Source organism: Pongo abelii, chromosome X, assembly GCF_028885655.2.
Source record: "Pongo abelii isolate AG06213 chromosome X, NHGRI_mPonAbe1-v2.0_pri, whole genome shotgun sequence".
Classification (NCBI taxonomy): Eukaryota; Metazoa; Chordata; class Mammalia; order Primates; family Hominidae; genus Pongo; species Pongo abelii.
Genome location: NC_072008.2, coordinates 99,943,312 through 100,015,400, shown reverse-complemented (window position 1 = coordinate 100,015,400; position 72,089 = coordinate 99,943,312). Strand labels below are relative to the sequence as shown.

The 72,089-nt window shown below is 35.2% G+C and overlaps 1 pseudogene; it reads right to left on the bottom strand.

The window, feature by feature from the left end:
• Positions 1-36,297: 36,297 nt before the first annotated feature.
• Positions 36,298-37,231, bottom strand: LOC100457332 (tubulin beta 8B-like; annotated as a pseudogene).
• Positions 37,232-72,089: the final 34,858 nt, after the last annotated feature.

Below are 72,089 nucleotides of genomic sequence, written 5' to 3'. Positions count from 1 at the left end.
AGTGTATCTGTGACAATTGATTAATCTACATTGACACATAATTATCACCCAAAGTCCATAGTTTATACTAGATTTCATCTTTGTGTCGTACATTCTATGGGGTTGGACAAATGTATAATGACATGTATCAACCATTATAGTACCATACAGAATAGTTTCATGAGCCTAAAATTATTTGTGTTTCACCTATTCATTCCTCCCTCTCAACCAGCCCCTGGCAACCACTGATATTTTTACTGTCTCCATAGTTTTGCCTTTTGCAAACTGTTATATAGTTTGAATCCTACAGATTCATATCTTTTCAGATTGGCTTATTTCACTTAGTAATATACACCTAAGTTTCCTCCATGTGTTTTCTTAGCTTGATAGCTCATTTTCTTTTTTACACTAAATAATACTCCATTGTTTGGATATGCCACAATCTATCCACTCTGAAAGACATTTTGGTTGATTCCAGATTCTAGCAATTATCAATAAAGCTGCTGTAAACATCCTTGTATAGGTTTTAGTACAGATATAAGTTTTTACACCATTTGGGTAAATACCAAGGAGCACACTGCTGGAATATATTATAAGAATATGTTCAGTTATGTGAGAAACTGCCTGTCTTCCAAAGTGGGCACCATTTTGTATTTCCCCCAGCGATGAATATGAGTTACTGTTGCTCTATATCCTTAATAGAATTTGGTGTTGTCAGTTTTCTGGAGTTTGACCATTGTAATAGCTGTGTAGTGTAGCTCACGGTTGCTTTAATTTTCATTTCCCTGATGGCATATGAAGTAGAGCATCTTATCTTGATTATTTGCCATCTGTATATCATCTTTTGTCTTGCTTTCATTTTATTTCCTCCAAAGTTGAGTTAGTTCATCCCTTTTGCACTAAAAACATTTCCATTTTAACCCTTTTCCTGCTTGCCCCAAGAATACGCACCAGTGACACTTGCAGCTGCAGCGTTTACCCCAAGATAACTTTGCCACAAAATATCTCGCTTTTATTATTATGTTTGCACCTCTCTAGTATATTGGCTTTAGAAACAAAATGCATCATTCTCTTTATGGCATTCTGTTTTTAGTAGTGCTATTTCCATTTATAAAGTGTAGTAATTCTCAATCGCTGAAAATGTCAAATCTTAGAAAATGTAGGATTCCTGTGTGTGATGTTAACATTGTTCTCGAACAATTTTTGGTTGAAGATTCATTTGATAAATCCAATTTTTCTGAAATAGATGATTCTGATGACTCAGACAATTCTGATGTTAGCTCTGTTTAGAAATACCTCCAAAAAACAGTTTTTTGTATTTTATTTTCACATTGAAAATTAGTCAGATTTGCTTCAGCTTCGAAGAGCCTGTTTATGTGAAATTTAATGAGTGCTGTCAGTGAGCTGCACTTTTTTTTTCTAAATGGGAAAAGTCTACATACATACTCTACTCTTCTGTTGTTTGCTAACTTCTGCCTCTTAATAGTGAAATCAGGCCTTTACTTTTGCAGAACTCATTTAATTGAGAATAATTGGATTCTTGGAAGTACTGCTGTTATTCCTCTAAAAAATAGAAAAGCTCCCTATGGTGCTTTCTAGCTTCCTCACATTAAAGAATTTGAAATGTTGTCAGGGACCAGCATAAATGACTCACATTTTTAACTATTTAGTTCTACAGAACATGATGCGTGAGATACATAGGAGCTCAATTCCGTTTCTGAGTGTGATCATAAATCAAATACATGGCTCACAGGCTTAATTGCAATTGATATTTAATGCCCCAGCATAGAGGCATTAAACAACATGCTCCTAGGCTTTTATCTGATTTAAATATTTTCATACATACATAATTACCTTCTATTTCTAAGCAGTCTCATTTATCTTGAGAAGAATAATGGAGATGCCTGAGATATGATACCAAGATCATTCTGCGTAATCATGAAGAGTGTTTAGCAAACGTTTGTTGACAAAATTATTTTTATATATCTAGAAATAAAAGGAAAACTATGCAGTTATCAGCAAGTTTGTGTGATGAGTGGAAAATTACTACAGATGAGATTTTTGCATTCATTAGCAATTTTCTGGCAATGCCTTCGATGAACAGCACTAAAATAAGAATCCCTGATATCAACTGCTAACTTGACAACTCTTTCGGAAGTTTTATATTATTTCAGAGACTGGTGTCTACTCAGCATTTGATCCTATATCTGTCCTATGATGAAAGATCATCTTTGAGAAGTAAGTGACTTTCAAACTTAGTTGACCAGAATCCTTGGTGAGAACTGCATGTTATGTTTCAAACCACACACATACACACATACACACATACATACACACACACACACACACACGAGAAACAAAAATTTTACCAGACAATACTGATGCTTACTATAAACAATGTACTCTGATGTTTTCTATTTTACTCAATTTCATGTTTGTAAAAAATGTTTAGGATAAATCCAGTTGATTTTATTACCAATCAATGGGTTTGTTTGTTTTGTTTGTTTGTTTGTTTGAGACAGAGTCTCGTTCTGTCACCCAGGCTGGAGGGCAGTGGTTCAATCTCTGCTCACTGCAACCTCCACCTTCCAGGTTCAAGTGATTCTCCTGCTTCAGCCTCCTGAGTAGCTGGGATTACAGACACGTGCCACCACTCCTGGCTGATTTTTGTATTTTTTCTTTTTAGTAGAGACGAGGTTCCACCATGTTGGTCAGGCTGGTCTTGAATCCCTGACCTCGTGATCTGTCTGCCTCGGCCTCCCAAAGTGCTGGGATTACAGGCGTGAGCCACCACACCCAGCTTCAATGGGTTTTTAACTGCAATTTGGTAAGTACTTCTCTGTGGTTCCTTTGCAGTCACGTGCATAAAAATCACCTGTGGGACTTAGAAAAATGCATTTTCTTGAAACCCAACCTAGAAATTCTGATTTAGTAGGTCTGAAGCAGAGTCAAGTTAGGTCCCTTTTTAAATGGGAATGCTTCTTTGTTTTGAGTTTTGGTTTTGAATTTTTTGGTGGTGTTGCTTACTCCTTGGAAAACTCAGTGTAGAGAATTTGTGTTTTTGATTGTCTTGGCACTACTCTTGGAGAACCTGTTACATTGAAAAATTCTCGTGAATATTATCCTGTGTATTTTAATTAAACATTTTATTTTAAAGTAATTATGAATTCACACAAAGGTGTGAGAAATAATACAAAAGTCTCGCATACCCTTTACCCAGTTTCTGCCAATGGTAACATTTCGAAAAACCGTACTATAATGTCACAACCAGGAAATTGACATTGACACATTCAAGATAAAGGATAATTCCAACAAATCAAGGACTTTACTATCCTATGCAGCCACACCAACATTCCTCAACACTCCCTATCCCTAACCTCTGACAACAAATAGTCTGTTCATGACTTCCATTTGTTAAATGCAATAATGTTATATAAATGGAATCATAAGCCATATAAGCTTTGAGAGTTGTTTTCTTTTTCAAATTTTACTCAGCATAGTTCCCGGGAGATGCATCCAAATTGTTATGCATATCAATAGCTTGTCTCTTTCTATTGCTGAGTAGTATTCCACGATATGGATGTACAATAGTTTCTTTACCTAATCACGCATTTATGAACAACTGGATTGTTCCCAGTTTTTGACTAATGCAAATAAAGTTGCTAAAAATATTTTTGTACATATTTCTCTGTGAACATGCTTTTATTTCTCTGAAATAAATGTCCAGAAGTGCAATTACTAGGCCATATATGGGATTTGCATGTTTATAGTATTCCAGATTATGAAAAAACTTTTAGAGGTGTCTTAATCATTTTAAAATTTCACCAGAAATTTACAAGTGATCCAGTTTCTCTGCACCCTTAATAGCATTTAGTGTTGTTCTTATTGTTTTTCTGGCTTAATACATTTTATTTCTAGAACAGTTTTAGATTTACAGAAAAATGCAGATGGTAGTACAGACTTACAATATACCACACCTCCAGTTTCTCCTTTTATTAGCATTTTTTTGTTAGTATAGTGCTTTTGTCACAATTAACAAACTAATATTGATATATTGTTTTTAACTAAAGCTAAATTTTAACTTTATTCAAAATTTCTTATTTTTTACCTATTTTTTTTTTATTCCACAATCTCATCCAAGATACAACATTATCTTTAGCTCCTATTTCTCCCTAGGCCATTTTTGGGTGTGATCGTTTCTCATGTTTTCTTTATTCTTGATTTCCTTGAGAGATTTGAGGAGTGCTGGCCAGGTATTTTGCAGAAAATTCCTCAACTAGGTTGCTGTGATGATTAGACTGGAGTTAGGGATTTCAGGAAGGAAGACTATAGAGATAAAGTGCCATTTTCATCACATTATATCACAGGTATACACTGTCAATGTGACTTATCACTGTTGATGTGACCTTGATCACCTGGCTCAATTAATGTTTGTCAGGTTTCCCTTTTCTGAAATTACTCTTTGTTCCCTCTCTAAATACAATACACTTTAGAAAAAAATCATTATGTACATTCCACGTTGTAAAATGGGAAGGAATGGAGAGTTACGTTACACCTTCTTGAGGACAGATTATCAACATAAAATATTTGAAATTCTGCACAGATTTTTCTCTTCTCTTCCACTTATTAAAACCTTTCTAAAACTTTGGCCATTCTGATAGGTGTCATGTGATATTTCATTGTGGATTTAATTTACATTTTCCTAATGTCTAATGATGTTTAATCACAGTTAATGTGCTCATTTGTCATAAGTATATCCTCTAAGGTGAAATGTCAGTTTTTAATTTTGGTGTTGTGCAGCTATTGTGCTTTTGGTGTCAATTAGTTAAAAAAACAAAAACAAACAAACAAACAAAAAAACCTTTTTGCCTATACCTATATCCTGAAGAATTTATCACGTATTCTTTTCTAAAAATTTTATTGTTTTGCGTTTCTTAAGTTCATGATCCATTTTCTTTTTGAGTTATAAGATGTGAGGTTAAATCACCGTTCAACTTTTTTTTTTCTTAGGAATGTCCAATTTCTTCTGTTTTTTTTTTTTTTTTTTTGAAAAAATTACACTTTTCATTAAACTGCTCTTACACCATTTTGCTCTTACACTGTTTTGTCCCTTTGATATTTGAATATATACCTCTGCTATGCCATACTGCCGTTATTGTTGTAGCTACATCATAAACCTTAAAATTAAGCACAGTATTTCTGTACACTTTTTCCTTTTTGCCAGGATAGTTTTAGCAATTCTAGAACCTGTGCTCTTTCATATAAATGTTATAATAAGCTTGTCTACAACTACAAAAAAAAACCAAACCATTCTGTAGTTTCAATAGAAATTATATAAATGCCTAGGTTAATATGTGGTTAATTGATATGTTACAATGTTGAATCTTCTAACATATGAACATGGTATGTCTCTCCATTTATTTAGGTCTTCTTTGATTTTCACCAGCATTATATAATTTTCAGCATACATATCCTATATATATATTGTAAAGTAAATATGTCATTGTCTTCAGACTGATTATAAAGGTTATTCTGTTATTAATCTTGAGATAACAGTCTATGGTTTTCTTTTTTGTACCGTCTTTGCCTGGTTTTGGTATCAGGGTAATATTAGTTTCATAAAATTCTAGCCTCATAAAAAATTCCTTTCTCTTTTATTTTCTGGAAGATAGTGTATATAATTAATGAATGATAATTGTTTTGTAAATATTTGGTAGAATTCTCTAGTGAAACCATCTGTACCTGATGATATCTTTTTGGGAAGCTTATAAATTATAAGTTTAATTTTATTAATGGTTATATGACTATTTTCATTGTCTATTTGATCTTAGTGGAGATAGGTTAGTTTCTGAATTTCACGGAATTCAGTCATTGAATTTATAAAAGTAATGTTGTTTGTAGTATTTCTTTGTTATTCTCGTTATGGCTGCAAAATTTATAGTGATATCCTCTATTTCATTCCTGATGTTAGTGCCTTGGGTTTTTTTCTCTATTTATCTTTGTTAGTTTTGTCTGTTTTTTAAATAACAAAGTTTCATTGCATTGATATTCTCTATTGTTTTCCTGTTTTCACTTTCATTGATTTCTGCATTTGTCTTTATTGCTTCTTTCATTCCAGTTGTTTTGAGTTAATTTTGCTCTTTTTTTCTCTAGGTTCTTGAGGTAAGAATGTAGTCTATTTATTTGAGGCCTCTCCTCTTTTCTAATGTATTCAGTACTGCAGCTTATACTCTCAACATTGCTTTAGCTGCTTCCCATATACATTTCTGTTTTCTATTTTTATTTTCATTCAGTTCTATATATATATTTTTAAAAATATTCTTGACCCTTATTCTTTCACCTATGTATTGTATAATACTTTGTTGTTTAGTTTATAAGTATTTGGAAAGTTTTCTTTTGTCTTTCTGTTAATGATTTCTAGTTTTATTCCATTATAGAAAAAGAATATACTCCACATGACTTCAATTATTTTATATCTTGAGGGATTATTTAGTGACCCTGGATATGATCTATTTGGTGAATGGCTGCTAGGAAAAATTATGTGTATTATCTTGTTGTTGAGGGGCTATTCTATAAAAATCAATTAGATTCTGTTGTTTAATGGTGTTTCCTAGTTCTTTTATATCTTTGCTGACTTTATGTCTAGTACTTCTATTAACTGTTGATTGTGAGGTTTTGGAAGTCCCTAGCTATAATTGTGAATGTGTCTATTCCTCCTTTTAGGTTTATCAGTTTTTGCTTTATCTATTTTGAGGCTACATTATTTGATACATACATATCCCAGATTGTTATGTCTTCCTGGTATACTGATTCTTTTCTCATAACGTAAGATTTCTCTTTGTCTGCAATAATTTTCTTTGCTCTGGAGTACACTGTCCACTTTATCTGGTATTAACATAGCTATTCCTGCTTTATTTTAATAAATTCTTACATTGTATACCTTTTTTCACCATTTTTCTTTCAAACTACCCAGGTTGTTAAATTTGAAGTGAATTTCTTGTAAACAAGAAGAGTGGCCTAAACAAAGCAGATCCCCAGAAAGGATTGAAAGTAGTATTCTTAAGAGTTTTTAAGATAAATCACTATGAGGGAGTGTAATTTGGAAAAAAAAAATAAAGCTTATGCTAGGGCATGGATTTCCACTGCTGGGAACTGGGTCTCACTTCCATTGGGGAACTTCTGATAGATGGTATGAAACATGCCTTCAGAATTGTCCCATGCCACACTCAATGATTATTGCACCAAAGATGTAAACTCTCTAACACTTCTGGCCTGCCCTCTTTCACAGCAAAGCATACTCCCCAAAGCCAGAGAATGTCCTCAGGTAGAGAAACAAAGGAAGAAATCTGTTGTCTTCAAGCAGTATAAAGAATAGGCTGAATGGGAGGAGCAGAGGAAGTATCTGCTACAGTCCAAACGTTGCACCACTTATATCCATTTATGCCCCATCTAAAGCCAACCCTGTCCTGTCACTCACTAATCGGTTATGGTAGTGTTCAATTAGAATCCCTTGAAGAAAATAAAAGACAACAGTCTTGTTAATGGACACACTTTAGTACTCGATGTTGCAATTTTCCCAATATGCATCTTCTGTTTTAACATAAATTATATACTTCCCTAACCCTCAGCATGCTCTTCTACTGGTCTGAGTTGTTTGCCAAGTTAAGTTACACAGACCTTCATTTTAGAAAGTTGTAAGCTTCTGCTTAATTTGCCCTTGTCAGTCTATCATTGATACAATTTCCCTTTTACTTTTAATACACAATACAGAAGCACAAAGAGAAATATGAGTGAATGGCCCCATTATGGATCAGCAACCCTAGCTCTTTGTGAAATTAGTTTCAATTACCACAACAAGTATTGTAACATTTTATGTGCCTGCTTTTCTACTAATAGAAGGAACTCGAAGACACCCATTTCGGCCATAGATTTAGATTTCATTGGTCTTTTATTGTGTTTGCTAATGGAAATTTTCTCCTGTGAGAAGCAGGACCCATAGAATCTAAAGTTGCTGGAGAAGGAATCACAAATTCCTTAAGTGGGTCACTGGGAGTGACAGGGAATGTGCCATTTCTACTTTTACTACTTTGTTCCTGGACCCATATGTTCTACCTTCTGAAGAATAGAACCATGAAATAAACATTGGCTTAAGGTATATACAAGATCCTGAAGAAGAGCATCCCAACTTCTGAGGTTGCCATTGATATAGTTTGGATATTTGTCCCCACTCAAATCTCATGTTGAAATGCAATCTCTAATGTTGGATTGAGGTTTTCCTGGTGAGACGTGTTTGGATCATGGTGGAAGACTCCTCATGAATGGTTTGGGCCATCCCATTGGTGATAAGTAAGCTCTCATTTGAGTTCCCACAAGCTATGGTTGTACGGAAGTGTGTGACACCTCCCCCTATCCATGCTCTTGCTCTTGCTATGTGACATGCCTACTTCCCATTTACCTTTTACCAGCATTGTAAGGTTCCCGAGGACCTCACCAGAAGCCAAGAAGATATTGGTGCCATGTTTGTACAGCCTGCAGAAATGTCAATCAATTAAATGTCTTCTTTTTATAAATTACGCAGTCTCAGATATTTCTTTATAGCCACACAAAAACAGCCTAATGCAGCCATTTTCAAACTAGTGCCTTAGCTACATCATTAGGAGACTGTTTCAATGTTCCATCAAACTGGCAGCTTCTGGGTAATATATGATAAGAGCAATGAATTCTTCGGTCATATTCTAAGTGTGGCAACTTCCTCACCAAAAAGTGGCTCCCTTGCTCCAAGGTAATATTATGTGGAATCCAGTGTGGATAACTATGATACTCTATGAGTCTTTGAGCAGTTGTGTTATCAGAAACAGTGTGAATGGAGAAGGCACACCCACACCAATAATTGATATAATTTTCAGTAAAGACTAACCAATGCTTCCTGCTATGTGAAAAGAGTTTGATGTAAGCAACTTGAAACCAAGTAGCTGGCTGGTCTCTTTGAACAGTGGTACTATATCAAGGGCTCAATCTTGGTCATTGCTGTTTATTTATTTAGCTGCAGCAGTATGTACACTAGCATTGTTGATAGGTGCTTATGCTATTGAGCCTATGCATAATTGCCAATTTTGCTACCATGTGAAGTGGGTTGCATATGGCCCCTAAATGGTATGTCCATATCAAATTCCTGGAACCTGTGAATGTTATCTCATTTGGAAAAGGGATCTTTACAGATGTAATTAAGTAAAGAACTCAAGATGAGGATATCATGGTTTATGTGGATGGGCTCTAAGTCCAATAATAAATGTGCTTATAAGAGACAAAGAGGAGAGGCAGACAGAAGAACAAGAGGCAGTGTGATATGGAGGCAGAAATTTGAGTGATACAGCTACAAATGAAAAACAAAATGCCAAAGATTGCCAACATCCACCAGAAGCAAGGAGAGGGGCATGAAATGAATTCTTTCCAAGAGGTTTTGTAGGGAGTACAATGCTACTGACACTTTGATTTTGGACTTCTGGCCTCTAGAACTGCAAAAAAATAAAATTCTGTTATTTCCAGCCACCAAGTTTGTGGAAATTTGTTCAAGCAGGGCAGGAAATCTTATTCAACATGATTAATATATTTATGTATGATTAACGTGTAAGCAATGGGATAGCAGAAAATGTAGGCTACATGCAAACCACTAAAACAGTCATTCCTAGCCACCCAATTGTTCAGTGCCCTGTCTATAGTGAATGCTGTCAGGAGGGCTTGACCTGGCCACAATCATCTTTCTCAAACCTCATTGTCTTCAATGTTAAAATGTTGCCCTTTCAAGACTTCTGGTCATCTGCCAAACTATTACTTCTCACTTTGGTGAAGAATTTCCTCTATGGGCCTCAGGAGAATCATAGTCAGATGATGATTTTATGGTCCCCATAGTTAATTCACTCTGGAATGCCCCATCTTTCTTAGCCTTCTAACCCTTTCTTCAATGCCCTGTCTAAACAGTTCAGACATCTCCACCTCATTTACAGTGGATAATCTTTTATTTCTTCACATATATCCTAATCTGAATAATCTGCCCATCTGTGTGCTACTCCCTGGCTTGCCCCCTTGGCCAGAAAATACCCTTTTAGTAGTCAGGATTCTCTAGAGGGACAGAACTAATAGGATATATGTACGTATTAAAGGGAGTTTATTAGGGAGTATTGGCTCACATGATCACAAGGTGAAGTCCCACGATAGGCTGTCTGCAAGGTAAGGAAGTAATGGCTCAGTCCAAGTCCAAAAGCCTCAAAAGCAGGGAAGTCCACAGTGCAGCTTTCATTTTGTGGCTGAATGCCTGGGAGTCCCAGGCAAACAACTGGTGTTAAGTCCAAGAGTCCCAAGGCTGAAGAACCTAGAGTCTGATGTCCAAGGGTAGGAGGAACATAAGGCAGCATCCAGCATGGGAGAAAGACAAAAGCCAGAAGACTCAACAAGTCAGCTTATCCCACCTGCTTTGTTCTAGCCATGCTGACAGCTGATTGGATGGTGCCCACCTACATTGAGTGTGAGTCTTTCTCTCCCTCCCAGTCCACTGACTCAAATGCCAATTGCTTCTGGCAATACCCTCACAGACACAACCAGAAACAGTACTTTACCAGCTATCTAGGCATATTACCAGCTATCTAGGCATATTTCAATCCAATTGATATGGTTTGGCTGTGTCACTGCTCAAATTTCATCTTGAATTTTGGTCTGCATAATTACCACATGTTGTGGGAGAGACCCAGTGGGAGATAACTGAATCATGGGGGCAGCTTGCCCCATACTGTTCCCATAGTTGTGAATAAGTCTTACGAGATCTGATGGTTTTATAAGGGGTTTCCTCTTTCACTTAGCTCTCACTCTCTCGCCTGCCACCCTGTAACACATGTCTTTCGCCTTCCAGCATGATTGTGAAGCCTCCCCAGCCAGGTGGAACTGTGAGTCCATTAAACCTGTTTTTATTTATAAAAATAAATACCCAGTCTTGGGTATTTCTTTATCAGCAGTGTGAAAACGGACTAATACACAAATCAAGTTGACACCTAATATTAACCATCACAGCCCTCAAGCAGCAAGACACAGAAAGTCCTTAATGTGTCCAGAAATTGTTTTCAGGAGATTTGGATAGGGTGCTGACAGCATCTGCTACAAGTGTTAAAGATTATATAGAGTGATTAATGGACTTAAACACATCTTAATTAGAATTCTAGCTTTACTGGTTAACATCTGTGTGATGTTGAGTCATCCTTCAATCTGTCTAAACCTCAATTTCTGCATTGAAAATAATGAAATTAATATAATTGATTTTATAATTTTAATAGGAGAATTAAAATAATACCTATCCACCTGATCAGCATAAGATAATGTGTGAATTGCTCAACACAGTGTTTGGCATATGGCTACTAAATATTGGAGATGAGAGTAAAACCCTAATTTGTTTGACTCCACAGCCTAAGCTCTTGACCATTATGCCATATTAATTGGAAAAGAGAGGGCTGGCAGAAGTCATTCTACGTAGCACTATTTCTCCACACCCTTTGACTCCAGGAAAGAGGGTTTCAGGTTAATGTAAGTTTAAACACAACATTGAAAGTTTGTGATAATTTTTTATGGTGAAATACACAACTAGGATTCAAGTTCAGAAAACTATGTAACTTGTCAAGACTTTATCTATATTTAGAGATGGGATGAATTTAACTTTCTTCGTGGTTTACTAGATAGGACTTTATTTATTTATTTATTTTTTTTTTTTTTTTCATTCTTTTTTTTTTTCTTTTATTATTATTATTATTATTATTATTATTATTATTATTATTATACTTTAGGCTCTATGGTACATGTGCGCAATGTGCAGGTTAGTTACATATGTATACATGTGCCATGCTGGTGCGCTGCACCCACCAACTCGTCATCTAGCATTAGGTATATCTCCCAATGCTATCCCTCCCCCCTCCCCCCACCCCACAACAGTCCCCAGAGTGTGATGTTCCTAAAGTCAATGTCGTAGCAAACATTTAATTGATTGTACTTAGAAATAATCTGATTAACATTATGTGTTTTGCACTTACAAATGCACACAAAAAAATGACTATTTACAATTTTCTTAATTCAGAGTTCTTAAATATCTTTATAATTGACATATCTCATGTTCTCCATAAGCTTAAATAGTCCAAAGGACTATTTATGCTTCAAAAGGTTCAGATATTATCTACATTTTGCTTGTTTTTACCATCGCTTTATGTTAGAAAGCAATTAACAAATGATCTCTATTATGTTGTTTCCTTTCTGTTCCAGTGAGTTCACATTAGAGTTCACTACTGATTTGCAGATGACTTTTGTCACCTTGGGAAACTATTAAACCAACCAGTTTCTTCCCCAAGGTTGGCATTAATACTGAAATTTTAATTGCACAGCCGTATTAAAGATCCTTGTAATTCTTAAAATTTTTATCTAAAGCTCTTCGTGGCCTGCTTTTGTGTGTTTAATATAGGATTAGAAGAAGTTTGTTCATCAGTGTTTTAACCTCTTCCACATCTTGGTGATGCTGAGTGCAGCTTAATAAACTGTTTCTTCTCCTGAGGTACCTCTTAGGTCTAAAAAAAAAAAAAAAGAGGGGGAAACAAAGTAACCCTGGCACTCCTCTTTGTAGCACATTCTCCTTAGTGAGGATTTTTTCTTTCAACCAGAACTGAAAGGTGACTAATGTTTTAGAATTAATTGGAGCTTTTTTTTTTTTGTTATTTTTAGTTCTCTTGGGCCATTAAAATAATAGTTTTGAACTCTGTACACCCATGGAACTTTAACGAATTTGCTACAGGCAGAAAAACAGCTTTCTGATAGAGCTAAGCAGCAGGTAAACTCAACTATGGAAAACATTGGGACAATTCTCATCATGTAATGCCATAGTCTAACAACTTTTGACCACTGTGAAAACTGGAAGTAGATTATATTTAAAAGGGCAATAAAATTGTTTTATTAGCAGATTTTTCCAAAGTATTTATCTCCCCTCTTTTCTTCCTTTTTGGTGACAACTTTATGTCTGCCTCTACCTGCAACACCCAATTTCAGCCTTCTTCCTCTAACATCTTCTTTTCTATGTGTGTGTTTTGGAAGGACGATTAAAATATTACAAGGAACACAAAAATTATAGTGAAAAAAATCTAGGTTCTCACACAATTTCACTACCTGAGGAAAATTAACCAAGCTCTCTGAGCTATAGTTTCCTTTTTATATGTGATAAAGACAGTAATGACTGTCACAGAGAGCTTATGTGAGGACTGAATTAGATCACAACTGTGAAAAGAGTTAAGAAATTTCATATGTATAGTAATATTCCAAGAGAAACTTTGACTACACTGTTGTGGGGGGTCCATCAATTAAGAATAGCATTATATTTGGTGCTGAAAGACCCTGACCCTGACTCTGAAAGTAGCACATAAAGAAATGTAGTCAGCCGGGCGCGGTGGCTCACGCCTGTAATCCCAGCACTTTGGGAGGCCGAGGCGGGTGGATCACGAGGTCAGGAGATAGAGACCATCCTGGCTAACACGGTGAAACCCTGTCTCTACTAAAAACACAAAAAATTAGCCGGGCGTGGTGGCGGGCGCCTGTAGTCCCAGATACTCGGGAGGCTGAAGCAGGAGAATGGCATGAACCCGGGAGGTGGAGCTTGCAGTGAGCCGACATCGTGGCACTGCACTCCAGCCTGGGAGACATAGCAAGACTCCGTCTCAAAAAAAAAAAAAAAAAAAAAATGTAGTCTGACTCTTTACTGACTCTTTAATTTCTTTTTTAGGCAGACATTTCAGTGTTTACTATATCCCCTTCTATGGAGTAACAAGAAGATTTAAAAATATAAATAAAAGGTAAAAACTGTAGGGAGCCTCAATTTGCTTTTCTCCTCGCTTCTCTGACCTTCTCCTACAGAAACGCAGGTAAGGTTCCTGACATAACAAAAACATATAAATTATAGCATAGACAGGAAAAAATATTTTCCCTATTAAGGCCAAGGAGCGATATCCCAACAAGACCTATCTATGAGGGTTCTATATAAATATAACTCAGAAAAATTCTAATAGTAGATACAAATTGCAAAGTATGAGTTATTTATGAAATTTTCTTGTCTTAGGGCATAATTAAGGAATTAGAGAGTGTTTAATACAACAAAATTGTATTAAAATATTTATATTCATAACCACCACATATAGTAATCAGGTACTTATTGTGCACTCTCTGTATGTTCAACATTAGGAGAGAAGATTTTGTGTATACAGAAGAAATATGACAAGATAATTATCAACCCTCAAATAACTTGTAATCCAGTTACAAAGATCACACTATCATACAAAAAATATTAACAGAGAGAAATAAGACCAGCTCATAATTATGTGCTAAATTATGCACAGAGCACATATAAATTTATGAAAAGAGGCATATAATTGAAGGCATGACTAGTTAGGAAATGTAGCATGGAAAAGATGTGTCTTAAGGCCAAAACTGTGGGAAAATGTTAACTATAGACCTTAGTTGCATCTTCAGAAATACAGGTGGGAACATGCTGGATACTCCCTTTAGTGACTGTTTAATGTTAATGTTTGCACAGAGGAGGCCGTTATGGCCCACCAAATCTGCAGATATTTAAATGTTATGCAACAGTTTATTTTTGAAACCCTAGCAGGTACCATAATAATTTTATGGATAAAAATAGTTTTTAAGATCACTGATTTGTTTTAAACTGTTTGTTCAAGACAGCATACTCTGCGATTTTCAGCATAAATGAATAATATCCATATACCTAAAATATTTTTTGTACCATATCAGAATAAATTTTGAATTCAGGCTCATAAAACTCTTACACAATGGCGTATATTTTGAAGTGGATATTTCTTAGAGTAAATTGTGCTCCTGAAAAAGGGACTGAAATAAAAATTATGTGGATCTAGCAAGGATATGTCACCGGTAGATGGTTGTGACTGCAGGTTCTCCAGGTTCTTGGAGTTTTGAACAAAGAATTCGACAAAACGCCCAGCAAAGCAAAGAAAGAATGAAGCAACAAAAGAACGAAAGCTGGCATTTATTGAAAACAAAAGTACATTCCATAGTGTGGGAGCCTGCTGGATACAGAATATTCTTGGGTCCAAATATCCGCTAGAAGTTTCCCATTGGCCACTTCATGCTCACCTAATGTAAATGAAGTGGTATCCCACAATCAGTCTGATTGGTTGCAGAGAACAGCCAACCAGAGGCTGAAGTGAAGTTACAAAGGTCACACTCCAGTGCAAACATCTCGTTGGTTGCCAAAAGCAACCAATCAGAGGCTAGGGTGAAGTTACAAAGTTATACTTTTATACTTCTATGCCAGCCAAGACTCGGCTCGCAATCAGTCTGATTTTTTGCAGACAGCCGATTTCCCATTTGCTTCATAGAAAAGGTCAAAGGGAGTAGCCTCTGGTCCCTTTGTTACTTAGGCGTGGAAAGTTAGGGATTTCCTTTCAATTTAGTTATAGGAAGTTGGCGTGAAACAGCTTTAAGTTCCCTGCCTCCAGACCCTATTCTCCTGCCTCAACTGTGCAATTAGGGGAAATGTCATAATGAAGTGCGGCATCCCCTATTATGGACTTTCATTCACTCAACCATTCATCTATTTATGTATTAAATAATTTGTTCTGTGCTAGTGCTATGCTAAGTACTAATTATAAAATGCTGAATAAAACAGACCTTGCTTTTACCCACGTGGAGTTGAGTCTAGTTAGAAAGGAAGAAAATAAACAAGCAAACAAACAAATAAATGTAGAATTATATAAGTTGCTATGTGCTATTTAAATAAAAGGAGCCAAGAGAGATAATAACAATGGAGGCCAGGGAATCTACTAACCTAGGCTGCCTCAACAAAGACTTCTTATAAAGAGGCGATGATTTTAAAAAGAAAATTTTGTGAAAACCCTGTGAAACAACATTCGAGTCAGAAGGGCCAACAGGTGCATATTCAAGGAATGGAAAAGCCACTCTGGCTGGGGTATAAGAATAAAATATGAGAGTGGCGTGAACTAAGATTGAAGAGGCAGCAGTGGCTAAACGTCATGGGCTCCCCAAAATCACTAGGACTTTACTGGAAGTACATCAAATTACGTTGTTGGGTTTGAAGAGGACAAGAGACACAACCTGATTTACATGCTATAGAGATTATTCTAGATTATTTCTAGAGAAAGAATTAGAGGGAGATGAGAGAGAACAGGCATAAATCCAGTGCTTGTCTTCATATCAAATAAACTAAAAATTGTATGCCTTTATTTCACATGGAATGATGCTTTTGGAAATATGTTTAATGAATGGGGCAGTAGAGTGACCCCTGGAATGTAAAGTCTATGAAAGCAGGGACTCTGTTTGTCTAACCATATATAAGAGGTACTTAGCTTAATACAGTACCTAGAAATTCGTCAAAAATATTTGTTAAATCAATTAACTCATAAGTGAACAATATCATTTTGATTTAATGTTAGTTATATAAGTGATTTCTAAAAACAATGACTATCACTTGAAGAAAAACTGTGGTGTCTCAATGCAGCAGAATTTTTAAAACATTCTGTGCATGGGGGTAGGATCAAATAATATCAAAGAGAAGGATGAGATCAACTTTACTTTAAAAGGAAGAAAATAGTATGTGAAACATCAATGAATCATACAACTTGTGTACTGCCTATTATAAATACAAAAATTAGTAACATTGAGTATAATAGACAAAGCGATGTGACTGTGCATTATTCTGAAGTTAATTGCTCTGAAATAAGAAATGCTTGTATTAGACTGGTGCAAAAGAGATTGCGGTTTTTGCCATTAAAAGTAATGGCATTTACTTTTGTCCCAACCTATAACAAGGTCAGCAGAAGATTACAACAAAGGAAAAACTAGGAAGCAAAAATGGTTCCTTGGCAACGTGTGTAATAAACACAATTACTGGATATGCTGTACATTTTTTAAAAAAAAGAGGAAAGGAACCCAAACAAAACACTATCCTTAACAAAAGTCAAACATTAATTAGCTGACTTGTCTATCCTAACATTATTATCTAGTTAGTATTTATCTAGAAAAAAGACAATAGTTTTCTACATAAACAGCTTTTCTTTAAAATATGTTTTTACTATTTTTCCACATATATAGTGATTTTGAAATATATTAAATGCTATAACTGAGATTGCAAGCTTTACAATACATATTTGAATTGATAAAAAGTTACAAGAATCTAATGTGCATACCTGTACAAGATCCACTTTCCAACACAGTAATAATTAAGGAATTAATGGTAAATATCAGAGTTGGCTCACATTTAGCACTAATCATTTGTTAACGCTCCCTAAATCTATGGGAATATATTTACAACAAATAGAAAGGTGCAGCTCAAAAACAGTTCCAGCATCTCCACAAACATCAGTAACTAACACAACACAAAGAAGAAACTGAATATAATACTCACCAAAAAAATTTCCATTTTAAAAGTAAGGAATACAAACATTTCAAGAATATTATGGCTCATATGGTTGCTAATGCAACCAGTACTATGTTTCTTGGCAAATCATTTACCAATGTCATTTGTTGCCACTTCTCAAAAATAGGATTCCACAGTTTAATGGATCTATACTTCAAGTGGAAATCTGTAATTTGAAAGCACAGCAAGTGCAGTCTTGTTCACAGCATCACAAATCTGTGGACCTGTAGTTTTGTCTGTGACACGACAATGTGTAACGCTGTAATCTATTAGTTCTGTCTTGCCTCTGTCATTTCAAATGGTTTTCAGCAGTGAAGACTTATAACATCTGTATTATTTCTGTGTTTATAATGAAACACACATTCATTTTAGACTAGCTTTTATTCTGAATATGACTCTACTCATAACAATGCTTTGGTTATGAATAAGTTTTCTATATATTCCTGGAAGAGCAACATCTTCAGGCTTAGATCAGATTTGTTTTTCATGTTCTGGGGAGGTTTCTGGGACCATAATAGATGTATAATGACTCAAGACTTATGTCTACTTATAGATTGTCTCTTGATTTCTTTTCAGTGAAGTCCTATTCCCATGTTCCTTTACCTTGAACAACATTTCATACAATGCACAGGCACAAAGGTATTTGAAAAAACTCTCCTCAGCACTACATGTGTGTATACCAAATTGACCATTTTTCAGTTTTTATATTCGAAGACCTTTCAGTATAACTTATTGCTTCAGATATGATTAGAATGCATTTTGGGGGATATGAATACATAATTTAGAAGCAGTGTCACTTTGAATAATTTTTATCAAACTAATAATTTATTGCTTGTGTAGTAGTATAAGTGTAATTTGAATGCTGAAGGCTTAATTGCATAAAAATTACGTGAGGGTGAAAGTTTACATTGTTGAAATATAATAATTAGAAAACTGTTTAAATAAAACTATGGGTGCTATTTACATTCTAAAACTAACAAAAGGATTGTGGTTAGAGCCAGCAAATCTGCTGCCCAAATGTCAACTTTCAAGAAATGAGCTAAAATTCAATAAAAAGCAAGATTTCTGTTTTATAATTATTTACAGGGAACAATAAAGCAAAAATAAAGATGCAAATAAGCAGTTTATTTGATTTTCAAGACTGCCAAAGATCCTAACTGTCCAGCATTGCTTTTTATCTTAAATTGAGAATAAAATAAGTATTAGTGAAGACTATAGATACAGATGGTACAGCAGTGGATCAAAAATCAAGATGATTAGGTTAGTAAGTGACTAAATTACAAAGCAAGCAGTGTGAATGAGACTTTGAAAATGCAGATCAGAGCTGGGCTCACGCCTGTAATCCCAGTACTTTGGGAGGCAGGCAGATCACCTGAGGTCAGGAGTTCGAGACCAGCCTGACCAACATGGAGAAACCCCATCTCTATTAAAAATACAAAATAGCCAGGCATGGTGGCACATGCCTGTAATCCCAGCTACTCAGGAGGCTGAAGCAGGAGAATCCCTTGAACTCGGGAGGCAGAGTTTGTGGTGAGCCGAGACAGTGCCATTGCACTCCAGCCTGGGCAACAAGAGCAAAACTCTGTTGCAAAAAAAAAAAGAAAAAGAAAATAAAAGAAAAGCAGGGGCCTTATGGCCTTATTTTGCAGATCAGTACATTACAGAAAGCCATGCAGGAGAAAAGCCAATCAGCATTGACTGAATTCAATCTTGAGCATATGAAGTTGTGATGGAGTTAAGTGAAAAAAGCCAATTGTCATGTAGTTGGTTTAGACGATTCACTTAATAAGGATGAGTTAAAAGGATATGTAGCAGAATTAAACTGAGAAAGACTGAAGGTTAGGATTAAAGAATAGTAGCATATGTAGGATAACATATCAAGACTCAAATTTTAAAATTGGCTATATTCCTTTGCATTGGACCTTAAATCAATGATTGAGCTATGAAGAATTATTAGAATTATTAGAAGGCAGGTTGATATTTCTAAAGCTTAGTAATTGCTTTAGTGAAGAACTACAACACTCTTATTAGTAAATAATTTTAAGCCTCTATAACCCTCACTTGATGTTACTAAAAGGGTAGAATATAGAAAAAAGGCCAAGTCTCTGGATTTGAAATTTCTTAGTGTGGGCCAGTAATCTGCATTTCAGCAAATCCCCTTGTGATTGTGATATGTCCTAAAGTTTAAAGAACTGCTGTGTGTCTCCTTAATGTAATGTGTTTAATCTTCAGTATAAATGACCATTCATCAAAGAGGCTTGAGCAAAGGCATGACACAATCAAACCTATGGCTTCCATGTTGAAAATAGTCTCTTGGAGCAAGGGTGAAAACAAAGAGACCAATTTGGAAGCTACTGCAATAATCAATGTGGGAAATGATGGTAGATTGGACAAAAAAAAAAGGCAGCAGCAGTGATACTGTCATTCTCTGCTTAAAGTCAAACTGGTCATCTAATTCAATTTACCGACAGTAACGCACCCAAAGGTACTAGTCAATGATCTTTGGGTTACATGTTATAAATTAGTAAAAATAACAACAAAAAGGTAACTCATTGTCTCATGCAACTGAAATGTCAAGAGTAAATTTTTTTTCAGAAATAAAGCCACGCTGTAGTTTCTCAGTTTATCTCTTGCTTATTTCATATTTATTCATATTTATCTCATATCTACTTCTGTTTTTATTGGCCCATCTCTTTCCTATTTAATAAAGGCTTTCTCAGTTTGGTAGTGGGGGTTGGGAGATGATATATCTGCAGATAGCATCAGTTTTATATTTTTCTAGCCTGCAACCCTGAAGTAAAAAAGAAAATCTTCTTTGCCTGTGTTCATATATGAAATTTAAGAACAGGATTTTGGTTGTCTTTGACACCCTTCTTTAGGAGAATCATTGAGGCCAAGGAGTTAGGGCATTAAAAATTGTCAGGCCTGGGTGGGTGTATTAGTTTTTTTTTCACACTGCTGATAAAGACATACCCGAGACTGGGGAGAAAAAGAGATTTAGTTGGACTTACACTTCCACATGGCTGGGGAGACCTCAGAATCATGGCGGGAAGTGAAAGGCACTTCTTAAATGGTGGCAGCAAGAGAAAATAAGGAAGATGCAAAAGCAGAAACCCCTGATAAAACCGTTAGATCTCGTGAGAACTTATTCACTACCACAAGAACAGTATGGGGGAAACTGCCCCCATGATTCAAATTATGTCTCACTGCGTCCCTCCCACAACATGTGGGAATTATGGGAGTAAAATTCAAGATGAGATTTGGGTGAGGAAACAGAGCCAAACCATATCATTGTGTCCCTGACCCCACCAAATCTTATATCCTCACATTTCAAAACCGGTCATGCCTTCCCAACATTCCCCTAAAGTATTAACTCATTTCAGCATTAACTCAAAAGTCCACAGTCCAAAGTCTTATCTGAAACAAGGCAAGTCTCTTCCACCTATGAGCCTGTAAAATCAAAAGCAAGCTAGTTACTTCCTAAATACAATGGGGGTACAGGTATCAGGTAAATACAGCCATTCCAAATGGGAGAAATTGGCCAAAACAAAGGGATTACAGGGCCCAGGCAAGTCTGAAATCCAGCGGGGAAGTCAAATTTCAAAGCTCCAGAATGATATCGTTTGACTCCAGGTCTCATATACAGGCCATGCTGATGCAAAAAGTGGGTTCCCATGATCTTGGGCAGCTCTACCCCTGTGGTTTTGCAGGGGTGCTCCCTCCTGGCTGCTTTCATGGGCTGGTGTTGAGTGTCTGTGGCTTTTCCAGGTGCACAGTGAAAGCTGTTGATGGATCTACCTTTCTGGGGTCTGGAGGACAGTGACCCTCTTCTCACAGTTCCACTAGGTGGTGCCCCAGTAGGGACTCTGTGTGGGGGCTCTGACCCCACATTTCCCTTCCACATTGCCCTAGCAGAGATTCTCCATGAGGGCCCCACCTCTGAAATAAACTTTTCCCTGGCATTTCCTGGCATTTCCATACATCTTCTGAAATTTAGGCAGAGGTTCTCAAACCTCAATTCTTGACTTCTGTGCAGGCACAAGCTCAACACCACATGGAAGCTGCCAAGGCTTTGGGCTTTCACCCTCTGAAGTGACAGCCCCAGCTGTATGTTGGCCTCTTTAAGCCATGGCTGGAGGGGCTGGGACACAGGGCATCAAGTCCCTAGGTTGCACACAGCACAGGAATCATGGGCCCGACCCAGGAAACCACTTTTTCCTCCTGGGCCTCCAGGCCTGTAAAGGGAGTGGCTGCCACAAAGTTCTCTGATGTGGACTGGAGACATTTTCCACATGGTCTTGGGTGTTAACATTAGGCTTCTTGCTACTTATACAAACTTCTGCAGGTGGTTTGAATTACTCCCCAAAAATTGTTTGTTTGTTTTTTCTATAGCATAGTCAAACTGCAAATTTTTGAACTTTTATGCTCTGCTTCCCGTATAAAACTTAATGCATTTAGCAACACCCGATCACCTCTTGAATGTTTTGCTCCCTAGAAATTTCTTCCAACAGATAGCCTAAATCATCTTTTTCAAGTTCAAAGTTTCACAAGCCTCTAGGGCAGGGGCTAAATGCTGCCAGTCTCTTTGCTTAATTAAACATAACAAGAGTCACCTTTGCTCCAGTTCCCAACAGGTTCCTCATCTCCATCTGAGACCATCTCAACCTGAATTTTTTTGTCTATATTACTATCAGCATTTTGGGCAAAGCCCTTCATCAAGTTTCTAGGAAGTTCCAAATTTTTTCACATTTTGCTGTCTTCTTCTGAGCCCTTCAAACTGTTCCAATATCTGCCTATTACCCAGTTCCAAAGGCACTTCTACATTTTCGGGTATCTTTTCAGCAACACCCCACTCTACTGGTATGAATTTACTGTATTAGTTTGTTTTCATGCTGCTGATAAAGGCATACCTGAGATTGGGAAGAAAAAGCGGTTTAATTGGACTTACAGTTCCACATGGCTAGGGAGGCCTCAGAATCATGGCAGGAGGTGAAAGGCACTTCCTACATGGTGGCAGCAAGAGAAAATGTGGAAGATACAAAAGCAGAAATCCCTGATAAAACCATCAGATCTTCTGAGACTTATTCCCTACCACGAGAACAGTATGGGGAAAAGCACCACCATGGTTCAAATTATCTCCCACCAAGTCCCTCCTGCAACACGTGGGAATTATGGGAATAAAACTCAAGATGAGATTTGATTTGGGTAGGGACACAGAGCCAAACCCTATCAATGGTACAGGTAGTCATGCTTATGACCAGGAGATTGGGTTATATTTTGTAAACACCATTAGAACCACAGAATGGATAAGAGGTAGCTCCTCAAAATAATGAGGTTGAATTTATCAGAAAAAAGTGAAAGTAATTATAGACCAAAAAAACGATGAGATGTTCACTATACTTTACTTTGAGACTGAGAATTATGTTTGTATATTAGTAAAATTATCCTTCAGCTTCCTTGGTAGAAGATGTTTTTCACTTTAGAAAATTGTCATACCTCTAATAAAAACTTCATTATTATTTTCAATCGAAGAAATAATTCACAATGACTGCAAGACTATATGCAAAAATAATACTGTTAATTAAGAGAATTATAACAATTAATGTGGTCTGGAAAATAATCACTGAACATCATCTGGGTGTTTAATTAACACTTATAGTGTGTTACTTTTTATTCCATGATAATTAATCCATTAGCAATTCTATTGGTTCAAATAAAGAAACTAATTACTTTAAATTTTCATGCCTACAAAGGAATAAAATGCATTGCTGTTATTATTGGATTTGCCTTTTGTTACAGTAATGCAAGTAATATGCCGTCTAATTTTCTTTTAATTAAAAGAGAAAAATGAAATGTGATTATTGAAAAAGACAATTGGATAATCTGTTTAGAAATCTCTTTATAATAAAAGAACAAGGATCTTTGAGAGAAAACATGTCAATCATAACTCTTCTTCAGATTAAATATACAAATATTAAGAATACACTAAATATAACATAAATTATGTTTTCCACATCAATTCAATGACTCAAATATTTATGGAAACCCAGTTACTGATTTTAAACAGGATAGGAGAAAATACTGAATCTACAGTAAAAAGATTTCGATTCTTGTTTCAGGTCTGCTGTTGTGATAGGCAGGATTTCTAAAATGGCCTCCTAAAGATGTTTTACTCTAATCTCTAAAACATCTGGATATGATGAGACATCACTCCTGTAATTATGTATGTTATATGACACAGCTGGCCTTGATAGGGAGAATATCCATGATTATCCAGATGGTCCAATGAAATGGTGGACATGAACCCTTAAGCACAGATAGCTTTCTCTGGTAGAAGAGGAGGTTAGGAAGACTCAAAGCATTAAAGAACTTGATGTGCCTCTGCTGCTTGAAGATGGAGACATTAGAAGGAATGTGTGCAGCTTCTAAGAGCAGATGGCCAACCCCAGCTGGTAGCCAGCAAAGAAACAAGTACCTCAATTCTACTGACAAAGGAAATGAATTCTGCCAACAAACTGAATGGACTTGAAAATATTTGTTTTTTTCTCCTTAGGCTTTAGAGAAGAGCCCAGACCTGTTGACATATATATTTCAGTCTTGACACTAAGAAGATAATTCAGTTGATCCCACCTGGGCTTCTGACCTACAGAGACAGTGAGAAAATTAATAGGAATAGGTACTGCTTTAAGTTTCTAATTTGTTAAAGCAGCAATAGGAAACTAATACAGCTGCTAAGAGGTGAAGTGAGTTAAGTTCTGTGCATCTTCTTTACCATTCTGCTAAGTGAAATAGCTGGACTGTATTAGTATCAGCTAATCTGAGATTCCATATAACACTGTTTTGGAGGATGTTAATTTGATGGCTCAGACCTGAAAATTTGTAGGTTTCAAAAGGTCAACTATATTTAACAAAGACTCTGAGTATTCCTGCATTTAAATTAAAAAAACTATTTTAAACTATAAGTGTTTCAATATCTTTAGTATGCATATAAATCCTATGTATTCAATATTGAGAAATTCTCAACTAGAACATTTTATTTTCTCTTTCTAAAACAATTTCTTGTAGCTCATTAATAAAATAAGTACTTCATAGGCATATGTATATAGTAACCGTATCTTTTTGTTTTCTGAGAAAATTAAGCCTCAGTTTCAAATATTCTGGCTTCTTGTCATCAAATGTTAGTTTATATATTATAATTTTTAGTTCTAAAGGCATATTGACCAATGATGACACTTTGTGGATACTCAACAGCTAACTAATTCTAACATACTCTGATGAAAGAGTGCTTTTTCTTAGATGGTGTGTATTCAAATATACACATTTGTAACCATATTGCACTGCTTGTGCAGTCACATAAAGATGACAATACATTCTGAGAAATAAATCCTTAGGCGATTTCATCATTGTCTAACATCATAGAAGGTACAAACCTAGATGGTATAGACTAGTACATAATTAGGCCATATGGTGTAGCCTGTTGTTCTTAGGTTACAAACCTATACAGCACGTTACTGTACTGAATCCTGTAGGCAACCATAACACAATGGCAAGTATTTGTGTAGCTAAACATATCTAAACCTAGAAAAGGTACAATAAGAATATGATATAAATGGGGTATGCCTTTATAGGGCACTTACCCTGAATAGAGATAGCAAGAAATTGCTCCAGGTGAACCAATGAGTGAGTGGTGAGTGAATGCCAAGGACTACAATATTACAGCATACTACTGTAGACTTTATAAATACCATACACTTTGGCTACACTAAATTTATTTTTTAAAATTTTCTGAAAAAATAAATTAGCCTTAGTTTACTATAACTCTTTTACTTTACACAGTTTTTTTTATAATTTTTGACTCTTTTATAATAACACATAGCTTAAAACCCATTGATGCCTGAGGTTGCAATTTTTTGAATTTTTGCAATCAGACCTTGGCAATGACCTTGAGCAGTAGGATATAAATTTTACATGCTTAGCGTTCCAATAATGGAACACCAGGCAAAAATTGGTCAACACACAGACACATTATGCAACTGTACACAAATAATTTCTTTATTATTTCCTTATCCTATATGCTTTCTTCCAGTTAAAAAAATATTACTATTAATATTTTTTAAACTTTTGTTTTAGAAACTGAGACACCAACACACACGTCAGCCTAGGCCTACACAGAGTTATGATCACCAGTTTCACTGTCTTCCACTTTCATGCCTTGTCCCACTGGAAGGTCTTCAGGAATAATAACACACATAGAACTGTCATCTATGTGTGACATGTAACTTTGTCATGGTGCTACAAAGTTACACCACCACCACCAAACGGAATGCTAAACCCAGCTCTGCCACTAATCCACTGTGTGACTTTCACTAAGCCAATTGACCTCTTTAGATCACTAGGGAATAGGAATTTTTCAGCTCCATTATAATCTTACGGGGCTACCGTCTTATGTGTGGTCTGTCATTGACTAAATCATCAATTAAAATGAGAAAGAAATACAGTCAGGTATGAAGCACGTGACAGTATTTCTTTCTCATTTTAATTTATCTGAAGCACTTTCAAGATGATAGCGTTCCCAGCAAAATCACTTCTGTCTTTGCTGCTTTCTTCTGATCTTTGTAGATCTGCATTCTTCTTGTCATTCAGATCTCAATGGAAATACTACTTTTCTTAAAGAAACTCATTTCTGACTATCTCTCCAAAGAAAAATATCCACAATCTTTAGCAACATATTTTAATTCTTTGAGTAATTTATCACTCTCTTATATATTTTTGCTTGTTTGCTTATTGCCTATTTCTCTTCATTATGATGTAAGTTTCGTGAGAGATGACCTCTTGTCTGCCTTGATAACCGCTTCTGAGTAATCTAGTCATAAGATCATCCTGTTTTGCAAATTTAACATTTAAACATACAATTTTCTTGTGCTTTGCAAGGTGTTTGCCATTCTAATTCAGAAACTATAAATGTCTAAATATTTAAATAAATATAAATTTTTTAATTGTAGGGTTAGATGAAGATAACAAAATTTAAAAGTGTGGATTCCTTTACAGGTTTTTCAGAAACTCAAGTTCTATAGATTTTCTTCAACTAAATTTATTCTGACAGTTTAATCAGGCACTTGCCAGTACATATTACAAAACTCTACAATGATTTTTCAAAAACACTTCCTAAAAAGTTGCCATGACAACCCCCAGATAATATTTTGACACTGTCTCAGAATTTTAGTTTTCAGTTCCATAAACTCTAACATACGGGTTAAATGTTGATAATTCATTTATATTCAGTAGTATGTCATTTTTTTCTTTAAAATTAATTGCGAAATCTATTAAATTATTTAATTAACACGTTTACCCTATTCTTCTGAAACAGCTTGGTGGGCAGCACTAAACTTAGAATTCTAAACCCAGCTCTTCCACTAACCCACTGTTTGACTTTCACCAAACCAGTTCACCTCTCTGGGTCTCAGTTCCTCATTCATAGAATGAGGAGATTGACTACAGGACCTTTAAGTTTCCTTCATGTCTAAATTTCCAGAAATACAAATTAAATGACAACATGCTTGAATTTCTATAATGAAGATATTCGTCTCTCTCATCTGGCATTCCACAACTGGGAACTAGTGCTTTTCTTTCATATTTTATTCTTTTTAAAAATATTATGGATATATAATAGTTTTACATATTTGTCAGGTACATGTGATATTTTGATATAAGCAAACATTGTGTAATGATCAAATCAGGGTAATTGGGGTATTCATCACTTCAAGCATTTACCATTTATTTGTGTTAGAAACATTTCAGTTCCACTCTTCTGGTTATTTTGAAACACAAAATAAGTTTTTCTTTATTATAGTTGTCCTATTTGTGCTACTGATCACTAGATCTTATTCCATCTAGCTTTATTCTACAATTTTTTTACCTATTGGGATGTATAAAGATTGCAGGGTATCTTAGATAATGTTCTATGACACATGCACAATAACTATAAACGAGAAAATACTTTGCAAGAATGTTGCATTTCCAGTTTAAAATATTTGGCCTTGACTGCTTTTATACCACATAGAGATAAGGTTATATTAGTCACTGCTGATTTCAAGATCAAAACTGACAACTTCAATCAAAACTAATTTCTCCTTCTACTGTATTCCTATGGCATATTATTCCTCTATTATTATGTTCATTAGATTTATGTGTATACATGTCTGACTCCTATACTAGTTTAGAACCCTCGGAGGATAAGAATTGCCTGTTGTTCATCTTTGGAGAGCTCTTAACTCCTACAATGGTCCACTAGACCTAGTAAAGTCTCAATAAATGTATTGAAATAAATTGAATCAAACTGTATTAATTGAGGCCATACATTTTTAAAAACAGGAGCTCTTTTTTTTTTTTACCTGCATTGAGGACCTTATTGATCAAACCATCATCAAAAACAGGATTGAGTAAAAGTGCTCACCTTTCAAATCATGTTCAAATGTAACGAAATTTCCTTCATTTTTATTTTCTTTAACCTTATATCTTGAAGCTATGCTTACTTTTTAAAGATTTATAACATTCATTTGATGTGTTTAACTACCATGATGTAGATAAATCAACTGTGTTTCTGCTTTTCTTAACAGGTATGATTTGAGCTCAGCAAAGAATCATGGTAAATATTTATATATTGTCACTTCTAAAAGATATATTTGATTCATTAGGTATCTGATAATTTTCTAGTATTAGTAGACTTCATAATTGTACTTGTAGACTTCATAATTGCATTTATCTTTTCAAATACTTAGGGTCAGAAATAGAATTATTTGAAATGAGAAATCATCTTGTGGGTATGATATTTTGAGAGTAGAAACACAATGAAGAGAGCCAGCCTTGAATTTTTATTTTGGTTTAAGCTGATATTTTTATGAATGCTTGTTATGCATGGCACAATCAGCACATAATATAATTTGGCCAAACTTATAATTGTCATAGTCTTCCTTTTTGCTTCATCAAGTTATCAGTTTTGCTCTGTAAAGAAAGTTGCGTACTTAATTAGGAATTTGCCATATTCTTAGAAAACACTTTAAGTAATCTGTCAAGATGAGCATATGTGGGTATTGGAATCACTATGCAATGTGGCAATTTAATTTATAAGATTATATTTTCAGATTGATACATGAATATATCCATTAATATACCCCAAGGAAACTCATTGTATGTCATAGGTGAATTAGAGATCCAGAAATCTAACCTAGAATTTAAAAATTGGCAAATAACAGTATAAACAGTAGAGAATACACAGATTAAGTATTTGGTCTTCATATGCTTGAAAAAGGTAATTATCATTTTTTACTTTGTGAGATGTATTCAAATACAGCAGGTTAGATTTAGTTGTAAAATTCTCATAAAAATTATTGATCCTTTCATGTGAAATGGTACTATAAAGACATTTATATACACAAGAATACAGGAGCATTGAGGCAAAAAAAAAGTTAACTATCACTGATTTTTAAAATGTCACTTCAAGCTATTTAGTACAAAAAGTGATCACTGTTAAATAGGGTGCCCAAGTTATGATAAAAAGGTGTTCTGTTTAGTAATATTAACATCTTTCATTATCAAGCATTACATTGAATTTCAAAACATGTTCACATATATTATCTCATTATCATTTGTTCTTCACTAGGTTGTCAGGTAGGATTAACACTTCCACTTTACACAAGAAGAAAAAGCTCACAAAGGTTGAGTTGCTCATCTAAGATTTCATAACTAGTTAATGTGAGAAATCTAATGAAGCAATATATAAATCTTTTTAAAAAGTATAAATTTCATTACATAAGCTTGAAAAATGTATTATAGATGAACACATGAACTAACTGCCACTAAGGATGATAACAAAGAGATTAAGGTAAAACTGTAAAATAAGTTTATCTCATTTTGTTTGTTCTTATATAGCAGAGAATTAAATGCTAGAGAACTGGAGCCGCAGATTTTGCACCTGAGTGATTAAAGAAGCCACCAAAAAAAGAGGTATACAAACACACACACACACACACACACACACACAACCTTCTGACCTATTTTGTCCTGAAAATAAACATATTGAATGAAATATGCTTTTTAAAAACATTATAAATTCATCCATTAGCTGGTAGGCAAGTGAGAATATTAAAATTCTAAAACTTAATTAAAAGCAGAAAAATATTAGTCTGCTCTTAAGATACTTTCCATACCAGATAACCTTGTGCTTCAGTTTTCACCAACTCACAGGTAAAGTGGTACAGGAAAAAAATCCCAAAGACCACCCGCAATTCAGAGTCTAATAGAATAAGCCCTCCCTCCCCAAATAAAGCTGGAGCTCACAAGTGTTTTACTCTTAGTATTAAGTGTGAACAAGAAGTAAACATATACATTCAGGGGACTAGAAAGCGAACTTGCTGGTTTTGAACAATCACGCTAAGTAGAAGAAAAAAAACTACATTTCCCTTGATAATTTATAGCAACAACGTTGCCCTCATATGGTTTTGCAGCCTACATTTTGTACTACCCGAGTGGTCCAAAGAACATCATGTTTAGAGTTTAATTAAAATTGTTCCTAATTGGAAATGCTCCAAGATGCCTGGAAGAATCAATCCCAAAACAGTTTTTGGAAGGACAAGAGGTTAAGAGAGATGGATATTAGTATACAAATATCAGAATTTTAGAAGGAGAGGAAAGGGAGAATGAAACAAAGGCAATATGTAAAGAGACAATTACTGATATTTTCCCCAAACTGATAAAAGACAATCTTCTATGGATTCAGATATTCTAATGAGTCCCAAGCATGGTAATTAAAGAAAATATACAATGCATCTGCAGAATTCAGTCTATAGAAAAAAATGTAAATGGTATGAAAAAGCAAAGTATATAGATGAAGAGACTTAAAAGAGACTTAAAAATATATTAACCAATTATAATGAATGTTATTTGATGCTGATTCAAACAAACAGTTTAATGTGGTTTGAATATTTGTCCCCTCCAAATCATATGTTGAAATGTGACCTCTAGTATTGGAGGTGGGGCCTAGTGAGAGGTATTGCATCATGGAGGTTGATCCCTTATGAATGGCTTAGCACTGTCCCCTTGGTGATGAGTCAGTTCTTCCTCAATGAATTCATATGAGAACTGGTTATTTAAAAAAATGTTTCACCTTCTCCCATCTCTCTCACTCCTGCTTTTGCCATGTGATACCACCTGCTCTTCCTTTGCCTTCCACCATGATTGTAAGCTTCCTGAGAGCCTCACCAGAAGCAGATGCTGGAGTCATGCTTGTACAGCCTACAGAACAGTGAGCCAATTAAAACTCTTTTCTTTATATATTATCCAGACTCAGATATTTCTTTATAGCAACGCAAGAATGGGCTAGCACATAGTTTAAAAGAGAAAAATGCACATTTCAAAGACTATCTGAATAACTCTTATTATGATTGTGTATATAATCATATTAAGAAGTTATTATTAAAATTTGGGAGTATGAAAATGCTAACATGGTTATGTTTTTATAAAAGAGTTTTTATCTCTTAGAGATACTTCTTAATTTTTTCTTGGAAAAAACAATACTTGGAATTTGCTTCAAAATAATCTGAGGATTCAGAAGTAGAGATGGCTATAATTATAGATAAAACAAGATTAACTGTGAGTAGATACATACTGTAATGGGATGAGCTGTATGTATGGGGATTAATTAAACTGTAATTTCTACTTTATCAAAACATAAATAAAACTATTAAAAGAAATATAAAACTAGAAAGCAGAGTGAAACTGCAGAACACCCACCTTCCTCACAAAAAATAGAGCATCTTAAAAGCAGTCAAAAAAAGACAGATCATTAAAAAAAAGACATAGCTAACTTCTCAACAGCAAATATGAAAGTCAGAAGATTTTAGAATAATGTTTTCCATGTGCTGTGAGGAAATAACTAAGCTAAATTTGCATGTTCAATGAAACTCTCTCAAAAACAAGGGGAAATAAAGATAGTTGTAGACACAAAATAGATAATTTGCAAACAAAAGATTCTATAGGAAATTTTAAGGAATTCAGTTTTAGACAAAAGAGAAATAATCCCAAGTAAATATTATAAGTATGAGGGTAAATCTACATGAAATTGAAAATAAAACTGACCGAAATTAAAATAATGATATTTTTCAAGACTTTTCTAAGGGGATCAGCAAATGAGATATAATTAAAATACATAACATCAAAATATATATGTTAGGCATTATCATAACTAAGGAGTTTTTAGGACTTGTTACTGATCAGGAGGGTAAAGAAATATAATTTTTATATTAATAATTTAAATATACATTTAAAAAATTCTAGGGTAAACACTGAAGAATAGAAGAAGAAAATAGGATGTAAGCTAGTAAGAAAAAAAAATGAAAATTACTAAATCTAAAAAGAGAGAAAATGAACAGTAAAAGGAAGACAAAATATAAAATTTTATGGTAGATATATACTCATATGTAAATAACGTGCAGTTATATACCACATAACAACATTTTAGTCAATGATGAAATACATATACCAGAATGTTCCTATAAAATAATACTGTATTTTTATCGTATTTCTATGTTTAGATATGTAGAGAAGCACAAATACTTACCATTATGTGACAACTGCCTACAGTATCCAGTTTAGTAACATGCTATACAAGTTTGTAACCTAGAAGCAGTAGGCTATGCCATATAGCCTATGTGTATAGCAAGTTATAACATCTAGGTTTCTGTAAGTACACTCTTTTATGTTCATACAATAAAATTGCCTAAAGATGCATTTCTCAGAATGTGTTCTTATTATTAAGTGACATGCTATAAATGTAAAAGGTATAACTACTCTACTTAAAAGAAAAAATATTCAGTTCATGTGGGGCACTTTTAGAGAACCACATACAAGGGCTTCCATATAAGAACATAAGAATACAGAAAGTTTAAAAGTAAATGGATGAGAAAAGAGTTACACAAGGAAAATATTAATCTAAAAAAATAAATGCAGCTATGTTAATATTAGCCAAACTACACATTAATGAAAATATATTAGTGGAAATAAAAGAGCATCAAATTATTAAAATGTAAGATGTAATTTACAGAAAAAATTATGATAATTCTAAACTTACATGCCTTACTGCATAGCATAAAACATAGGAAGTAAAAATAGACAAAATTTCAGAATAAATTGAAAAATACACTATCATAATGGGAGGTGATAATAATGTTTCTTTAGCAAAGTATCAGCGAACTATGCCACACAGGCCAAACTTTGTTTGTTGCCTCCTTTTGTAAATAAAGATTTATTGGATATCAGGCATATCCATTTATTTAAGTATTATCTGTGACTTCTTTCATGTTATGATGACATAGATAAGTAGTCATAAAAGAGACCATAAGTCTAAAATATTTATAATCTGATCCTGTGGAGAGAAAAAAAAATGCCAACCCTGATTTAAACAGTTAGGTGTTTTCCAGTAGGATGAAAAAAATCAATAAGAATATGGTAAAAGATTTTAAAAACAATAACAAGACATTTGATAAATATATAGAGAGGTTTCTACCCAATAGATGCAAGATACATATTATTTTCACAAAAGCTGATTCCAACATAAAGTATATATGGGGCCATAAAGTAAGTATCAAACAATGGGTACTCATGGATTTAAAGATGGCAATCATAAACACTGGAAACTTCTGATGTAATCACCCAACAGATACTTCCTGCCATTTCCTCAAAAAAAAATTCACTGATACTGTGGCATTGCAATAGAGAAAACGTTAAATTGACATGAGGCTGGCCCAAGCTGGAGAACTGGATTTATCACTCAAATAAGTCTTCCTGAAGGTTTGGAGGTTAAAGTTTTATGGACAGTTTGGTGAACAGGGGCTAGCAAATGGATGGTACTGATTGGTTGGAACTGAAATGCTAGGGGTGTGAAAAATGGTTCTTGTGTGCTGAGTCTGCCTCTGGGTGGGACCACCGGATCAGTTGAGTAATGAGTCATGAGTCTGGGTGGAATCAGCCTGAAATATATCTTCAAATAAACAATCTTAGATTCTACAATAGTGATGTTATCTACAGGAACAATTGTGGAAGTCACAAATCTTGTGACCTCTGGCCACATGACTCCTAAAGAGAAAGGAATTATAAAAACTACACCTGTACCTTAGCAGAGTTCAGGTTTCTCCCATAATCCTATTGTTATAGCCTTTCATTAATCTTACAAAAATGTTGTTCAGTCCCAGGGAAAGCAGGGGGTTAGTTTTAGGGAGGAACTAATATCATCTTTCCTTTCATGTTAAACTATAAACTAACTTCTTTCCACAGTTAGGTTGGCCTATGCCCAGGGATGATCAAAGACAATTGGGTGGTCAGAAGCAAGATGGAACCAACTATGTCAGATTTCCCTTACTGCTATAATTTTAAAAACACAGTCTCAGTAGAGCAGTAAGGGAGGGACACAAGGGTTGAAAAACTAACTGTTGTGTACTATGCTCAGTATCCAGGTGATGGAATAAACTCCAAGTTTCAGCATCACACAATATGCCTAGATAAGAAATCTGCAGAGGTATCCCCTAAATCTAAAATAAAATTTGAAATTATAAAAAGCAGAAATTTCAAAGAACTCAGTGACTAAAATGTTATTTTCTGACAATGACACAATTACTGAGAGATAAACCACAAAGAATAATTCAGAAAAAAATTGTTAACACTTTCATGTAACTCATGAGTTGAAGAAGTAATCTAAGATAATTTTAAATAAAATAAAAATATCAACTGTCAAAACTAATTGGATGAAATTAAAGCAGTATTTGGAATAAAATGTATAGATTTTATGTATAATCAAAAATAAGATATAATAGACTTATGCTAAGAATCCAATGAAAACCATTAAAGGCAAGCCAAAAAACGAAATCTAAAGAAATAGAGGAAATAAAAAAATTGATAGCAGAAATTAATAAATTAGAAGATTAAAAAATGGAGTAGATAGGACCAAATAGTCACAAGTGTATTTAAAAAACAAACTAATAAAATTAACAAATCACTGATCAACAAGAAAGGACAGACAGTGAAAATAAATAATATTATGAAAGGAAATGGCTACAAGTTTGCAGATACAGAGAAAATTAAAAATATTAGAGTAAATTATGAACAATTTTAAGTTTTAAAGTATTATATATAATGCATCAATTTGTAGAGAATTATATCGTACCAAAACAGACTCAAAAAGAAATAGTAAGGTAATGACAGCAACAACAAAAAAAAATGGTGAAGTAGGAAGTTACACAAATTTTCTCCTCCATATAATTAATGGGAACACTAGCAAAAGTTGACAAAATTAACTTTTTTAAAACTCTGAAAATTATTCAATGACTTGCAGCAATCTGGGGAACGTTTATTCCAGAAAAAAATAGCTAAATCTCAGTAAGAATAGCAAGCCTTGTGGCATTTAACTTGCATTATTACCATTATATTCCATCAGCTCTTCAAGGGCCTTGAAAATCAACAACCTGCCATTACGATAAAAAACAGTAGCCTGACAGCTAATAGGAGAGACAGAGAGGGAGTGAAACACTTTCAAAAACACATTCCAAGAGATATATTATTATTTGATCCATCTGATAGTTTCCTGGAAGACTCTACTCAAAAAGGCTCTTATATTTTACATGATTCAGAGCTCACCCATTACAAGCACTTTTTCCTTGACATTTTTCTCAGGAACAATCAGAGGCAATTGTTAAACATCATGGTTGCCTAAGGCAGTAGGTAAGAGTTGGGGAAAACAATAATCTAATCAAAAAGCTTTAAAAAGGCAGATAACACATGAAATGCTTATAGTGAGTTTTTGTTTTTGTTTTTTGGGTTTTGTTTTTTTTTTTTTTTTTTTTTGAGACAGTGTTTCACTCTCATCACCCAGGCTAGAGTGTAATGGCATGATCTTGGCTCACTAAAACCTCTGCCTCCTGGGCTCAAGCAATCCTCCTGCCTCAGCCTCCTGAGTAGCTGGGACTACAAGCGTGTGGCACCACACCAAGCTAATTTTGGTATATTTAGTAGAGATGGTGTTTTATTATGTTGTCCAGGTTGGTTTCAAACTCCTGACCTCAAGTGATCCACCCATCTCAGCCTCCCAAAGTTCTGGAATTACAGGTATGAGCCACTGTGCCTGGCTATAGTGAGGTATTAAAACATCTCATATATTCCAGGGTTCTGAAAGTCAATACCCATGTTTACAGCTGTGCACATTACCAGGATTGTGTACAGACTAAAGATAAATGTGGAAAGGTCCTAAGCTATTACCTCTGGCTAACACTGAGACTCTGCACAAGTAGGGAGTGAAGGCTAAGTCAGACATGTAAACATCCTTGCTGAGAACACATAAACAGAGCCACTTTACAAAGACTGGAAGACTAATTGATTCTGAGAATTTAATGTATCTCTGCCCAATCATTAAATGACTATTAAGTTAATTAAATAAGACTTCAGTGACCACACATGACAAAGAATACAGACGTTATAAAATTAGTTTTAAAGAGTAACTAAATAAAAACCAACAACAAAAATGAACAAAAAACTGTAAAAACCTGGGGAAAGCGGCAATCTGATTTCCATAATTGCCATATTTTTGTTTTACTATGAAAATGCTTTGATAGAAGTGATCATGTAGCAAGAAGAACAGTAAGTACATGCACAGTAAGACATGGCTATCAGAATATGTTGTGAGTGAATAAAGAATTCATACTGCTTTTGTCCTTCACCCAGCAACAGAAGGCTCTAGGCCACCTCCTCCTTAGTTCACTTCTCAAATTCTCCCTCCTCAGCCATGGCATCTGGTGCTATTGGTACTCAGACACCAAGTTGTTCATGTTGCTCTCAGCCTCAATGAACTCTATTTCATCCATGCCCTCACTCACATATGGGTTCAAGAAGGCCTTGCACCTAAACACGGCTGTGAACTGCTCTGAAATGCACCTGAACAACTCCTGGATAGTAATGTTATTGCCAGTGAAGGTGGTGAGCATTTTTAGCCTTGGGGGTAAGATGTCACAGACGGCTATTTTCACACTGTGGGGGATCCAATCAGCAAAGTAGCTGCTGTACTTGTTTTGGACACTAAGCATTTGCTCATCTGCTTCCTTCATGGCCATGCAGCCCCTGAAAATGGCAGCCACCACTAGGTAGCAGCCATGGTGAGGGTTGCAGGCAGCCATCATGTTCTTGGTGTCAAACATCTGCTGGGTGAGCTCAGCTATTATCAAGGCTCAATACTGCTGGCTGCCCCAGCTGGTCAGTGAGGCAAAGCCAGGCAAGAAGAAGTGCAGGTGGGAAAATGGGGCTATGTTCATGGACAGTTTCTGCAGTCAGCATTTAGCTGGCCAGGGAAGCGCAGGTAGGTGGTGACTCTAGTCATAGTGGCAGACACCAGGTGGTTTAGATCACTGTAGGGGGATGTGAGCAGCTTTAGGATTTTGAAGCAGATGTTGTAGAGAGCTTCATTATAAAGGCATAATGTGTCATCTGTGTTTTTTTCTATGAGCTGGTGGACTGAAAGGGTGGCATTATAGGGTTCCACAACCATGTCTAACACCTTGGACAAGAGCTGCACACTGAATGGGTTTATGATCCTATATGGGCACTTCTCCTGGATATTGTTGATAAGAAGGGTACTCATCTCAGATGTAGTTCCTCCACTTAGGGAGTAGGTCAGCTGAAAACCCTGCAGGCAGTCACACTCTCAGCCTTCTTTGTCACAACATCCATCATCAACTCCACCAGCTATTTAAAATGTCCAGTTTTCAAACAAAAATTATGAGACATGCACAGAAATAATGTGGCATGACACATACACAGAGAAATTTAAGGTCAATAGGCAAGCCCATAGGTCAGACTAACTAGAAAAGACTTAATTGAACTATTTTTAAAATATTCAAAAAGAAAAAAGAAAAGTTTAAAAGCTAAAGGAATGTTTGTGAACAATATCTTATCAAATAGAGAAAGTCAATAATGAGAAATTACATACAAAAATATATTCAAATAGAAATTCTGGAGCTTATACGTATAATAACTTAAAAATTACTAGAAAGACTAAACAACATATTTAAGAAACTAGAAGAAATAATAATAACAAGTGAATTTGATGATAGATCAATTCATATTATACACTCTGAGGAATAAAAAGAAAAAACAATGAAGAAAAATGAACACATCACAGACTTATGGTGCATATTCAAAATGCTAGAGAAAAAATACAGTCAATAAACAATTATATATCCAGAAAACTATCTTTGAAAAAAAAAGAACTGATGACATTTTCCAGATAAACAAAAACTGAGAGAAGCCTTCACTAGAAAACCTACCCTCCAAAAAATACTAAAGAGATTTTCTTAGATTTAAATGAAAGAACACCAGGCAGTAATTAAAACCCACATAAAGAAATAAAAGGTTCCAGTAAGAGCAACTCTACAGATAAATATAAAAGGCAGTTTAAATGCATTTTTATTTGTAACATTTTTCTACTCCTAATTTAAAAGACAAGTGCATAAGTTACTAATTATGAATTTGTTCTGAGACAGACAATGTATAAGAAGATAATTTTTATGTTAATAGCAGTACAAAGGAGGGGAAAGAGAATGATATTTGCTATGATCTGAATGTTTGTGTACCCTCAAATTCATATGTTAAAATTGTGACCCCCAAAGTGATGATATTAGGATGGGTTAGAAGGAAAAGCCTTTAGAAGGTGGTTAGGTTATGAGGGCATAGCATCCATGAATGGGATCAGTATCTGTATAAAGAAGGCCCAAAAGAGCTGTCTTGCCTCTTCCACCACGTGAGGAGAGTGCGGAAAGGCACCACCTATGAATGTGAAAATTGGCCCTTAACAGACACTGTATTTCCTGGCACCTTGATATTGAATTTTTGAGCTTCTACAATTGTGATTAATAAGTTTCTGTTGTTTATAAGCCATCCAGTTTATGGTACTATGTTACAGCAGCCTGAATGGACTAAACAGAAAATCGGTATAGAAAGTAGGGTGCTAGTATAACAAACACTTAAAAATGTGGAAATGGCTGTGAAACTGGATAAGGGGTAGAAGCTAGAAGAGTATGTGGTACATGCTAAAAAAATCCTACATTGCTGTGAATAGATCATTAAGGGATGTTTTATTAAGAGCCTAGATAGAAACTAGAAGAGCTAGAGCAAAAATCTCAAACTTCTTAGAGGATATTTAAATAATCACAGTGTTAACAGATATATTAACACTAAAGGCTATGTTGATGAGTTTTTAGACAGAAATGATTAACATATTGTTGACAATTGGAGAAAAGTATATCTTTGTTGTAAAGAAGCAAAGAACACGACTGAATTGTGTTTCCGTCCAGGTGTTTTGTGGAAGGTAGAAACTTTTGAGCGATGAAATTAGATATATAGTGGCTGAGGACAGTCCTAAGTAAAGTGTTGAGAGTGTGGCTTTACTTTTCTCGATTACTACTAGAAAATTTAAGAAGAGAAAAATAATTTAAAGATGAATTTGTTAATCAAAAGGGAAGCAGAATATATAGAATTGGAAAATTCTCAACCTGTTTATATTGTAAAAAACAAAAATGAGAAAGCATGTTAAGGAAAAAACACCAAAGGTGTGGTCAAATGATTATTTGGTAAGGAAATTAGTCACCCATCTAGACAGAATCTAAGCCGACCCAAAAGACAATTTAGAAATTATCAGGGCTGCCACTCCCATCACAGGCTCACAGTGCATAAGCCCTAAAAAGTATGGGGTCAATATAAAAAGTTTCCTTTAGGGCAATACCAAGAGGAGCTGTGGGAGTGGGAATGTTCCCATAGCCTCAGACTAATAAAGCCATTATCATGTGATCCCAGCCTCAGAGAATAGCAAGCATGTGAATCAGGCACAGACCTGCCATGAAGATGGGGGCCACTGCAAAGAACTGCTAAGAGAATAGGACCTAGACACAAAGTTGCCTTGGAGGCAAGGTTGTCCAAAGCAGTATAGGCAAGATCACTGTCCCGGTGTGTCTGGAAGGCAGGACTTTCACATTAGTTGATTTGGAAGATGAAACCAGAGTCCCAGTAGTCCAGGAGGGCATAACATCAAGTCAAAGAAATTTGTTCTCAAGACTTAAGATTTAATGTTGTCTGACTTTGGGTTTCAGGCTTACTTGGGACCTGTTACCTCCTTCTTCTTTCTCATTTTTCCCTTGTGGAATGGGAATGTATATCCTATGCCTGTCTCAACATTATATTTTAGAAGCACATAACTTTTCTTTCATTTCAAAAAAGTTAAAAAGTTCCACAGCTGGAGAAAAATTTGTTGCAGAATCAATTGTACCTTTAGTCTCACACATATTTGATTTGGATGATATTTAGATGAGACTGTGAAGTCTATACTTTTCAGTTAATGCCAGAACTAGTTAAAATTTCTGGGGCTCCTTGGATGGAGTAAATGTATTTTTTATGTAAGAAGGACATGTATTTTGTGAGGGGCAGTGTCGGTATACTATGTTCTGAATGTTTTTGTTCCCCCAAAATTTATATGTTGAATTTCTAACCCCCTAGAGTATACTATTAGAAGTTGGAGTTTGGGAAAGGTGACTAGGTCACAAGGGTGGAGCCCTCATGGATGGGAATAAGGCCCTAATAATAGAGGCCTAAGAGAGACTCCACTGTGTCTTCTAGTATGTGAGGGCATAGCAAGAAGGCACTCTCTATAAGACAGAAAGCAGGACTTCACCAGACACTGAAATCTGCTGATGTCTTGATATTTGACTTCCCAGCCTCCAGAACTGTGACAGATAAATTTTGACTGTTTATAAGCTACTCAATGTATGATATTTTGTTATAAAAGCCAAAATGTACTCACACAGAGCTGTATAGAGGGAAAGTTTTTGTATATAATTGAAATTAAGTTGTCATTAATCTAGACCAGATTGTTACTAATTAAAGTGCTAATTATAAGTGGCAGAATATCCATATGCTAAAACTCAAAAATATTAATTCTTCACAATATTAATCCCTTCCCAAAAGGGTTCTACATATTCAATTCAATCCCTATCAAAATATCAATGAGATTCTTCTCAAAGATAGAAAAAAAAATTCTAAAATAGACAGTGGAACCACAAAAGACCCTCAATAACCAAAACAATCCTGAGCAAGAGAATAAAGTTGGAAGTATTACGTTGCCTAACTTCAAAACATACTATTAAGATATCATAACCACAAGAGTATGACACTGACATAAGAACAGATACAGAGGCCAATGGAACAGCATAGAGAATCCAGAAATAAATCCACATATTTATAGTCTACTGACTTTCAACAAAATTCTGACAAGAACTAAGAGATAATTTCAACATCACCTTCTGAAGATTCACTAAAAATCAACTGACTAAAGGCATATTAATAGAAGAAGAGGCATACGAATGTATTTGTGTGCATGAAAATCATACAAGAACTCAAAAAAAGTGGCCCGATGGCCGAAGCTTTTATGCTATTTATGTTACAGAATAAATGGGGGCTTATAGCAAAGATAAACGTATTATGTAGATTAAACCTCACAGTTAGCAACCCTAACAGAGAATAGATAGTACATGTTTGTTTCAGACTTTTAGTAGTATCAGAATCTCAGTAGATCTTTCCTAGATCTAGACAACACAGAGCTTCAGAGAAAGCCCAGCTATATCAATGCAGATTTTTTTCTACATATGCGAATTTCCTACACAAAAGACAGCTTTTCAGGGCTACTTCTGTTGACAGGTCCCCTGAACAAGCATCTCAAAATATGTTAAAAAGTATTTTTGGGGACCAGGTGCCATGGCTCACGCCTGTAATCCTAACACTTTGGGAGGCCGAGGTCAAGAGATCAAGACCATCCTGGCCAACATGGTGAAACCCCATCTCTACTAAAAATACAAAAATTAGCTGGGTGGTGGTGGGTGCCTGTAGTCCTAGCTACTCAGAAGGCTGAGGCAGGAGAATCTCTTGAACCAGGGAGGCAGAGGATGCAGCAAGCAGAGATCACGCCACTGCACTCCAGCCTGGAGACAAAACAAGACACGGTCTCAAAAAAAAAAAAAAACAAAAAAAACATTTTGGGGTAAAATGTTTTGGTTTCCTTCAGGTACCAAGAACATTCCTTTGGGAAAGGACACCCTCTTCAATAAATTGTGCTGAGAAAACTAGATATCCATATGCAGAAGAATAAAACTACACCCATATCTCTAACCATCTACAAAAATCAACTAAAAATTGCTAAAAACTTAAACGTAAATGCAAAACTGTATTACTAACTGGTGAAAACATGAAAGAAATGCTTCACAACATTGGTCTTGGCAAAGATCTTTTAAATAAAACTTCACAAGTACAAGCAATAAAAGACAATACAGACACATGTAATAATATCAAACTAAAACACTTATGCACAGCGAAGAATACAATCAACAGAGTCAAGAGAAAACCAACAGAATGGGAAAAATATTTGCAAACTTTTAATCTAAAATTAATATTTAGAATACTTAAGGACTCAAATAACAGCAAAACAACAAATAACCTAATTTAAAAATGGGCAAATGAGCTGAATAGACATTTCTCAAAAGATGACATACAAATAGCCAACAGGTATATGAAAAAATTTTAATATCACTAATTCTCAGGAAAATGCAAATCAGAACCACAATGAAATATTATCCCACCTCAGTAAGAATGACTATCATCAAAAAGACCAAAAGTAACAAATGCTGGTGAGGATGTGGAGAAAGGGGAACTCTTATATACTCTTGCTGGGAATATAAATTATGGAATACAATACGAAGCTTTCTCAATAAACTAAAAATAGAACTACCATACAATCCAGCAATCCCACTACTGGATATATATCCAAAGGAAACAAAATCAGTATGTCAAAGAGATATCTGCACTCCCATGTTCATGATGACATTATTCTCAATAGCCAAAATATGGAATCAACCTAACTCTCAATAGAAAGATGAATAAATCAAGAAAATGTCTTATATATACACAATGGAATACTATTCAGCTAGAAAAAGAATAAAATTCTGCCATTTCTGACAACATGAATGAACCCGAAAAAAATTATGTTAAATGATATAAGCCAGGTGCACAAAGACAAATACTGCATGATCTCACTCACATGTGGAATCTAAAAAGTATTGATATCAGAAATAGAGAGTAAAATAATGGTTACTAGAGGCTGGGAATTGTGTTGGAAGGAGGAAAACCAGAGGTTGTCAAACAAAGGCAAAATTACAGTTAGTTAGAAGTAATAAGTTCTAGTGTTCTATACAACTACAGGGTGACTGTAATTAACACTTTATTGCATATTTTCAAATAGCTAGACAGCAAATTTTGAATGTTCCTAACACAAATAAAAGATATATATTTTAGATGAGAGATACGCTAATTGCCCTGATTTAATTATTACCTATTTTATACAAGTATTTAAATATTACACTGTACCCTATAAATATCTACAATTATTATGGTAAATTAAAAATATTAATCAGAGCAAAAAAAAAGCTGAAAAATTACAGTAACAATAAAAGCTCTCAGGAGTTTAGTCCTGAAACTAAAAATCTGTTAAAGGCAATTGGCTTCATTAAGTGCATGTGAAAGATACAAAGTGATTCAGGAAGTGTGGTTATCACAGTATAAGAGGATTTTTATTTTCTTCAAATAATATACATGGAAATAGATGTTTTTATACATGATCATATTTTAATGCAGTGCCAACTCAAAAGTAGGCTTATAAAAGAAACGAGGGCCGGGTGCAGTGGCTCGTGCCTCTAATCCTAGCACTTTGGGAGGTCGATGCAGGCTGATCACGAGGTCAGGAGATCGAGACCATCCTGGCCAACATGGTGAAACCTCGTCTCTATTAAAAATACAAAAATTAGCTGGGCTTGGTGGCACGTGCCTGTAATCCCAGCTACTCGGGAGCCTGAGGCAGGAGAATTGCTTGAACCAGGGAGTCGGAGGTTGCGGCGAGCCGAGATCATGCCACTGCACTCCAGCCTGGCAACAGAGGGAGATTCCATCTCAAAAAAAGGAGAGAGAGAGAAACGATTATGTGAACATGGAAATCTATTTCCTTAAGTTTATGTGTGTGTATGTGTATGAATGTGAGTACCAACGTGTGTGTAAGAGAGAAAATGAACATAAAAAAATTTTCTTGGAAGAATAATGCAAGTAAGGGTTGCTTGAGACTTCTGAGAATATGGGATATTTAGCTGAAATAAAGAGATCAAATACATGATCCTCAGATTTTGTACCCCCTCATTCACATATTTGCTTTGGTATTAGCAAATTAGCCTCAACTGTTTCCCAAGAGATACTAGAAGTCTGGAAAGGGATCATAGTTCATGTAATCTCTAATATAATACTTGAGATTTTTGTCATTGTTATTTGTTTGTTTGTTTTTGCAGTTTAACTTACTTTGTGTCAGGCACTGTTCTAATCACTTGGAATACATAATTGAGCTAAACAACCAAAGTTTCTGTCTTCATGCAGCTTAGATTCCAGGCCTGAAAGAATAAATACAATAACAACAAGCAAAATTAATGAGTAAATTCCATAGTATATTTTAAGATGATAAATGCTGAAAACAAAAAAGTAAGGAAAAGTAATGCAGAAGGGTTAGGGAAATACTAAGTGCTGGGGGTGGAAATGTGAGTCAGGTTACAATTTTTAAAAGATTGAGTATTCTTCGTTGAGAAGGAAATCATTCAGCCAAATTCCCAAGGGAGATGAGGGTGCTAGCCATTCAGAGATCTAGAGAAAGAGAGTCCTTGACAAAGTGAACAATGGGTGCAAAAGCCTTAAGGCCGGAAATTACCTGGCATGTCGAAGGACCAAGAAGAAGGGCAATGTGCCTGGATCAGATTTGTTGCTTTTCAGAAAAAATATATCTTCTTCTCATTGGTATAAAATACAAAGACATGTCTCTTTGTGAGAATGCAAGACCATAGAGAGCATCTATCATAAGATAAAAATAATCTTATCATAGTCTTAACCCTATCAGAGGTAAACAAGATGAAGTTTGTAGACAATTGGAAATAAAATGAGGTATTATATTCTTTCTTACATATTATAAATTTTAAAAATACAATCACCTTAACAGATGCAGAAAATTGCGTTTAACAATATTGAACATATCTTCATGGTAAACATATCTTAGTAAAATCCAGTTACAAAGGATTTTCTTAGTCCGTTAATGGGTATCTACAAAGAACCTATAACATATATTAGTACCACATCTAGTAATAAAATGATGAAACTTTTTTCTGTTTAGATGAGGCATAAGATAAGAATATATATTATTGTCATTTTAATTCAGCCTTGCTCTGGAGGCTTTGGTCAATGCCACATGAAAAGATGCTCACTACCAAATTCGTGATCTGCCCACACCAAATATTTCCTTTTTCCTTTGTTCAGTCAATTATCTCAGTCAATTGTAGTAGCATCCTATTGCATAAGCTCTAATTTAAGTGTCATCCTTCATATCTTCCTTTTACTCACTCCCATTTTCAGTCCGTCACAAATTCAGATTATTTATACCTAAATAAACATATCTCATATCTATCTACTTTTCTACAATTCCATGACCACTATATTTCTCTTAGTTATTATTTCTTACCTGGACTAGCACAATAACATCTTAAAATGTCCAACAGTTAGCTGCATTGATTCTTGACCCTTTTGTCAATGTGACTATTTAAAACACAAATAAAATTGTTAATGGATTTTCATTGCACTTAGGATGGAAAAAAAAATCCTGCATGATCTAGCCCTTAGATATTTCTCCAGTCTCACCCTTCCCCCACCTTTTACAGTTGCATCAATACTGACTTTCTTTCATGCTATCTTACTTACCTCTCTCCTTCTTGACTTTACCTATGCTATTCCATCTGCCTGGAAGACACTTCCTTCCCCTTTCATTAGGAAACTTCTACTCAACTTTCAAAAACTCACTGGCTGTCATAAATTTTCCCTGACCTTCTCTACTAGGCTGAGTACCTAAAAAAGGATCTCATAGCACCATGTACCTCCCCTGCATAGCACCTATCACATATGCAATTTTATATATTTATATGACTCCTTGATTAATGTCCACATTTTTTGTAGAATGCATATTCCATAAAGGCAAAAACTCTGTTTTACTTAACATTGTATTTTTTTGCACCTAGCATTTCCTGACACCTAATCAGTATTTGAAAATGTTTGTTGAACATATAAATGAATGAAGACATATAGAAGTTTTACCTACTCAAGACCGTGGCAGACTTTATGTTCCTTAAGAGCAGGAACGATGTACTTATCTGTATATCCATGGTGGCTTGGATTTTTTTTTTGGGGGGGGCATTTATTACTGCTTAGTATATAATTGCTGGCTTTAGAAAAACAATCCCGTGGCCCATCTAACAAGAATTGCACATAATGCCTTCCTGTTAAGTCTTCAAGTAGAAAATTTTAAAAAAGAATAAGGAAGAAAGAAGAGCAAATTAGCAACAAAGAAAGTACCAGATAATTCACAGACTACCGCAGTAATGTGGAAGGCAGAAATATTACTTACAGACACAGATTTCTATATATTTTAGTGAATAGAATGTGCTCAATAAACATGCCAATTCTATTATTTCAACAAAACCTATTAAGTATATCCTCATAAGCATCGCAGAGGTTTTCTTAACGGGTAATTATTTTTGATTCAAAAGAAGCAGCCTCAAAAATTTCTGTGCTGTGAACATTGTCAATACCTCATTCTTAGCAATTACCATCTCTGTGCACACCAGCCAGATTTCCAGGAATTGTGACTGTTTGCTAAGAAGTTTCTCTGGTCTCTGGAGTTCACTTTGCCAATATGTAGGGCAAGACAGATATTCTGGACAGTTAACAGCCCCCAGGAGTAGCCCTTAACCAATTACTGGTGAGAGTTGGTGAATAAAAACCACACCTGACCAAGTTACTTGAGTGGAGAAACTGAAATTTTAAGCTGGCTCTCAGGGTTCCCCTGTGCTATTAAGCTTAAATTACCATCGTTGTAACTTGCTTCAAGGTGCATGCTTCACTGACTTTTTTCCAACGTCTGTCTCATTTCTTCACTTTCTTACTAGAGCTTCTGGATATCCTAACCAAAATAAATTACTTGTGTTTGCATCCTGGTCTCAGGATCTTTCTTTGGAAGAACCCAAAGTAAGATATTTTTCTTGAAGTTATGTTTAAAAAAGCTTATAAATGACCAAGTTTTCCATCTCACTCCACCTCCAGAACAACCTAGATAAGTGGATTTGAAAGACTAAAGATGTCAGAGAGCTACAAAATCAGGCAGAACCTGAATAGGTATTAATAGCTATTAATAGCTATTATTATTTTGGGGTATTACTTTGTAATTCATTTATTCCTTTATCAAAATTTCACTGACTATATACTACACAATAGGTACTTTGCCAATTACAGAGACTACAATATTGAATAAAAAGTGAATCTTTCTTTTTTTTTGACATATATAACCACTTTTATTTTCTTTCTTTCTTTCTTTCTTTTATTATACTTTAAGTTTTAGGGTACATGTGCACAATGTGCAGGTTAGTCACATATGTATACATGTGCCATGTTGGTGTGCTGTACCCATTAACTCATCATTTAACAGTAGGTATATCTCCTAATGCTATCCCTCCCCCTTCCCCCCAACCCACGACAGGCCCCGGTGTGTGATGTTCCCCTTCCTGTGTCCATGTGTTCTCATTGTTCAATTCCCACCTACGAGTGAGAACATGCCATGTTTGGTTTTGTGTCCTTGCAATAGTTTGCTGAGAATGATGGTTTCCAGTTTCATCCATGTCCCTACAAAGGACATGAACTCATCCTTTTTTATGGCTGCATAGTATTCCATGGTGTATATGTGCCACATTTTCTTAATCCAGTCTATCATTGTTGGACATTTGGCTTGGTTCCAAGTCTTTGCTATTGTGAATAGTGCCACAATAAACATACGTGTGCATGTGTCTTTATACCAGCATGATTAATAATCTTTTGGGTATATACCCAGTAATTGGATGGCTGGGTCAAGTGGAATTTCTAGTTCTAGATCCCTGAGGAATCGCCACACTGACTTCCACAATGGTTGAACTAGTTTACAGTCCCACCGACAGTGTAAAAGTGTTCCTATTTCTCCACATCCTCTCCAGCACCTGTTGTTTCCTGACTTTTTAATGATCACCATTCTAACTGGTGTAAGACGGTATCTCATTGTGGTTTTGATTTGCATTTCTCTGATGGCCAGTGATGATGAGCATTTTTTCATGTGTCTTTTGGCTGCATAAATGTCTTCTTTTGAGAAGAGTCTGTTCATATCCTTTGCCCACTTTTTGATGGGGTTGTTTGTTTTTTTCTTGTAAATTTGTTTGAGTTCATTGTAGATTCTGGATATTAGCCCTTTGTCAGATGAGTAGATTGCAAAAGTTTTTTCCCATTCTGTAGGTTGCCTGTTCACTCTGATGGTAGTTTCTTTTGCTGTGCAGAAGCGCTTTAGTTTAATTAGATCCCATTTGTGAATTTTGGCTTTTGTTGCCGTTGCTTTTGGTGTTTTAGACATGAAGTCCTTGCCCATGCCTATGTCCTGAATGGTATTGCCTAGGTTTTCTTCTAGGGTTTTTATGGTTTTAGGTCTAACATTTAAGTCTTTAATCCATCTTGAATTAATTTTTGTATAAGATGTAAGGAAGGCATCCAGTTTCAGCTTTCTACATATGGCTAGCCAGTTTTCCCAGCACCATTTATTAAATAGGGAATCCTTTCCCCATTTCTTGTTTTTGTCAGGTTTGTCAAAGATCAGATGGTTGTAGATATGCGGCATTATTTCTGAGGGCTCTGTTCTGTTCCATTGGTCTATATCTCTGTTTTGGTAACAGTACCATGCTGTTTTGGTTACTGTAGCCTTGTAGTATAGTTTGAAGTCAGGTAGCATGATGCTTCCAGCTTTGTTCTTTTGGCTTAGGATTGACTTGGCAATGCAGGCTCTTTTTTGGTTCCATATGAACTTTAAAGTAGTTTTTTCCAATTCTGTGAAGAAAGTCATTGGTAGCTTGATGGGGATGACATTGAATCTATAAATTACCTTGGGAAGTATGGCCATTTTCATGATATTGGTGACTCTTTCTTTTAAGAAGCTTGGTGTCAGTTGAAAAGATAAATATGTAAGCAAATAATTAAAATAAATTAAACAATATTGGGCAGAGTATCTCCAGGGGATTGTGGGTACCCTGGCTCAAGTGTTTCTAAGAAAGTGCTCATAGAAGGTTTGATAGCACTTATTTTTGAATAGAGTTTTGTGAGCTGAATGGAAATTTCCCAGGTGAAACAACTTAATCTATAGTTTTAGTTGAAAGAAATTTCTGTGTTTTATTATTGAAATACATAACACATTACTAAAATTCTACTAAATTCGTGTCTGCAAAATAATAGAGATTATTTAGCCCAGTAACTGATGCAAATCACATACAAGATTTATTAAAACAGAATTATTTTTAAAATGACAGAAATGAAGTGTGAGTGCCAAACAAAGTAAGCCTATTTCATTGAGTGGAAAACATTAGGCAATCAATGTTAAAATAACTGATTAAATTAAACAATGAAACCTGCTACAACTGTCTAAGGATGATATTCAGAGCATTGGATGCATCAGACACCAAGTGTTAGCAATATTTTAACAGGCTTTTTTCTTAGAGACATTGAAGGAGATTGACATCCCTAGCTCACAGTCACATAAAGGAGCTTATTTCAAGTCAATGTCCCCCAAATCTCTCTAATTGGTGATATTTCTATCCACCTTGGGGGCTAATTAATTCAGTAAGAAGACTGTTATTATTACAGATTTTTAAATGTTTTTAATTTTTAATTTTTGTGGGTATATAGTAGGTGTATGTATTTATGGGTATGTGAGATATTTTAATACAGGTATGCAATGTAAAATAAGTGCATTATGAAGAATAAAGAATCCATACCCTCAAGCACTTATCCTTTGAGTTATAAACAATCCAGTTAAACCCTTTAAGTTATTTAAAAATATATAATGAAGTTGTTATTGACTATAGTCACCCTGTTGTGCTACCAAAGAGTAGGTCTTATTCATTCTTTTTATTTTTTTGTACTCATTAACTATCCGCACCTCCCCAACTCACCCACCCAGACACTACCCTTCCCAGCCTCTGGTAACCATCCTTCTACTCTCTATGTCCATGAGTTCAGTTGTTTGATTTTTAGATCCCAGAAAAAAAGTGAGGACATGTGATATCTGTCTTTCTGTGCCTGGTGTATTTTATTTAATGAACTTCAGTTCCATACATATTGTTGCAAATGATAAAATCTCATTCTTTTTATGGTTGAATGGTACTCCATTGTGTATATGTATCACCTCTTCTTTATCCATTATCTTTTGATGGACACTTAGGTGGCTTCCAAGTCTTAGCTATTGTAAACAGTGCTGCAGCAAACATAAGAGTGCAGATTTCTCTTAAATATACTGATGTTTTTTCTTTTGGGTATACACCCAGCAGTGGGATTACTGGATGATATGGCAGCTCAAGTTTTACTTTTCTGAGGAAACTCCAAACTGTTCTGTTGCTATAAAGATACCTGAAAATATGGAAGCAACTTTGGAAGTTGGTAACAGGCAAAGGTTGGAAGAATTTGGAGGGCTCAGAAGACAGGAACATGAGGGAAAGTTTGGAATTCTTTAGAGATTAGATAAATGATCTTGAACAAAATTCTGATAGTAATATCGATAGTGAAGTACAGGCTGATGAGGTCTCAGATGAAAATGAAAATATACTGGGAACTGAAGCAAAGGTCACCCTTGCTATGCCTTAGCAAAAATCTTGACTGTATTGTGTTTATACTCTAGCAATCTGTGGTAGTTTGAGCTTAAAAGTGATGACTTGGGGGTATCTGGCAGAAAAAAATATCTAAGTAGCAAAGCATTCAAGATGTGGCCTGTCTGCTTCTAACAACCTATGCTCAGATGTGGAAGCAAAGAAATCACCTAAAGCTGAAAATTATATTTAAAACAAAAGCAGAGCATACATACTTGGGAAATTTGTAGCCTAGCCATGTGTTAGAAAAGAAAAGCCCATTTTCAGAGGAAGAATTCTAGCAGGCTGTGGAGCAACCACTGGCTAGAAAGATTAGCACAATGAGAGTCATAGTGCTAATATCAAAGATAATGGGAAAAAAGGCCTAAAAGGCATTTCTGAGATTTTCAAGGCAGCCTCTCCCATCACAGGCCCAGAGGCTAAGAGGAAAGAATGGTTTCAAGGGCCAGGCCTGGGTTCCCACTGCCTTATGCAGCCTCAAGACTCTACTTCCCATATCCTGGTTGCTCTGGCTCTAGCCTCAGCTCAAAGAGCTCCAGATACAGCTCAGGCTGCCATCCCAAAGGTTACAAGCCATAAGCTTTGGTGACTTCCATGTGGTGTGAAGCCTACATGGACACAAAATGCAAGAGTAAAGGAGGCTTGGAAACCTCCACCTAGATTTCAGAGGATGTATGGAAGTTTGGGTGCCCAGGCAGAAGCCGGCTGCAGGAGTAAAAACCCTACAGGGACCCTGTCCTAGGGCAGTGGCAAGGAAAATATGGGGTTTAATTCCCCACACAGAGTCCACAGTGGGCACTGCTTAGTGGAGCTGTGGAAATGGGGCCACCACCTTCCAGTCCTGGGAATGGTAGGTTCACTGGCAGCTTGCATCTTGAGCCCAGAAAAGCCACAGGCACTGAACACCAACCTATTAGAGCAGTTACATGTGCTGCATCCTGCAAAGCTACAGAGGCAGAACTTCCCATGGCCTTGGGAGTCCACCATTTGCACCAGTGTGCCTTGGATGCAGGACATGGAGTCAAAGGAGATTATTTTGGAGCTTTAAGATTTAATGCCTCCCCTGCTGGGTTTCAGACTTTTGCGAGGCCAATTTCTCCCTTTCAGAATAGGAATGCTTACCTAATGCCTGTACCACTATTGTATCTTGTAAATAATTATTTTTGATCTTACATGGTAATAGGTAGAAGGAACTTGGATCTCAGATGAGAGTTTTGACTTTGGGAGTTTTGAGTTTGGGCTGAAACAAGTTAGGACTTTGGAGGACTATTGAGAAGAAGTGATTGTATTTTGCAAAATGTGAAGAACATGAGATTTGGGGGACCAGGGTCAGTATGATATGCTTTGGATATTTGTGCCCTCCAAATTTCATGTTGAAATGTAATCCACAGTGTTGGAGGAAGGGCCTGGTGGGAAGTGTTTGGATCATGGGGGTGGATCACACATGAATAGTGAGGTGCTGCCCTCACAATAGTGAGTTTTCACTAGATCTGGTTATTCAAAAGTGTGTGGCACCACCCCTTTTCTCTCTTTTTCCCTCTCTCACATGTGAGATGCTTGCTACCCCATTCACTTTCTGCCATAATTAGAAGCTTATTGAGGTCTCCACCAGTAGCTGATGCCAGCACCATGCTTCTTGTACTGTCTGCAGAACTTTGAGTCAGTTAAACCTCTTTTTAAAAAATAAATTACCCAGCCCCAGGTATTTTTATAGTGATTCAAAAATGGCCTAACACACTTAACACACTGCTATAATCACTTTGAACATGTTTTTCTCATTTCCTTCTTTTTTTCCTTTTTCTTATTTTTTTTCAGATTCATGTGGTTGGAAATTTCTCTCTTCTTAAGAAATAAAACAAAATTCAGAAGTTTCTTTATGCGTGTAAAATTAATTTCAAATTCCTAAGAAGGATAGTCAAGCCCCACTGCATCTTACCAACTCCCTTTTGAATCTTGTTCCCCAGTACACTTCTTCCCACCCATGACCTCTTTATTCCAATGCACTTATACACATTACACTTGAGCTCTCTTGACTTTTTTCTCTTTCTCCAAATATTCAATTAACTTTCCTTTAATTTAATTATTATGTAATTCATTTAGAAAATATTTACAAAATGATTGTTATGTGCTAGGTACTTTGCTAGAATACTGAGGATATAGTGAGGGAAAAAGATGACAATGTTTCTCCCTTCGAAAAGCTTATATTTTAGTGTAATATGAAGATAAACAAGCAATTGTAGTATCATATAAAAAACTCTAACATGGAACAGTAAAGTACATTATTGGGGAAAATGGCAGATATGAGGCAGGACTACATTGCAGCTCCCACTCAGATGGACAGAGCAGCTTGTGGAGACTCACATCGTGAACTTTTTCTCCAATAAATATCACAGGAACATACCAGGAAAGCCGAGAGAATCCACAGATCCTTTGACGGAAGCAGATTGCTCCTTCAGGGCCTTAGAGACAGTCCAAAAACTGTGAGTGCCCAAAGTATAAAAGTGTGAAAAGAGTATCATGTGCGCATGAACACACACCCTCATGGGGGAGCCTGAAGGTCCAGATGACAGGAGATTTAGCCTTACTTGGAGCTGAGACAATTTAGGAGAACTCAGTGAAATACAGGGGTAGAAGAATCAGTGAGAAGAGACATGTGGGCTCTCTCAGTCCCCAGGGATGCCATTTCTGACTTTGTCTTGCAGAAGTCCTATAGGAGGGCTGCCAGAGGAACTGGAAAAAGACCACAGGGAGAGAAAACTTCCAGTTGAACTTTGTAACAATTTTGACCAAACATAGTATCCTGGACAAAACTCAATCTGGTATTCAGACATAGCATAGAAGCCAAGCCCTGCTTGCTTTCACAGCTCGGAGGCTGGTAGACTGGGGCAAGTTCTCAGTTCTGCTCACCCACTGCCTGGAAACAAACTTAGAGCTGTTGGAGTGGGCAAAATAGGAGTGAGACCAGTCTTTTTGTCTGCGTGACAGCTGGGTGAGGGCTGTAACTGCTAGCTTTCCCCTATTTTCCTGGTGATCTGCATGACACAATGAGGCAGCTATAGTCCCCCTGGGAACATAAATCCATTGGCCTGAGAACGACACCCTCATCCTCCAAAGCAGCTGCAGCAAGCACTGCCCAAGGAGAGTCTGGGCTTACATATGCCTAACCCTGCCCCTACCTGATGGTCTTTCTTTACCTACCCTGGTAGCCAAAGGCAAAGAACATATTCTCCTGGGAGCTCTAGGGCCTCACCCATAGCCTGATTATCCCTATGCTACCACAGCTGATGCTCTTTTGAAAGCACAATATCCTGGAAGGATGCCAACCAGCACAAAACTAGTGCAATAAACAAAACTACAACTAAGGACCCTCAGAGAGTCAATTTCACTCCCCTACCACCTCTACCAGAACAGGTGCTGCTATTCGTGGCTGAGAAACCTGAAGACAGTTCACATCACAGGATACTGTGTAGACACCCCCTAGTACAAGCCTGAAACTTGGTAGCTCCACTGGGTGGCTAGATCCAGAAAAGAAATAACAATCACTACAGTTAAGCTCTCAGGAAACCACATCTCAAGGAAAAGAGTGAAATCACTACATCGAGGAAGCACCCCAGGGGAAAAAAAAAATCTGAACAGCAGCCCTTGAGTCCTAGATCTTCCCTGTGACATAGTCTATACCCAAATGAAAAAGAATCAGAAAAAGAATTCTGGTAATATGACCAAAAAAAGTTTTTTAACAGCCCCAAAAGATCACACTAGCTCTCCAGCAATGGATTGAAATCAAGAAGAAATCCCTGAATTGCCAGAAAAAGGTTTCAGAAGGTCAATTATTAAGCTAATCAAGGAGGCATAAGAGAAGGGTGAAGCCTAACTTGATGAAATAAAAAAAGGTACAAGATATAAAGGGAAAAATCTTCAGTAGAATAGATAGCATAAATAATAAAAAAAAAAAAAAAAATCACAACTACTAGAAATAAAGAACACACTTAGAGAAATACAAAATGCACTAGAAAGTCTCAGCAATAGAATTGAGCAAGCAGAAGAAGGAACTTCAGAGCTCAAAGACAAGGTTTCCAATATCACCCAATCCAACAAAGACAAAGAAAAAAAGAGTTTCAAAAATAAACAAAGCCTCCAAGAAGTTTGGGACTATGTTAAATAATCAAACCTAAGAATAACCAGTGTTCTGAGGAAGAAAAGAAATCTAAAAGTTTGGAAAACATATTTGAGGGAATAATTGAAGAAAACTTCCCTGGCCTTGCTAGAGATCTAGACATCCAAATACAAGAAACTCAAAGAACACCTGGAAAATTTATCTCAGATACATCATCACCTAGGGACAGAGTAATCAGATTATATAAATTCAAGATGAAGAAAAGAATCTTAAGAGCTGTGAGGCAAAAGCACCAGGTAACTTATAAAAGAAACTTATCAGATTAGCAGCAGATTTATCAGCAGAAACCCTACAAGCTAGAAGAGATTGGGGCCCTATCTTCAGCCTCCTTAAACAAAACAATTATCAGCCAAGAATTTTGCATTCATTGAAACTAAGCTTCATAAATGAAGGCAAGACACAGTCTTTTTTAGACAAACAAATGCTGAGAGAATTCACTGCTATGAAACCAGCACTACAAGAACTGCTAAAAGGAGCTCTAAATCTTGAAACAAATTCTCAAAATACACAAAGATAGAATCTCTTTAAAACATAAATATCACAGGACCAATAAAACAGAAAGACAATAAGGAAATAAAAAGGCAGCAAGGTATTCAGGCAACAAATAGCATGACAAATAGAATGGTACTTCACATTTCAATATTAATGTTGAATTTAAATGGCCTAAATGCTCCACTTAAAAGATACACAATAACAGAATGGCTAAGAATTCACCGAGTATCTTCTGTCTTCAAGAGACTCACCTAATGCATAACAACTCACATAAACTTAAAGAGGTGGAAAATGATAATCCATGCAAATGGACACCAAAAGCAAGCAGAAGTAGCGATTATTATATCAGACAAAACAAACTTTAAAACAGGCAGCAGTTAAAAAACACAAAGAGGGACATTATATAATGATAAAAGGACTAGTCCAACAAGAAAATATCACAGTTCTAAATATGTATGCACCTAACACTGGAAGTCCAAAATTTATGAAACAATTACTATTAGACCTAAGAAATGAGATAGACAGATACACAGTAATAGTAGGAGACTTCAATACTTCACTGACAGCACTAGACAGGTCATCAAGACAGAAAGTCAACAAAGGAACAGTGAACTGAAATTATACCGTAGAACAAATAGACTTAACAGATGTGTATGAAACATTCTACCCAAAACTGCAGAATATACACTTTATTCATCAGCACATGATACATTTGATAGACCATATGATAGTCCACAAAACAAGTTTCAGTAAATTAAAAATAAATAAAAATTATATCAAGTATTCTCTCAGACCACAGTGCAATAAAATTGGAAATCAATTCCAAAAAGAATCATCAAAACCAAGCAAATACCTGGAAATTAAATAACCTGCACCAGAATGTTCTTTGGGTCAACAATGAAATCAAGATGTACATTTAAAAATTATTTTAACTGAATGATAGTAGTGACACAACCTATCAAAACCTCTGGGATGCAGCAAAAGCAATGCTAAGAGAAAAGTTTAGAGCATCAAATGCCTACATCAAAGAGTCTGCAAAATCACAAATCGATCTGAGGTCATACCTCATGAAACTGAAGAAACAAGAACAAACCAAACCCAAACCAGCAGAAGAAAAGAAATAACAAAGATCAGAATAGAAATAAATAAATTGAAACAAAGAAAATATAAAAGATAAAGGGAATAAAAAGTTGGTTCTTTGAAAAGATAAATAAAATTGATAGACCAATTAGCAAGATTAATCAAGGAAAGAGAGAAGATCCAAATAACTTCAGTTAGAAATGAAACAGGAGATATTATTACTAATACCACAGAAATACATAAGATTATTGAAGGTTACTATGAACACCTTCATGTACATAAACTAGAAAACCTAGAGGAGATGGATAAATTCCTGGAAACATATGACCCTCATAGATTAAACAAGGAAGATGTAGAATCTTTGAACAAACCAATAACAAGCAGCAAGATTGAAATGGTAACTTAAAAATTTCCAACAAAAAAGTCCAGGACCAGATGGATTAACAGCTAAATTCTATCAGACATACAAAGAAGAATTTGTACCAATCCTATTGACAATATTCCACAAGGTACAGAAAGAGGGAATCCTCCCTAAATCATTCTATGAAGCCAGTATCACCTGGATACCAAAACCAGGAAAGTATATAACCAAAAAAAAAAAAAACAAGAAGAGAAAAGAAAACTACACTCCAATAGTCCTGATGAATACAGATGCAAAAATTCTTAACAAAATACTAGCTAACTGAATCCATCAGCATATCAAAAAGATAATCCATCATGATCAAGTGGGTTTCTTAACAGGGATGGTTTAACATACGCAAGTCAGTTGATGTGATACATTACATAAACAAAATTAAAAACAAAAATCACATGATCATCTCAATAGATGTAGAAAAAGCATTTGATGAAATCAAGCATCCCTTTAGGATTAAAACCCTCACCAAAGTCAACATAGATGGAACATACCTAAATGTAATAAAAGCCATCTATGACAAACCCACAGCCAACATAATACTAAATGGGAAAAAGCTGAAAGCATTCCCCCTGAGAACTGGAATAAGACAAGAAAGCCCATTCTCACCACTTCTATTCAATGTAGTACTGGAAGTTCTAGCCAAAGCAACCAGACAAGAGGAAGAAATAAAGGATACCCAAATCGGTAAAGAGGAATGCAAATAGTCACTGTTTGCTGATGATATTATTGTATACCTAGAAAACCCTAAAGACTCATTTAAAAAGCTCTGAGAACTGGTGAATGAATTCAGCAAAGTTTCAGGATACAAAATTAATGTACATAAATCAGTAGCTCTGCTATACACCAACAACGACCAAGCTGAGAATCAAATCAAGAACTCAACCCCTTTCACAATAGCTGCAAAAAGTCAAAATAAAAAAATTCCTAGGAATATAACCAACCAAGGAGGTGAAAGACCTTTGTAAAGGAAACTACAAAATACTGCTGAAAGAAATCATGAATGACACAAGGAAATGGAAACAATTACCATGCTCATGGATGGGTAGAATCAATATTGTAAAAATGAACATACTGCCAAAAGCAATCTACAAATTCAATGCAATTTCCATCAAAATACTACCATCATTTTTCACACAACTAGAAAAAACAATCCTAAAATTCATGTGGAACCAAAAAAGAGACTGCATAGCCAAAGCAGGACTGAGCAAAAAGCACAAATCTGGAGGCATGACATTACCCAACCTCAAACTATACTATAAGTATAGCTTATAGTTACACTATAGGTATAGCTTATACTTTACTTATACTTAAAACCAAAACAGCTCACCAAAACAGCATGGTACTGGTGTAAAAATAGGCACATAGCTCAATAGAATATAATAGAGAACCTACAAATAAAGCCAAATACTTACAGCCAACTGATCTTTGACAAAGCAAACAAAAACATAACGTGGAGAAAGGACACCTTATTCAACAAATTGTGCTGGGATAAATGGTAGGCCACATGTAGAAGAATGAAATTGGATCCTCATTATCACCTTATACAAAACTCAACTCAAGATGTATCAGGGACTTCAATCGAAGACATGAAACTATAAAAACTCTAGAAGATAACATCAGAAAAACCCTTCTAAACATTGGTTTATGACCAAGAACCCAAAATAAAATTCAACAAAAACAAACATAAATAGATGAGACTTAATTAAACTAAAAATATTCTGCACAGCAAAATAAACAATCAGCAGAGTAAATAAGACAACCCACAGAGTGGGAGAAAATCTTCCCAGTCTATACATCTGACAAGGACTAATGTCCAGAATCTACAAGGAGCTCAAACAAATTAGCAAGAAAAAAACAATCCCATCAAAAAGAGGGCTAAGGACATGAATAGGCAATTTTCAAAAGAAGTATACAAATGGCCAACGATCATGAAAAAATGCTTAATATCACTAATGATCAGGAAAATGCAAATCAAAACCAGAATATGATACCACCTTACTCCTGCAAGAATGGCCATAACCAAAAATTAAAAAAAAAAAAAAGATATTGGCAGGGATTTGGTGTAAAGGGAACACTTCTACAGTGCTGGTGGGAATGTAAACTATTACAACCACTACAGAAAACACTGTGGAGATTCCTTAAAGAACTAAAAGTAGAACTACCATTTGATCCAGCAACCCTACTACTGTGTATCTACTCAGAGGAAAATAAGTCATTATTTGAAAAAAATACTTGCACACACGTGTTTATAGCAGCACAATTCACAATTGCAAAAATGTGGAACCAGCCCAAATGCCCGCCAATCAATGAGTAGATAAATAAATAAAGAAACTGTGGTATGTATATACCATGGAATCCCACTCCATCATAAAAAGGAACAAAAAATGGCATTTGCAGCGACCTGGCTGGAATTGGAGGCCATTATTCTAAGTGAAGTAACTCAAGAATGGAAAACCATTGTTCTCAATCACAAGTGGGAGCTAAGCTATGAGGATACAAAGGCATAAGAATGATACAATGGACTTTGGGGACCCAGTGGAAAGGGTGGGAGGGGGGGTGAGGGATAAAAAACTATAAATTGGGTACAGTTTATACTGCTTGGGTGATGGGTGCACTAAAATCTCACAAATCACCACTAAAGAACTTATTCATGTAACAAAACACCACTTGTTCCTCAAAAACCTATGGAAATAGAAAATTGAAAAGAAGTTTTAAGTGCATTATTGGAACACAGAGGTGGAGATATAAAAGGTTTACCATATTTCAATTTCATAGGTTTTTAGACCTTATTATTTTAAAATATAAATATTTTGACTTCAAATTCATAAATTTATTTTTTTCAAAGCCACATTAACATAAATATTTTTATTTTTGATAAAGAGTCTCATTTTGTCACTCATGCTGGAGTGCAGTGTTGCACACACGGCTCACTGCAGCTTTGACCTCCTGGGCTCAAGTGATCCTCCTGCCTCAATCTTCCATGTAGCTGGTACCATAAGTGTGGACAACCATGCCCCCCATGTTTAATTTTTTGTAGAGGTGGGATCCCATTTTGTTGCACAGGCTGTTCTCCAGCTCGTGGGCTCAAGCAATTCTCTTGCCTTAGTCTCTCAGAGTGCTTGGATTATAGGTGTGAGCCACTATATCTGGTCATGAATTTTTAATAGGAAATTAATTTCAAGAATAGCCATTTAGCCATGTTAAGAGCTTGATACATTGTTTATCTAGTCCAGTTAAACCATGTGAAGTATCAGCCTTCATTGGTGGTTTCCAGTCTTTATTTATACCAAGTTTAATTTTTCATGAACAATATTTGAAGGTTTAACTTTAGTTCATATTCGTAATAAATTTAGTATAATAATAAACTTAACATGCAAAAATAACAATTTTACCCATTACTAATTTTATTTAATATGGATTAATAGTACCAGTAATATTCATTATGAATAGGTATAGATTATACTTCTTAGGACAAAGAGCATTAGCATGATAATGTCTTCATGAACAGTGGGATCAAAACCTCCACAAGACCAATGATAGGAACAATACTTCCCAATGAGTGACCTCCAAATTAAGACCTAAGGATGAGTAAAACTTTTCCAGTTTAATAAAAACTAGGGTGGTGCAGATAGAAAAAGTGCCCCAATCAAAGGCTCAGAGATGAATGAGTGCATGTTATGTCAAAATTTTCTGCTATTGTACTTTTGCTTATATTTTTTCTTCTACTTGTAATTTCTTTCCTCCTCCTGTCCATTTCTTGAGACCGTTGGCCTGTTATAAGGAAAACTCAAATCATTTCCAGTGGGATGCTTTTTATATTTGAAAGAAGACATGACTATTTTTTATTTGTTCAATGTAAGACTACAAGGTGAAGTAGATATTAGAAATATGACAAAATAGATAAGATTATTAGGGGAACATGGGTGGATCTGCTATTACTCTGGTAGAATTTTTGTTAAATAAACACAAAGAGAATAAAGACGGATCATATGCAGTATTTAATTTGTGTCTCCTGCTCAAAATAGATATAAGTACATTTGTATTTAATTTCGTGTAGAGGGTTTTGAGTTAAATGAGCTTCGTTATACTGTTTCACCTTTTTGTTGAATTGGGAGTGAATAAATATGGTACTTTTATCTTCATTGTCAGTGGTTGATTAACTTGGTGATCCCAATTTAATGTTTTCCTTAAACAGAACTATAAGGACTATATCAGTCCAATCTGAAGCGAATTTTATGTTTCACTGAATTTGGCCAGGCAAATAGAATTCTAGTGCAAAAGATACACATGTTCAAACTCATGATCTGAAACTTATACATATACTACTTATTAGAAAGACAACTAAATATGATATGATATACCTGCAAGTTTTATAACACAAAGATTAGGTATTTTTCATAAAAGAATAAGTAATAGTCCTTTATTATTTTATTATGTACTTGGATGGAATAAAACTTTCAATTATTCTGCAACATTGTTTTAAGCCAAATAAGGTTATTAGCGCACCTACAAGAAGAATATATTTGGTTAATAAAAACAAGGTCACTTACATGCATTGTCTTTTTTAACTTTTGTTAATTCCTCAAAATAAATTAAGTTATTTTGCTTTTATATCTTCTAAACTTGATCACCATATCTGAAGTCACTATGTAGATGAGTAGAAAATTCAATGATTTAAATAGTGTAAAATTCTTGAGTGCTCCTCTCTCATGAATTGTAGCAGCTTTAATAAATAACTCTATAGCTGTTTTTCTATATTCCATATGACTTCTGTGCACATCCAGAGGATGTCGCTTACTATGCAACAACTTATATGAACAGTATAAGATTCTTATAATATTATTCTTAAAATATTATTCTCCAGTTTATATCACAGGTCCCAGATGGCTTGACTTAATTTAATTTTACAGCTATCTTCTTGAGAGAGTATATTAAAGCCAAATAATCCTTCAATAGAATGAGAGAGCAATGAAGTTCACAAATAGAACTACACCACATTAATTGTGAATTATATTTCCACATGAATGAATTTCTGAGTTGCAGTCAAATTTGAATTAAAAAATATTGTGGACAACAAGTCCTTTATGAGAAAAGAGATCCTCGTTTCATTAAGAAAAAGGTGCACAATGTTGGTTATATATATATGTACTAAATCATATGTCTAGTTAAGATCCCAACCTAAAACAGATTTTTAGTGAACTTTGTTATCTTGTATTTTTTTAAATGGTATAGTGCTTTTTCTCTTGAAAAAGCCTTTGATTCCTGTAGCTGAACATCTTCTATGTATGATTGTTGCGGTATCATCTTTGTATGGTTATTGATATTCCTGCTTCTGATTAAAATTTAGCGTTTTTTTTTTTTTTTAGTTAACATAAAATATATGTCTTCAGGCCTCTTTGGCCTCGATCAGGAATGTATAACAACTGAAAAAGGTTCAGACAAGAGACCAGTAATTAGGCACAGCTTGTAAAGCCAATCAAGCTCAGTCTACTATTGCTCCTAGGGATAGGCTGATGATTGACATTGCAGTGAAGGAATCTCAGAGGTGGTTCTGCAGATTATAATCAAACTGCAAAAACAATTAGTAGGTAAAGCTCATGGATTAAATTTAAAAAAATCTGTTGAGCAGGAAACATTCCCAACTAAAAGCTGAAGAGGGTACCTTATTGATAAAAGTTAACAACCTATAATTTTTATGTGATCAATACTACATGTCAGTTAGATTTCTAGAGTTTTCCATAGTAGCAAATGGTGGCTTTTATTCCTTTTTTTGCTGTCATTCTCTTTACCTTTTTTCTTCCAAAGCAACCCATTATAAAGTGAAGTGTGTTGCATACATCATTTCAAATTTTGGTACAAATATGCATATATTTTTTCACTGGGGGAAATGCCATAATTAAGACTTTGAAAACAGATATATTAGAATTTTAGTAAGTTCTAAATAAGATGGCATTGGTTGGTTTATCTAGATGTATAATCATTAAATTATCTACATACATCTGTATATATACTTACAGCATTATCAGAGATATAATCTACCATAATTATAAAATATAAACTTCAAAGATATATTAATGTTTTAAATGAAAGTCAATGTTTGTATGACCACATTAAAAGTAAACATCCAAGTGCTGCTAAACCTTCCCTGCATAGCGTATACAAATGGCTGCTTGTAAGAAGTTAGTGATCTTTGCCTAATGTTTGAGACTGACTCAATTTAACAAATATTCCCTGAACAATTTGTAAAAAGGACATAAAGATAAAAATAGAAATGACTATGTCACTAAGTATAATGAGTGCAATAAACTGTTTACATAAAGTATGCTACTAAGATTCAGAAAATAGAGAAATGATATTAAGTTATGGGAATGGAAAAATATCACGGCTGTTGAATTTCAAATGAATTTTGAAGGATGTATTGGCAATTGGCATGTAGAAATACAGAGGGACATTTCACATAGAGGAAAAAGCATGGTGAATGATCAGCAATACAATGTAATACAATTTGGTAGAAATCGATTATTGAATGTACACCAAGAACACTTTTCTGTGAGATTTTGAATGCCAAAGTTAGAAGTATGTAATGATTGAGAAGAATATGAGAAGTCATGGAAAGTTTTGTTTTGCATATAATGGTGAAGAAATGTTTTAAAAGTGCATTTTGGGATCATTAATCTACAAGTAATGGGTAAAGTCAATTGACAGAGAATCCAAACAAAAGGGCCAGCAGGCAAGCTAAATCAGTAATGCAGTTAGCCAGGAGATAAAGAACACATGAAATAGAGTAGTTGTAATGGGATTGGAAAGAAGAGGGTACATTTAAAAAATTTTTTTTTCAGTATAGACACAATTTTATTTAGAAAATCTTCTATTCATGGTTGATTGAATCCATGAATGCTGAACCCACAGATATGGGAGTGGCAACTGTGTAGAACAGTGTGTCTCATTTCCACATAAGCTTATGATTAGAAGCATATGTATTAGGATAGGAATTTAATCTGTAGGGAGAAATAATTTATCTTAGGTATTAATTTAATAAAAACACATATATAAAAGAAATAGAGAATTAAATACAGAACCTATTTCTGGGCATTTATGTAAATAAGAAATTTCCACCAAAATGGAATGTTCATGCCTCTTGCCTAGTTGACAATACCATGACAATAAAACACATTTATTAAATGCCTAGTTACTTTCGAAGATTCCATAGATGAGTCAACAAGCATGGTTATTGGCTTCTATGACCCTGTTCTTTTGAAGACAAGTTCTAATCTTATTCTTTTTGTACCCCTAGTTTTTTTTGCACAGAATCTGGAAGATAAACACCAAGTAAATTTATACTGAATGCATAAAGGAATGATTGAAGTTTAAGATTACCAAAGAAAAATTAAATGCCTTAACAAATAATGTGGTTAAAGAATTGATACTTTGTTTTCCATGTAGAAAAAAGAGGACAATGTGAGTAATGTAGCATGTTTCCTAAAGAAAATCAAGTTCAACCCCAACTGTTTAAGCACCTCTGCAGAGCCTGATTGGTCTTGTCCTCACAGAACAGTTTGAAAACCATTAATCCAAACAATAATATACAGTGAGAGTGTAACTGGAGACAGAGAATGAAAGCTTCTCGTGATTTTGTAGTGTGTAAGTATAGTCTTGCCCATAAGACTATAAGATATCCATCACCATAGGATAACCAGCCATTTTCCTGATGGGTGGAATATATTCTGCCTAGAATCATGGGGAAACTGTGCAAAATAATTTTTGAGGCTCTCTCTCACCAGTTGATTCTCAGCTCTCTTAGGAGAAAACAGGAATAGCTACTCTCAGAAACATTTACATTCTAAATATCAGAGATTATTGTTGTCTGATACTAATATTGGAAATATATGGAAAAACAGCTCAAGATTTGGCAGCTGAGTTCTTTTATTTTATATGGGACTCCAAAAAGCTATGCCTTTTTATAAGGGATTGAATATAAGGATATGCAAAATACTCGAAGAAAACACCTTAAGTCTACATGTCACCAAGTCTTTCTTCTAACTACACTTTGAATTTCACACCCTTGAATTCCAAATGTTTGCAAACATTTTCTGACCCAACCGAATTCCATTTCAATGTATCTGCTTGGCTCCAGCTTTTGTAAACATACAATGAAAAAATTTCAGGTAGTAGAAACTATAGTACATGATAAAAGCAATATAGGAGATGATAAAAAGAGATGAGTAATGTGACTCCAAGGTTTCAGGTTAGGGTTACTAAAAAAATGGTGGAGCTGTGAATGACAACAAAAAGAGGGGAGTCTTTGGGGAGAGTATTAGAGAGTAATTTCTCTTTTCAACAAGTATTATGCTTACATAAATTCTGTAGATATATTGGCAAAACTATTTCAGACAACAATTAGCCACCTCTAAGGACAAGACACTTAAGGGTGGGAACAAAAAGTTAAATATTTCTGTGGTTTAATAATTTGTTGAAAATTCAGTAGTTTCTGTCACACACGTCCATGTGAAGAGACCACCAAACAGGCTTTGTGTGAGCAACAAGGCTGTTTATTTCACCTGGGTTCAGGCGGGCTGAGTCTGAAAAGAGAGTCAGCAAAGGGTGGTGGATTATCGTTAGTTCTTACAGGTTTGGGGATAGGCGGTGGAGTTAGGAGCAATGTTTTGTGGGCAGGGGGTGGATCTCACAGAGTACATTCTCAAAGGTGGGGAGAATTACAAAGAACCTTCTTAAGGGTGGGGGAGATTACAAAGAAACTTCTTAAGGGTGGGGGAGATTACAAAGCACATTGATCAGCAGAAACAAATCACAATAGTGGAATATCATCAGTTAAGGCTATTTTCACTTCCTTTTTGGATCTTCAGTTGCTTCAGGCCATCTGGATATACAAGGGCAGATCACAGGGGATATGATGGCTTAGCTTGGGCTCAGAGGACTGTCAGTCATGGCCAATGAAATAAATTGGATTAGAGTAAAAGTTCTCAACTAAAGCTCACTGCCAACTTCCCAGAAGTACACTTTATGCTTTGATATCGTCTATTTTAATAAAGTGCCTAGATAGATATATATTTTAACAGTATGTAATGAAATTCCTTAAGCCTTCATTATCAGAATAGAACTGTCATTCATATTGTCAAGTCACTAAGGGAAGGCTGAGGAATAGCAACCAAGACAATGGCTACTTCATGTTTCAGCTTATAGTATGAGGACACATTGATAATATTAATGACAGCTATTATTAAAACCAAGTAGTTAAGAGTGTGACCTCTGGAGTCGAACTTCTGGGTTTAAATTCTGGCACTATCCTTTATTATGTGTGACCTTGGGCAATTTTTAATTAATCTCTGTGAACCTCAGTTTATTTATCTGTACAATGAGAATAATAGTAGTAACTACCTCATATGTGATATTGTCACAATTAAATAGAATAATATATATAAAGCAAGCATCAGTAATGCTCCAGAAATGTTTGGCTTAGGGTGTGAATATGTTCTAGTGCTACACATGTGCTACCCTGTACAGATTTATGTCCCGTGAATGGATAAATTGAATGAATCAATTTTTTTAGTTACATAGTATACAGGAAAATCAAAGTAACATGATCTTCATGTTATAATACATGTGAACTGCATGCTCTGACACGGGATGAAGTCATTCTTTGTTCTACTACATAAATAGATAATACCCAGTAACATTGATTGATCATTTACTATATGCCAGGAACTGTTTTAAGAACTATGAATTAATTCAATGTCACAGCAATATTCTGAATTAAAGTTCCTATATCAAGTGAACACACAGAAACACAGAGAAGAAATATACTTAATATTAGTGAGAATAGGACCCAGAATTTGAACCCTGGAAGTCTGACTTCAGAGTCATTATTCTTAATTACTACATTAAATTGCATCTCATTCAGAAAGGTTTTCTCAAACCTACTTACACAATATGCAGTATTACAGTTCATGACCAACCAATTAAAAATAACAGTTTAAGGTATTCATTCTATTACCAAAAAAAAAGCCCAAAAGCAGATGCATTTTTTAAATCATGTATAGGTTCTATCTATTAATTACAACAAAGCCTCTATTTGTAAGCAATAAAAATAACTTACTTAAATTGTTATATGAACTTGAAAGCATAATGCAAATTCATGTATATGATGATTGCTTATCTGAAACTCTGGTTTAGTAAACTACTTTGCTTTGTATGCCTGATAATTCAAACCCTCGTTAACATCTCATTTAAATGTAAGATGTATTTACTTTGAGGAAGACCTAATGAGATCTTGTTAAATCCCCTTACACAAAGAGATGCTTTTTATGTAAATTCAAAGGACGACACTCCCTCTAAGTGTTCTACATTTTCTTGCATGCAGCTTCTGTCAATCTCAAGCCATTCCAATTTCTGAGGATGCATTATAATAACCACATTCTTTTAAAAAATCCAAGGTCTCCAAACCCAACAATCAGAATCCGAGAGGTTTTATTGTAATTCTAAATCTTTGAATCTACTCCTTCTCTACATCAACAATACTCAAAATTATAATGAACACAGTGAAGAAAGTGCTAACTCTGGGCTTTCAATTACCAAAAAATATATTTTCCTTATATTCTATTGTAAGTCTTGTAATATCTTGGTTGTGAGTTTATTTGAGACTTTGGAGGTGTTATTAAACCTAATGTTCTCAAATACATACAAGCAAAAAAATGTAAGTAAGTACATATATCTCTATTTGCATTGCCTTTTCCTTAGTCCTCGTTTCAGCCTGGTCTGGATTATTAAATAGCACTATCAGATTTTAGGGACAATCTTTTATTCTTTGGTATTTCTCATTGTTATTTATATGATATATTTCCTCTCTTAATAAGGCAGGCTGGTTAAATGTACTGTACTCTTAAACTACATTTTTCAAAAGTGCAGTATTTGGAAGTTGTTGTAGTTGTTATTAATCAAACTGAACACTAGATGGCAGTCCTAACTAATAGTAGAAACAAAAGCCATTGATAAAACAGGAAGAACTGATTCAAAGTAATATTCTAGGCAGTTTAAGTTTCTTGCCAATTTTAACAGCTAAAAAGTCAGCAAAGAACTTTGAACAAAGATGGTGACAGGATCAGAGTGTTAAAAATAGCACGCTTGCTTGGTATCATCATGAATATGTGAAACTTGCTTTTCAGTTCACTTGACAATGTTGTGCACAGGAATCAATTTCAGAAGTTTTACTCCAATTATGATGCTCAGTCTTAGACCACAAATTAGATTCACCTACTTTATTGTCATCTAAAACTCAGTTTGGGCTGGCAATATAGCTAGTATGATTATAGTCTGATGTGAATTTCCCTCAGTAACTTTTAAATATGCTTGATTCCCAAAATGTAATCCTGGTGGTTTCTTTTCTGCTCTCCTATTCATTTTCCAACTTTATAACCAAGATCCCTCAAATGGAAAAGAATACATTCGGATATCTGATTTTTATGTCTGTGAGGCATGCCTTCTTTTGTAATTGAGGTAAAAGACGTTGGAATGCTTCAGATATTTCTATGCAAGTTCATAGTATAGTGCTGGTGCATGGATATTGGAGTAAAATTGACCTAACCTTGAATCCCAAGTTTGCCACTAACAAGCTAGGTAAATGGAGATAAGTTATTTAATCTCTGTGGTCCTCAGTTTCCTCAACTATAAACAGATGACTCTATAAAATACCTTTTCATAGATTTGGTGTATATTTTAAATAAAATTATGCATGCAAAGTATTTCAGATGATCTTGGACACATAGTATATGCTCAAGGAGTGTTAGCTATTATTGTTATCATTATTGCCATGATCAGCTTCACTCATATCATATATTCATTTTTTATGAATATTTTGTTAAATGATCTCTTAGACAGTTAACTAAAGGTATTTGTTACTCATTTAAATTCTTAATGAACTAAGATTGAATGGCAGTAAATATTAAATTGAGAGGCAATAACTTGGAAACCAAGGAATTGATAATAAAGAATAAATTATATATTTTTATTTTGTCCTCCATATACTGTTAAGTGAACACACTGACTCTGCCTCTAAATTACGGGAGGATGAACCATTGTTATATTGCTGAAGAGTACATTCTTCCCCTTTAAAATAGGTCTGTTTCAGATACTTTTGTTAAAATTCTTGTTTTTAGGAGGAGCAGTGAGATTAAGTACATTTTGTGTTGCTTTCCATTAAAGCCTTCTGGATTGCAAAAGAGAAGCATGGTAAATTCTCACTTATGAATTTACTTAATATCTAATTCAACATACACAGAAACACAAAGAAATATCTTAAGGCTTTCATTAGCCATGCAACACAATGTTAGTAATATCTTCTAAAATATTATTTCTGCTTAGAGTTGATATTAAGTTTACCAGATTAATGCATCAAAAATACACCTTCCTTTCCAACTCAACATTATCATCGCCTTCTTAATGAAGAAAATATTTTCTTCATGCTATGAAAACTTTTGTGGCAATAAGTAATTTTAGGTGATTATTTTATAGTTCTGGAGTAAGAAACCAAGCATTTAGTGATATTTCAAAAAATTCAATCTATGTTAAGTAAGGACTCTAGAAATCACAGGACTTTTTTGTTCTAACATTCAAAACAAGAAACTAATATCCTTGCTTCCAGGTTCATGAGGAATTCATACATATACGCACACATAATGAATGTATTTCCTGAGAGCAAACATGTTAGCTCAAGTGTATAGATGCATGAGATAATCATATGAATAAAACAGACAAAATTTTAAAAGTCCTGGCTTGAATTTTATTAAAAATCTGGAAAGATTATTTATTATCCAGCTTACAGAAGTAGTGAGGGGTTAACCTAGATTCTAGTGCCACCAACATAAGGAAAAAAAAAAACCAGACATTTGAAATCTATAATTACAAAAAGCCAGTTTTCAATCCCTGCCTTGAATAAGTTTCAGCTAACTTAATACTTATCTAGGAGTAATTTATTTTTGAACAAGAGTAGCTCTAAAAAATTAGCAAATGTTAAATTGAAATATAACAAACACCATGAAAATTTTCATGTAAGACTTGGTAAGGAAATTATTACCAAATGTTTTTATTTCTTTAGTGGGCCTCACTCACAAATGCAAGAAAGCAAATAAGGAACTAAAATATTTGCCTCTGTAATATATGTTAAGTATACAAGTAGTTGTTCCCGTGACAAATGCTTATTTGTTACAATCTTGTAGGAGTGGGCAAAGGACATGAGAAGACATTTCTCAAAAGAAGATACACAAATGGCCAAAAAATATGAGAAAAAAATGCTCAACATCATGAATTATCACAGAAATGCAAATTAAAACCACAGTGAAATACCAATTTAACCCAGCCAGAAGGGCCATTGTTAAAAAGTAAAAAAATATATATATATTGGCATGAATATGCTGAAAAACTAATGTTTATAACACTGTTGGTAGGAATGTAAATTAGTACAGCCTCTATGAAAAACAGTATAGAGATTTCTCAAAAAACTAAATTTAGATCTGCCATTCAATTCAGCAATCCTACTACTGAGTATCTACTCAATGGAAAAGAAGTCACTTTATCTAAAAGACATCTGCACACATATATTCATTGCAACACAAGTCACAATTGCAAAGATATGGATTCAACCTAAGTGCCTATCAATTGATGAGCAGGAAAGAAAATGTGGGGATTGAGATGGCAGATAGGAGGCAGGACCAACTTGCAGCTCCTGCTCGATGGACAGAGCAGCATGTGGAGACCCACATCATGAACCCACATCCAAGAAGTACCATAGGAACATACCAAGAAAGCTGAGAGAATCCACAGACCCTTTGAATGAACTGAATCCCTTCTACAGGCTTCCTGACATGTCAAAAAACTGAGTCTGCTTGCTTTCCCCTGGTAAGCCAGCAGTTACAGACCTGGTAGCAGTTATTCCCTGGTAGCCTGTATAACACAGAAGAGGCAGCCATAATCCCCCTGGGAATTTAACTCCATTGGACTGGGAACCACACTCCCATCCCCCACAGCAGCCACAGCAAACTCTGCTCAAAGAGAGGCCGAGCTTAGACACTCCTATCCCTGCACCCACCTGGTGATCTTTCTCTATCTACCCTGATAGCCGAAGAAAAAGATCATAATCTCTTGGGAGCTCTATGGCCCTGCCCACCATCTAAGAAACCTGAATACTTAATCACATGTCCCTAGGGCAAGTTTGCAACCTCCTTTTAGGACTGCAGCTGATTCCATCTTGAAAGCGCCACCTCCTGGCTGGAGGTCAACCAACACAAAACCAGCAAACTAAACAAAACCACAACCAAGGATCCTCAGAGAGTCCACTTCACTCCCCTCCTACCTCCACCAGAGCAGGTGCTGCAAGACATGAGGATAAACCATATCACGGGACTCTATGCAGACACACCTCAGTACCAGCCTGGAGCCCAGTAGTTGTGCTGGGAGGCTAGACCCAGAAGAGCAAAAATAATCACTACAGTTGAGCTCTCAGGAAGCCCCATTCCTAGGAGAAAGGAGTGAAAACCACATCAGCAGCCCTTGAGCCCCAGATCTTCCCTCTGACATAGTCTACCAAAATGAGAGGAACAGAAAAACAATTCTGGTAATATGACAAAACAAGGTCCTTTAACACCCACAAAAGATCATACCAGCTCACCAGCAATGGATCCAAACCAAGATGAAATCTCTGAATTGCAAGAAAAAGAATTCAGAAGGTGGATTATTAAGCTAATCAAGGAGGCACCAGAGAAAGGTGAAGTCCAACTTTAAAAAATCAAAAACATGATACAGGATATGAAAGAAAAATTATTTAATGAAACAGAAAGCATAAATAAAAAACCATCACAACTTCTGGAAATCAAGAACGCACTTAGAGAATTGCAAAATGCACTGGAAAGTCTTAGCAATGGAATCAAACAAGCAGAAGAAAGAACTTCAGAGCTCAAAGACAAGGGTTTTGCGTTAACCCAATCTGTCAAAGACAAAGAAAAAAGAATTTTTAAAAATGAACAAATCCTAGAAGTTTGGGACAATGTTAAATATGTAAGCCTAAGAATAATTGGAGTTCCTGAGGAAGAAGAAGAATCTAAAAGCTTGGAAAACATATTGGAGGGAATAATCAAGGAAAAGTTCCCTGGCCTTGCCGGAGATCTAAATATCCAAATATAAGAAGCTCAAAGAACACATGGGAAATTAATCATAAAAAGATCATCACTGAGGCACATACTAATCAGGTTATCTAAAGTCAAGACAAAGTAAAGAATATTAAGAGCTGTGAGGCAAAAGCATCAGGTAACCTATAAAGGAAAACCTACAGATTAACATCAGATTTCTCAGCAGAAACCCTACAATCTAGAAGGGATTGGAGTCCTATTTTTAGCCTCCTTAAACAAAACAATTATCAGCCGAGAATTTTGTATCCAGCAAAACTAAGTTTCATAAATGAAGAAAACATACAGTGTTTTTCAGAAACACATATGCCAAGAGAATTTGCCACTACCAAGCCAGCACTACAAGAATTGCTAAAAGGAGCTCTAAATCTTG